We start from the raw sequence: 72,089 nt of genomic DNA, 5'->3' as shown, positions 1-72,089 counted from the left end.
CACCTTATTTTTGCCCAGATGGATTTCAGAAAAATTGTGACCTTTCCACAGAGGAGACACGTACACCCGAGTTGCTAACCTCCCTGCAACCCGGGCTCCTTAGTTTTCCAGCGGATGTTTATGGTGAGGTAAGGAAGGACAAGCGCCTACGTAATGATCCTTCCTCCCACAGTAATAACACACTCCCCTTTACGCCAAACTCCAGTTAGATCCCCTGAATGAGTTGCGCCACTCAACTGCATGGGCTCTTCAGCTGACTCAGACCAGGGTTCCCTTGGCCCTGGACCTCCCGCATATTGGGGTGTCACTTTGTGTCTCTGGAGAAGACGACGATCAACTCGGATTGCTAGAGACATGGCTGCTTCAAGGGAGGCTGGAGCAATACTCCTCTGCCAGCCAGTCTCTCTTCTGAAGCTGACGTAGCATGGACTCAGCCAGGGAGACGCAGTCGAGGTCGTCGTATATATGACCCAGCGCAAGAAAAAATTCCTCCACCGTCCGGAGCAACTGGGACTCCGAAGGGAGAGAAAAAGCCCATGCTTGGGGGTCACCCTGAAGGAGCGAGATTACTATCCCCAGATTCCCCACCTATTGTTCCTCGGTACCTGAGGAGGTAGGACGTAACCGGAAGTATAGCTTACAGGCTTCCCTGAATACTACAAACATGTCATGCCCCCCCGAGAACCTGTCAGGCAGAGCGATCTTGGGCTTAACTAGGGGTTGCCTGGGAATAACGGCTCCCAAACCTGACGTGTTAGGGCTCTGCAAAACTACAGTGCGTAAGTCTGCCACCTCCAGGCTGAGTTGCTGCAGTTGCCCTGTAAGAACTGAAATAGGATCCATAATGGATCAGAAAAAACGGTTTCGGTCAGAGCTAATGTCATGACACAGCTATCGGGTGATTAGGGATCAGGGGCTCCTACCCTGTCCCTAACACTAGGGGGCGCCCTAGCTCGTCCTATTCCCCGGGATACCTCTGAAAGTGAGGATGCCGGGGCCTCAGTCCTTGCCCTAACTCCTGAGCAAGCCCTCTGTCTGTTCACCTCCCCCACCCAGGGAAGAAGGGTGCTACTGTGCACCGTAGTACACCAACTCGACAAACAAGGCAACACAGGGGTTAACAGAAAACTCCAGACACACAAAATATTCACTCACATATAACAGAGGAAAGCACCGGGTGTGAAGGTAGGGGGATAAACCAAAATGGAGAAGGAATAAGAAATTTCCATGCATACAAACCAAACAACTGTCACAAATAATTACTCCAACTCTCCTTCTCATAAGTAGTCCTCTCCCTCCTTTAGCCATGCAGCAAATGCTAGCTCTGACAATGACTCCAAGCCAGTATATATACGAGCAGGGAGTGGCTAACACTAGACAGCTGAGAGGCTAAATGAAAGTAAGCTTCCAGGAGCTCACCACTGAGCAGTTTAACCCCTGCACTGCTGAAAGAAACCTGCAGCATTTAATATGAAGGCGAAAGGCTTCTAATGAGTGCAGGAGTGGGAGGAATCAGACGCTGCGGTCTTCTGGCTCCTCTCTGTCACAGTAAACCCATGACACATATACAGTACATAAAGAAAGGCATCATTTAAACCAGGGGTCTCAAACTCGGCTGGGTATATGGGCCGCACATGGAAAAAATTTGAATTTGGGGGGCCGCATTCTTTGTTCAATGTGACATTTTTAGTGATACCATTTTTTTTGTATACACCTTTTGAACATTTTTGCCGTGTTTATTTTTTTATGGCTTGCGTCGTTATGGATGTGGCGATAATAAACGTGCACTTTTTTGTGTTTACTTTAGTTTACATATAAAACAGCATTTTTAGTGCCCAATATTTTTTCATGCTTTATTTTATTTTTTATTTTTTTTACAATTTTATTTCCCCCAATTGGCCACATACAGTAATATTGTCTTACAATTAGCATCATATAGTAATAATGGAAAACATCTTGTAGTAATGTTCCCCATCCAAGTCCCCATCTTGTACTAATGTGCCCCATCCAGGTCCCCATCCTGTGGCTATGTGCCCCATCCAGGTCCCCATCCTGTGGCAACGTTCCCCATCCTGGCGCCCATCTTGTACTAATGTGCCTCATCCAGGTCCCCATCTTGGGGCTATGTGCCCCATCCAGGTCCCCATCCTGTGGCAATGTGCCCCATCCAGGTCCCCATCTTGTGGCTATGTGCCCCATCCAGGTCCCCATCTTGTGGCTATGTGCCCCATCCAGATCCCCATCTTGTGGCTATGTGCCCCATCCAGGTCCCCATGTTGTGGCTCTGGTCCCCATCTTGTGGCTCTGTGCCCCATCCAGGTCCCCATCTTGTGGCTATGTGCCCCATCCAGGTCCACATCTTGAGGCTCTGTGCCCCATCCAGGTCCCCATCCTGTGGCTATGTGCCCCATCCAGGTCCCCTCTTGTGGCTCTGGTCCCCATCTTGTGGCTCTGTGCCCCATCCAGGTCCCCATCTTGTGGCTATGTGCCCCATCCAGGTCCACATCTTGAGGCTATGTGCCCCATCCAGGTCCACATCTTGAGGCTCTGTGCCCCATCCAGGTCCCCATCCTGTGGCTATGTGCCCCATCCAGGTCCACATCTTGAGGCTATGTGCCCCATCCAGGTCCCCATCCTGTGGCTATGTGCCCCATCCAGGTCCCCTCTTGTGGCTCTGTGCCCCATCCCGGTCCCCATGTTGTGGCTCTGTGCCCCCTGTGCTGTTCTTCACACACATAAAATAGAAAAAAAAAAAGATGATTCTCACCTGTCCTCCGTTCCCTCGGCGGCCTTCCTGCAGATGTGGCCCGCAGGCACCACAGAGTCCGACCCCTTGACGATCCCGACCTGGTCCAGGAGGAGCCGCCGACAGCAGCGCTGCATTGCCGCACAGAGACTGTCTCCCAGCACAGCATTTTCAATGTCAGCCGCCGGCCAATCAGAGGCCAGCAGCTGACATCTGCATATGGCAATGACGTCATACTCGCTGCGCCGACACGCAGATATCAGCTGCTGGCCTCTGATTGGCCGGCGGCTGGCATTGGAAATGCAGTGCTGGGAAACAGTCTCTGTGTGGCAATTCAGCGCTGCTGTCGGCGGCTCCTCCTGGACCAGGTCGGGATCGTCAAGGGGTCTGTGCGTGCGGGCCGCATAAAGCAGCCTCTGGGGCCGCATGCGGCCCGCGGGCCGCGTGTTTGAGACCCCTGATTTAAACTCTTGGTTCTCAATGTAAAATTTGTATCAGGACCTTTCAAAATATGAAAGCCATAGGCTACAAGTCTGCAGTCACTCTATGTTAATCCTCGCAGCGTGCGCACTGTGCACTTTGACGATTCTCTGGTGTCCGCGCTGGGAGCAGGCGGTCATGTGATCAAAAGTATGTAATTTGCATACTTCCAGTGACATTCCGACTACACTTGTTTGGCCTCAATACACTTGCATTGAGCGAGTGTGCGCACATCTAGTCGGCACGTGACCACATATATGCAAATTGCATACTTGTGGTCACACGCCTGCCGATCCTTGCGCCGACACCAGAGAATCCTCACAGTTCACAATGAGTGTGCTATGAGGATTCACAAGTCTACAGTCACCTTAAGTAACTGCAGACTTGTAGCCTAAGGCTGGACAACATCTTTCAATTATTTCCCACTAGTTATGCCCTTATTGTTATGATCTGCAACAAGTACTAAGGAAAGAAAGGGGAAAGCTGTCCCTACAGTAAGACTAAGCTGAATCCCTACGATGTAGCGGGCTGCTTGTTCCTAGCGAACAGACCCGCCTTAGTCCTCGGCTAGTCTGAATGAAGACCTATAGCATAAAGGGAAGAGTCCCTAAAAGAACTAAGGACTGGAACAAAAATGGGACACCTCCTGAACAGAGAAGGTTGTTGCAGAACACAAAAAGATAAACTGACAAAAAGGTACTAGAGGTCCCAGAAGGACCAAGCGAACTGACAGAGAAAGGCACAGAAGCACCTGGCTAGCAAAACAGTCAAACAACACTGAAGTCCAGCACAGCCAAAAGGGCGGAGCTGGAATATAAAGGCAGGTGGTCACGTGACCGCAAAACACAAGATGGAAAAAAAAAACAGGAGGGTTCTAACAGTACCCCCTCTTTTATGAGGATCCTCCGGATCCTCCAGGCCCAGGCCTGTCCGGAAACCTCTTGTGGAAAGCTCTAGCAAGCCTAGGAGCAGAGACATCATCCGCCCTTACCCAGGAGTTATCTTCGGGACTGAAACTCTTCCAGGAGACAAGATACTGTAATCTCCCTCTATGCCATCTAGAATTCAAGATACGAGAAATTTCATATTCGCCGTCTTCCACCACAGGAGGAACTGTGACAGTGGCATCCCTATCTGATATATCAGCCTTTTTCAACAAGGAAACATGAAACACAGGATTAATCTTCCAGGAAGTAGAGACATCCAACCTAACCAGAGACGGGTTAACAACCTGAAGCACTTTAAATGGACCCACAAACTTAGGACCCAGTTTTTTAGAGGGAATCCTCAACTGCAGGTTCTTTGAGGACAACCAAACCATGTCACCCACAGTAAGCAAAACTGTTGGACTTCTTGGACTTCTTGTTAGCCTCTTGAAGGTTGCAACGTACATTAGTCCAAACTCTCTCCAAATCACCGGAAAAATTCTCCTCCTCCGGCACCGCCGACCCCAATTTGGAGAACGAACCAAAAGACGGATGTCTACCAGTATAACAAAAAAAAGGAGAACACCCAGCAGAGAAGGATGTATGATTATTAAGAGCAAATTCTGCGAGAGCCAGAAACTCAGATCACACCTCTTGATTGTCCACCACAAAACAAAGCAAAAACTGTTCTACATCCTGGTTCTTTCTTTCAGTCTGTCCATTAGACTCAGGATGATACCCAGACGAAAATGACAAATGGACTCCCAACCTGTCACAAAAAGCACACCAAAAGCGAGCCACAAACTGAGGTCCTCTATCAGAAACAATATCCGTGGGAACACCATGAAGCTTGACAATCTCCTTAACAAACGCCTTAGCGAGTGTCTTGGCGCAACTTAATGAATGGAACCAAATGACACATCTTACTAAAACGGTCCACGACCACCCAGATGACAGTAAAACCCTCGGACACAAGAAGATCAGTAATAAAATCCATTGTGAGATGCGTCCAAGGAGCACTAGGGACCTTCAGAGGGCAAAGCAACCCCGCAGCAGGAGTATGTGAAGCCTTTGACCTAGCACACACCGTACATTGACGCACCCATCCAGGCCACCAAAAACTGCGACTGATAAGTCTCTTAGTCTCCGAAATTCCTGGATGACCTGCCAACCGAGACTCATGAAACTCCACAAACAAATCTCTTCTAAAGGTTCTAGGCACGAACAACCTCCCATGGGGAGTGTTAGATGGAGCATCACCTTGAGCTTTCAGAATCCCATTCTCCAAAACGGAGTCCAAGGCCGCCACCACAACTCCTTTCTGTAAAATTCTCTCCTCCTCCTCGGCACCGACCGTAGGAGAGAAGCTGCGAAATAAAGCATCGGCTTTAACATTCTTAGTACCAGGGATATAGGTAACAGAAAAATGAAACCAAGAAAAAAAAAGTGCCCACTTAGCTTGATGGGCATTCAAGCGCTTGGCAGCATCCAGATAGATCAAATTCTTATGATCTGTGAAAACCTGAATAGGAAATCTAGCTCCTTCCAAAAAATGACGCCAATGTTCAAACGCGAGTTTAATAGCCAGCAACTCCCGATTTCCAACATCATAATTCAGTTCGATTTCCGAAAATTTTTTCGAAAAGAAGGCACAAGGATGTACTCCATCCCTGTTCTCCTGAGACAAAACTGCTCCGTCCCCCATCGATGAAGCATCAACCTCGACCAAAAAAGGCTTGGTCTCATCAGGCTGCATAAGGATAGGGGCAGAACTGAACCTCTCTTTGAGATACTTAAATGCTTCAATGGCCTCAGTAGTCCACTGGACCGTATTCGCACCTTTCCTGGTGAGATCAGTTAGAGGCTTAACAATTACAGAAAAATTCTTAATGAATTTCCTGTAATAATTGGAAAAAAAAACAAATCTCTGTATAGATTTCAAACCAATAGGCCTAGGCCATTCCTGCACAGCCTGCACCTTCACCGGGTCCATCTCAAAGCCCTCGCTGGAGACAATGTAGCCCAAAAAACTAATTTTCTGCACAGCAAACTCACATTTCTCCAGCTTAGCAAAGAGTGAATTATCACTCAATAACTGCAAAACTTCAAGTACACTCTGTCAATGGGACTCTAGATCTGGTGAATAAATCAAAATGTCATCCAAATACACAACCACATTCTTACCAATCAAAGGTCTCATGATGTCATTAATAAGGTTGTTAAAAAATGCAGGTGCATTGGTAAGACCAAAAGGCATCACCAGATTCTCAAAATGACCTACCGGAGTGTTAAAAGCAGTTTTCCATTCATCACCCTCCTTCATTCGTAACAAATTGTATGCCCCCCGGAGATCAATTTTAGAATTTTAGAGAACCACTTGGCCCCCACTAACTGGTTAAACAAGTCAGGAATTAACAGCAATGGGTAGGAATTGCGTATGGTAATCTTATTAATTTCACGAAAATCCAGACATGGACGTAAATCCCTGTCCTTTGTTTTAACAAAGAAAAATCCAACTGCCACAGGCGACTTAGAAGGTCTAATGTGACCAGCAGCCAGGCTAGTCTTTATGTACTCCTCCAAGGCCTTTCTTTCAGAGATAGTCAGATTAAACAAGCGACTCTTGGGAAGAGTAGCTCCCGGGACAAACTCAATGGCGAAATCATAATCCCTATGAGGAGGTAAAACTTGCGACTCCTCCTCTGAAAAAACTCTCCAAAAATCTTGAATAGGTACCGGTAATTCCCCTTTTTCCACAGCCGCTATGAGACCATTACAACATTTATCATAGCACTTCGGACTCCAAGACTTTATCATATTAGTAGACCAGTGCAGTAAAGGATTGTGCAGTTTTAACCAAGGCAAACCTAGAACGACCGGAGAGGGTAAATTATCTAATACAATCAAGTCCAAAATTTCTTGGTGAACTCCATTGATAGTGACGGGAAATGCAGCAACCTTGTGAGTAATACATTTCAAGGGAGTGTTATCAATTGCAATAACAGAAATAGGTGATGACAAAGGTTTGGATTTCAATTTAAGTTTTTCCAAAAACCCTTTATCAATCACATTAAGTGTTGAACCACAATCCACAAATACCTGAAATTCAATCAAATCTTCCTGCAAAGTAGTACTCCCTGAAAGAAATACTCCTGCAGAGCGTAAACAAGCAATACGGGCGTACCTCACCTCTTTTTTTTTTTCTTTACTTAAATGAAGCTCACAATACTTAATCAAATGGTCAGCTTTACCACAATAAAGACACAATCCCTCGGTGAACCTCAGATCTCTTTCCTGACATCGCCCCAACCTCCATCGGTTCTCCACCGTCTGAGCAGATTTTCTGGGGACTAGGACCTGGCATTACAGGAGTCTTTACCTCATTCAGCCTGGACCTCAGCCTCCTATCCACAGGAACAGCTAATTGCATGGCATCTTGCAGAGTCTCAGGTGCGAGGAATGTAATTAGCAAATCCTTAACCCTTTCACTCAGACCAGCAAGAAATAGACATTTCAGAGCAGGATCATTCCATTTGACTTCTGAAGCCCATCTTCTAAAGAGTGTGCAATAATTTTCAACATCACCTGACCCCTGATTCAAACGCCTGAGTTCTGCATCAGCAGCAGATGAGATTCGATCAGGATCGTCATGTAATAGCCCCATAGCAGAAAAAAAATTATTCTACCGACCTTAAGCATGAATCATTAGGTTGGAGAGAAAAGGCCCACCCCTGTGGTTCATTGCGCAAAAGTGACATAATAAAACCAATGCGCTGTGATTCATTCCCAGAGGACTTTGGTCTCAAACAAAAATATAACAAACAAGCATTTTGAAAGGAAAAAAAATCTTGCTGTTTACCATAAAAAAACATCAGGCAGTCTTACCTTGGGTTCCACAAAATGCGCTCCAGAACAGCTATTCACGTGTTGCTGGAGCTCGGCCACCTCCAGAGACAATCCCTGCAAGCGTTGAGCCAAATCCTGGACGGAAACCATACTGATCCCCGAATTTCTTTCCTTTTAGTTTTTTGGGCTGGACTTACTGTTATGATCTGCAACAAGTACTTAGGAAAGAAAGGGGAAAGCTGTCCCTACAGTAAGACTAAGCTGAATCCCTACGATGTAGCGGGCTGCCTGTTCCTAGCGAACAGACCCGCCTTAGTCCCCGGCTAGTCTGAACGAAGACCTATAGCATAAAGGAAGGAGTCCCTAAAAGAACTAAGGACTGGAATAAAAATGGGACACCTCCTGAACAGAGAAGGTTGTTGCAGAACACAAAAAGATAAACTGACAAAAAGGTACTAGAGGTCCCAGAAGGACCAAGCGAACTGACAGAGAAAGGCACAGAAGCACCTGGCTAGCAAAACAGTCAAACAACACTGAAGTCCAGCACAGCCAAAAGGGCGGAGCTGGAATATAAAGGCAGGTGGTCACGTGACCGCAAAACACAAGATGGAAAAAACAAACAGGAGGGTTCTAACACTTCCTGCATGCATTCCAATCATTCATGACCAAAGATTATTTAGCAATTTTGCTTGATGTTATTTAACAGGTTATAACTTTGTTAAAATGGCATGTATCCCCATGAATTGTATATGAATGCTATTTATTTCAGGAGAAGAGGGACTTTTTTTGGTAATAAATATAGTATTTTATATATTATATATTTCATTTGAAAGTAATTTGTAGAATTCTCTCTCTCTCTATATATATACCTATAATTATATATAATTAGATATTTTTTCTGATTTTGTTTTTGTAAATCTTGAGAAAATGTAAATGATAACTTTCACATACAATAAAGAATGCAAACGATACATAATATCTACATGCAACTTGGTTCTGTTGCATTGTTCTGGCATCTTGTCAATAATGATATTAAAATTTTAGTATCACATTTATTAAATTGTGTTCTCAACTAACTTCAGAGTAGTAATAAAGATTACATTTTATGCATGTTAAGTAGATATATAGATACTGTACTTATTGTTCATTTCGGTTTTGCCTTTATTTCTAAATAGCCTCAAAAGTCCATGTGTAGATAGTCTCGAGTTAAAACATGACTTTTAATAGCATGAGAATAAAATCATGAAAATTCAGAATAGATGCATAGTTTAAACAATGCTATCCATTGATTCACGCGTTTTGGGTTGGAAGACCCTTATTCATAGCTGACGATTAGATGTATGTCTGGTGCTGGAGACCATCTACACATGGACTTTTGAAGCTATTGGACCTGAGAGAAAGCCCAGTGTGCATCCCTCACTTGGGGTGCTCTTAGTTCATTATTAGCCTATTTCAATAGGCAAGTGAATGAGTGTGAGAAGCAGAGTAACTTTTACAGTCATATTCGAGTCACGTGTGCAGAGAATGGGTGACTCGTGACAAATCCTATTCAGGATCCTTTTCAGTAACTTGTCGGCCTACCTGTAAAGGCATCAATTAATATATAATTGATTATCACCTGCCATTAAAGCGTCCCTCCAAAATTACTGTCCTGCCCAATCATATGAAAGTATTCTATTCTACTTAATAGGATCTATGCATGATACTCACTGGTTGCTGTACGATTGCCTCCAGAACTCTACAACCCAGCATGAATTTTAGTGTTTCCAGATCTGAAATTTTAAAAGAGTCCAATGTATATAAACCAGTGCTGTCAAGGAAGAAATTAGATTGTGCGCAGATGCCATTGGTTGGTATGGGCTACTTCTTAAATTTTCATCTGCATAGTAATAACGAGAGAGAGAATTTTCCAGCTGCAAAGTTCGGGTCCCCATTGGTTTCAATGGGGTTCGGGTTCAGATTCAAGTTCGGGTACAGTTCTGGTAGCCAAACTTCCATGGGTCTGCTCACCCCTATTCTTTAATTGACCTCTATTAAAGACATCTACTTGCATGATCTATATGCCAAGTAGTAAGATGTGGGTTGTGTTTCCTTCTCCTCACTTATACATAATGACGTGGTTAATAATAGCCTCTGAAGCAATGAAGAAACCATACGGTCCCGGGTAAAACATCCTAAATGAAGTTTTCACAGCAGAGAATGTTTTGCAAACTGAGGAATAGTCAGTTAACTGGAAGTAAAGAGGTAGAAATGACAGACGAAAACACTGATTAATAAAAAGAATTGCTGCCTGACACATACGGGCTAAGAATGATGAATGTTTATGTTAATGCATGGCTTTTACATATTAGAATGATTAATGCTTATGTTAATTTATGACTTTTACATATTGATTAATTGCATTTGTTTTACTGGCTGAAGCTGTACAAGTGGCAATGAGATCCATATGTTTGCTGGCAAACTCCCCTGAAAAATCATTAGAACCGCTTTTCATTTTCATTCTGACTAGATCAGTGGCTGCTGGGATCACAGCACCCAGACTGGAAGACGGAAAGAATAACAACTTTCCAAAGTGTTTTGCACGGAAAGTTCTATTGTTCTGGGCCATTGTGAAACAAAAGTCTTTTATGTATTGGCGCTTTTTCCTAGTTTCTGCCATTGATGTGTTGTTGCTCTTTCTCATTGACTATGCTAGTATTACTTTGCCAGATAAAGCAAACACATGGCTTATTTCCTCTGAGGTTTCTAGAACAAGTTTCATAGATTCTTCAGTTTCATTTACATGTACTTTCAGACATTTGCAGAAAAATTCTGAGAATATTAGTGTCGATCTCTGATTATGATCCTACAGCTGAAGCAGAGATGACATCCCTGAAAACGTTGGAGACTTCCATTCTTCAAGCAATGCTCGTGTACTTGTCACGCTAAGGGCTCATTTAGATGTCAGTGATTTGTATCGCACGCAAAAAATAGAGTTTCATCAGTGTTTTTTATCAGAGCGCCATCAAAGTTTGCTTAGTGTCCGTTTTTACTATCAGACTTTAGTTAGAGTTTCATCAGTTTTTCTAGGATGAAAAAATTAAAACTGATGGAGGTTTCTGAAGCTTCTCCTATCAAACATGTGAAGTCCAAAAGGTGGATTTGTATAGAGTTCAAAGAGGTCCCGGCACTCACGTACTGATGAATCAGACTTTTCATCCAATAAACCCACAAATCCAATTAGGATGCGTTTCAGCCCATCCCAGGCTTTCATCAAACTTTATAACATTTAGATGTGAAAAGAAACAATTGCATTTTTTCCGCTGAAATACTGTTTTAGCACCAAATTTATAATTTCCACTAAGGGTAATAGGAGACAAATCACCCCATAATTTGTTCTGCAATTTTTACTGAACGTTGTAGTACCCCATATGTGGTTGTACACTACTGTTTGAGCTCACGGCAGGGGTCGGATGGTAAGGAGCGCTACTTAGCATTTAGAACGCAGATTCCGATTGAATAGTTTGTGTGTGCCATAAAGAACGCACAAGTGCATCACAGAATTTAGAACATTGGGACGTGGAAATATAAAATTTTAGCGGTAAAAATTGAATTTTTTTATTTGTTGCTTACAAAAGGGTTAATAAGTGAAACTGGACCCCGCAAGTTATTGCGCAATTTCTCCCAAATACGGTGATGCCCCATATGTTGTCAGAAACTACTGTTTGGCCACACGTCAGGGCTGAGATCGATGGAGAGCTATTTGTCTTTTGGCGCCTTAGAATAGTTTGTGGAGCCCCTAAAGTGCCAGAACAGCAGAAAAACCCCAAAAGTGACCTCATTGTAGAAATTGCACCTCTCAATGAAATCGTCTACGGTTGCAGTGACTATTTTGTTACATCCACGTCATGCTTTTTTTCTAAGACCGATTTTGGGTCAGTACGGTTACAGCGATACCAGATTTATATAGGTTTTTTATGATTTGCTACTTTTACACCATAAGAACAATATTTTACAAAAATTTATTTGTTTTTGCATTGCCATATTCTGAGAGCTGTAACTTTTTTTTTTTTTTTAATGCTTATTGGCAGTCATTAAGGGGTTAAAGAGTTGAAAAGTAACAGTAAAAATCGGTTGGTAAATGGTTGATGAGTGTGAGATCTGATTTTTTTTCATGCATCCATAGGCTTGAATAGGGAAGTCTCATCCGAAATATGTTGTGCATGCTGCAATTTTTTTCACGCATTCAGTCCATGTGATAAAACGAACATCTGAACAGCCCAATTGAATTGTGAACTTAACCTTAAAGGGATAATCCCATCCCTAAGATCTTATTCTAATATGTAGTAGGTGTAATAATAATATTAGCAAATAGTAGTATAGTTCTTCTGATTCACTATGTCTCTGACCTCATGTGCAGGGAATGGCAGTAGCTTAGGTATCCATGGTTACGACCAGTCATAAAGTGACAGTTAGTTAGATGTTGGTGGTCATAACCATGGACCTAAGCTACTGCAATGCCCTACATATATGAGGTAAGCAACATAGCGAATATGAAGAACTATACTACATTTCTAATTGGAGATATTTGCTTATATTATTATACCTAATACGTTTTGGGATAGGATCTTGGAAATGGGAATACTCCTTTAATGTGGTCCCTTTGCCCAAGCTTTAGTGCCTGTCCTGCAGCTGCAATGGTGCTATCTTTGAAATGGACAAGTTCTATTTGGATTCATAGTTAGAGAAGGCTCCATGCAGCAGCGTAACGACCATGGTCGCAGAGGGTGCCGCTGTGACTGGGCCCAGCAAGTCAGGGGCCCTCCAACATCAGCAAAAGCTTCAACGAGATGTGCGTCCTCGGACGCACATACAGTTGAAGTGTATTGTGGCGCACGGATCCGCGTGCATGAATACACGCTGCCGGACAATCATAGGCCAGCAGCTGATGTCGGCGTGCACGTGACTGGGCGCATGGCAGTGACGTCCACACTCCCCTCGCTCGCCGAAATCAGCTGCTGCCTTGACAAGAGGACATGCGTGGCACGACAGTGAAGGAACAGTGAGTATTTATTTTTTTAAAAAAAATCAACGGCCATACTACTATGTCTGACTACGGCATTATAGTACTATGGATGACTGAGATGCATTATACTTTATAGGATGACTATGGGGGTGCATTATACTTTATAGGATGACTGGGGATGCATTATACTTTATAGGATGACTGGGGGTGCATTATACTTCATAGGATGTCTATGGTGGTGCATTATACTTTATAGGATGACTAGGGGAGTGAATTATACTTTATAGAATGACTATAGGATGTGTATTATACTTTATAGAATGACTATGAGGGTGGATGATATTACTATTGATGATTATGGGGTTGCATTATACTTTATATGATGACTATGGGGGTGCATTATACTTTATTGGATGACTATGGGCAGTATTATACTACTATGGATGACTATGTTGGTGTATTATACTTTATAGAATGACTTTTGGCTGTGCATTATACTTTATGGATGACTATGGGGATGCATTATATTTTATAGAATGACTAGGGTGGTGCATTATACTTTATAGGATGACTATGGGGGTGCATTATACTACTATAGATGACTATGGGGGTGCATTATACATTATAGGATGACTATGGGGGTGCATTATACTTTATGGATGACTATGGGGGTGCTTAATACTACTATTGATGACTATGGGGTGCATTAAACTGTACACTGTGTTCCAAATTATTATGCAAATAATATTTTCTCAGATTTTCCCAAATTACCTATATGAATTGCAGTCATTGTAATTTTCCAGTCAAATAACTATTAAGAGTACAATTGAAAGGTTTTTGTACAAACTGCCTATGATAACAGTATATTTTTAAAAAAATAAAAAACTCAAACTGCACTCAAATGCATGTTCCAAATTATTATGCACAGCAGAGTTTTCAACCTTTTCATTTTAATAAAGAACAAAAAAATGGTCATTTTTGAAATTATAAGCATTAGCAGGTTATTACAAACTGAAATCAAACAGTTTTCAACTCAAAACTTTATTCTAGGTGATGTTACATTTGCACATAGGACCGCTTGTTCGAAAGGAGCTTCTGAACTCTCTCGTCCATTGAATTTGTCAGGTTTTGGATGGTTTCTGCTTTAATTGTTTTGCATGAGGACAGAATACCCTCCCAGAGCTGTTGCTTAGATGTGAACTGCCTCCCGCCATCATAGACACTCCTTTTGATGATGCTCCAGAGGTTCTCAATGGGGTTGAGGTCAGGGGAGCATGGGTGCCACACCATAAGTTTGTCCCCTTTTATGGCCATATCAGCCAGAGATGCAGATGTGTTATGTGCAGCATGAGACGGGGCATTATCATGCATGAAATGATCTCGATGGTCCAGATGGATGGAGTGGAGGTTGGCTGGTTGATGGACACCCCATGCAAACACGGCTACGGCGCTAACAAGGAGGAGGTGGAGTAATGTTTTGGGCTGGAATCATGGGGAGAGAGATTGTCGGCCCTTTTAGGACCCCTGAAGGGGTAAAGATGAACTCCATAATGTATGTTGAGTTTCTAAAACAGCACTTCCTTCCATGGTTCAAGAAGAAGAACCGTGCATTCCACAGCAAGATCATTTTCATGCATGATAATGCCCCGTCTCATGCTGCACATAACACATCTGCATCTCTGGCTGATATGGGCATAAAAGGGGACAAACTTATGGTGTGGCACCCATGCTCCCCTGACCTCAACCCCATTGAGAACCTCTGGAGCATCATCAAAAGGAGTGTCTATGATGGCGGGAGGCAGTTCACATCTAAGCAACAGCTCTGGGAGGGTATTCTGTCCCCATGCAAAACAATTAAAGCAGAAACCATCCAAAACCTCACAAATTCAATGGACGAGAGAGTTCAGAAGCTCCTTTCGAACAAGGGGTCCTATGTGCAAATGTAACATCACCTAGAATAAAGTTTTGAGTTGAAAACTATTTGATTTCAGTTTGCAATAACCTGCTAATGCTTATAATTTCAAAAATGACCATTTTTTTGTTCTTTATTAAAATGAAAAGGTTGAAAACTCTGCTGTGCATAATAATTTGGAACATGCATTTTGAGTGCAGTTTGAGTTTTTTATTTTTTTTAAATATACGGTTATCATAGGCAGTTTGTACAAAAACCTTTCAATTGTACGCTAATAGTTATTTGACTGGAAAATTACAATGACTGCAATTCATATAGGTAATTTGGGAAAATCTGAGAAAATATTATTTGCATAATAATTTGGAACACAGTGTATAGGATTACTATGGGGGTGTATTATACTTTATAGGATGACTATGGGGTGCATTATTCTACTATGGATGACTTGGGATGCATTATACTTTATGGATGACTATGGACTGTGCATTATACTTTATGGAGGACTATGGGATGTGCATTGTACTTTATGGTTCACTATGGGGGTGCATTATAATACATGCATGACTATGGGCTGTGCATTATAATTTATGTAGGATTATGGGCCGTGCATTATACTAAATGGATGACTATGAGCTGTGCAGTATATTATATGGAAGACTATGGGATGCATTATACTATATTTAGGACTATGGGGGTGTATTATACTTCATCTATGGAAACCCATGACTTCTATGTACAACCTTGGTGAGGATGGTTTATTTTCTTCTATGCATTAAAGAACAGTGGCAGAATTGGGGACATATACCAGGATGGAAGATATATATACCACGATGGGGCCCAGGATAAGGGACATATAGCAGAATGGGCGATATATATACCAGGACTGGGCCAGGATGAGGGACATATATACCAGGAAGGAGGGCATATACAGTGGGTACGGAAAGTATTCAGGCCCCTTTACATTTTTCACTCTTTGTTTCATTGCAGCCATTTGGTAAATTCTAAAAAGTAAATTTTTTTTCTCATTAAAGTACACTATGCACCCCATCTTGACTGAAAAAAACGGAAATGTAGAAATTTTTGCAAATTTATTTAAAAATAAAAACTGAAATATCACATGGTCATAAGTATTCAGACCCTTTGCTCAGACACTCATATTTAAGTCACATGCTGTCCATTTTCTTGTGATCCTCCTTGAGATGATTCTACTCCTTCATTGGAGTCCAGCTGTGCACGCAGGGAGGGCTCCGTGTTAAGGACATTACAATGTTTTGTAAGGATTTCCCATATAGTACTCCATTCATGGTTGAAAGTGGAGATATAATGTACTTTGTCACACTTGTCCCTAGATTTATGTGGTTGTCCGTATAGTAGAGAGCTAAAAGACATATGACGTGCCCTCTCATAGCCACGCCTAATAGTACGCCCACTGAATCCGCGTTGTTTAAATCTATTCATGAGGTGAATGGCCTGTTTTTCAAATCGATCAGAGGTGGAGCAGATCCGCCTCACCCTCAGAAACTGTCCGACCAGGACGGCCCCAATCGTAGACCAGTTGTGAGCCGAACTCGCTTGGATCAGGGAATTCACTGGGAATCGACCTCCAGGGCGATGTCCAGAAAATTGATGTTGGATGCATGATATGTGCACGTTAACCTGATTCCACACGAGTTGGAATTCAAGTGAGACATGAATTTGTCAAGCTCCTCCACCATGCCACGCCAAAAAAATAAAATATCGTCAATATACCGGAGCCATGATACGACCAGGTCCGCAGCCCCCGTCTCCTCGCGCCAAAGATCTCCCTCTTCCAAGCCCCGAGGAAGAGGTTGGTGTACGAGGGGGCGCAGGCCGCCCCCATGGCCGTGCTACGTTCCTGCAGGTATACCACATCCTTAAACAAAAAATAATTGATTGGTAAGGGCAAAGTGGAGGAGCTCAAGAAGAAAGTCACAGAAGAGGCAGCCCAAGTCGGAGGCACCAAGGAAGAGCCAGACCGCCGCCAAACCTGACTCGTGGCTAATGCAGGTATACAGGAACTCGACGTCAGCAGTGACCATAAGAGTTCCTGGTTCAACAAAGACGCTGTCAACCCGTTTAAGGACGTCCGTCGTGTCTTTAACGTAAGATGGCAAAGTTTCCACAAAGAGTTTCAAGTAATGGTCAATGTATTTGCAAATTTGTTCTCACAATCCGTCAAGACCAGACACGATCGGACGTCCTGCTGGGTTGATGGCGTCTTTGTGAATTTTTGGCAAAAGGTAAAAAGTGCTGTAAAATAATCAAAGGAGTTAGTGGGTGAAAAGGATAAAGCCGTGCTGAGGACCTCCACCTGTGCCGCCGTAAGAACGTGTGAAGAAAGATTGACAATCAGGAGCCCTCCCTGGGTGCCGCTAACCTGGTTAGTAAGGGGATTTCTTCTATTGGAAGGTCTGGTCTGGACTCTGGATATGGACTGCGCTGAAAGACCTCCATTATCAGTTGTTTTCTGTGAAGATACAGTTGGTTCATCCGCTGAAGAGGAGGAAATAGCTGAGGTTGATCTAGAGCGTGAATAGGGACTGCTCCTGAAACGGGATCTATCTGTCGCATTCTTCCATCTATATGCAGTGTTCGTCTGTTTCTCCCGTAAATCTCTTTGGAACTTCCTAATTTTATTGGTTTGGATGTCTTTGGCCCGTTTTTGGAACTCTATGTCGATGTCCTCGTTAAGTTTTTTCAGGGCATCACTATTCAGCTCTTTTATAAGAGAGACTTGTATGGTTTCGATTTCCACCTCCAGTTCGTCAAGTGTCTTTTGGTTTGTGTCTTTAAGTAGAGACATGAAACCCATAGAGCAAATGTCAGCGTATGATTCCCATTTAGATTTAAATGATTCTTCAAGGGTGGGAAAGGAGGGGAAGATTTGGACATTCAGACCTCTAGGAATACGATTTTTTTCTATATACTTAGAGAGGAATGCGTGATTCCACCAAATATGGGTACGTTTTTTTAAAAGACTTTTACATTTTGTGACATTGTCTTGTGTAGTTGGGTCATCCATTGGTCCACTCATTTCGGTGTCATTGAAAGTAGTATTCAATTGGGAGAACCAGGTGTTGTCCCGGGCTCTAGAATCCATAGCTGGTCTGAGAAACATTGTGAAAAACACAGACAAAATTAATGACAAACAAAAGGCCCACAGCATACTCAAATTAGCAACTCTGCCCTGGAGGGGAAATAAAGGTGCAGGTTGCTAATGAACAACAACTCCTGAAAAGGCATCAAAAAACAAAGAGGAATACTGAGTCTTTTTAAAGGTATAAAACAGGTCGATTTTTATTAATTCACAAGATACAAAAAGGGGGAAGGGGTATATATCATAAATCGAACATTACATGTTCGGCCCTGTCTGAAGTTTTCTAGAGAGCATTTGGATGATCCAGAAGAGTATTGGGAGAATGTCATATGGTCAGATGAAACCAAAGTAGAACTGTTTGGTAGAAACACAACTCGGCGTGTTTGGAGGAGAAAGAATGCTGAGTTGCATGCAAAGAACACCATACCTACTGTGAAGCATGGGGGTGGCAACATCATGCTTTGGCACTGTTTCTCTGCCAAGGGACCAGGATGACTGAACCGTGTACATGAAAGAATGAATGGGGTCATGTATCGTGAGATTTTGATTGCAAACCTCCTTTCATCAGCAAGGGCATTGAAGATGAAACGTGGCTGGGTCTTTCAGCATGACAATGATCCCAAGCACACCGCCAGGGCAACAAAGGAGTGGCTTTGTAAGAAGCATTTCAAGGTCCTGGAGTGGCCTAGCCAGTCTCCAGATCTAAACCCTATAGAAAACCTTTGGAGGGAGTTGAAAGTCCGTGTTGCCCAGCAACAGCCCCAAAACATCACTGCTCTAGAGGAGATCTGCATCAAGGAATGGGCCAACATACCAGCAACAGTGTGTGCCAACCTTGTGAAGACTTACAGAAAAACGTTTGACCTCTGTCATTGCCAACAAAGATATATAACAAAGTATTGAGATGAACTTTTGTAATTGACAAAATACTTATTTTCCACCAAAATTTGAAAAAAAATTCTTTCCAAATCCGACAATATGATTTTCAGGATTTGTTTTCTCATTTTGTCTCTCATAGTTGAGGTCTACCTATGATGTCAATTACAGGCCTCTCTCATCTTTTTAAGTGGGAGAACTTGCACAATTGGTGGCTGACTAAATACTTTTTTTCCCCACTGTATATAATTAACACAGGATGGGGGGGGGGGGTGGAGGTCCAAATCTTGCATCAGGCCCTAAGTACTGTAAAAATTCTGTGGAAGCAGGATTGAAAGGCAATGTCTGACTTTCATTTGTTCATTTTCATAGATTTTTAATTTATTATTACTTTTGTCAGATTCAAGTTATTTCTGTGACCATTGTGGGTTTTTCTTTCATTAAACGAGGGGTACCAACAATTTTGACCACGTGTGAGATGTATATACAGTACAGACCAAAAGTTTGGACACACCATCTCATTTAAAGATTTTTCTGTATTTTCATGACTATGAAAATTGTACATTTACATTGAAGGCATCAAAACTATGAATTAACACATGTGGAATTATATACTTAACAAAAAAAGTGTGAAACAACTGAAAATATGTCTTTTATTCTAGGTTCTTCAAAGTAGCCACCTTTTGTTTTGATGACTGCTTTACACACTCTTGGCATTCTCTTGATGAGCTTCAAGAGGTAGTCACCGGAAATGGTTTTCACTTCCCAGGTGTGCCCTGTGGTGGATACACAGCTGATAGTCCTACTGAATAGACTGTTAGAATTTGTATTATGGCAAGAAAAAAGCAGCTAAGTAAAGAAAAATGAGTGGCCATCATTACTTTAAGAAATGAAGGTCAGTCAGTCCGAAATATTGGGAAAACTTTGAAAGTGTCCCCAAGTGCAGTTGCAAAAACCATCAAGCGCTACAAAGAAATTGGCTCACATGAGGACCGCCCCAGGAAAGGAAGACCAAGAGTCACCTCTGCTTCTGAGGATAAGTTTATCCGAGTCACCAGCCGCAGAAATCGCAGGTTAACAGCAGCTCAGATTAGAGACCAGGTCAATGCCACACAGAGTTCTAGCAGCAGACACATCTCTTCAACAACTGTTAAGAGGAGACTTTGTGTAGCAGGCCTTCATGGTAAAATGGCTGCTAGGAAACCACTGCTAAGGACAGGCAACAAGCAGAAGAGACTTGTTTGGGCTAAAGAACACAAGGAATGGACATTAGACCAGTGGAAATCTGTGCTTTGGTCTGATGAGTCCAAATTTGAGATCTTTGGTTCCAACCACCGTGTCTTTGTGCGACGCAGAAAAGGTGAACGGATGGACTCTACATGCCTGGTTCCCACCATGAAGCATGGAGGAGGAGGTGTGATGGTGTGGGGGTGCTTAGATGGTGACACTGTTGGGGATTTATTCAAAATTGAAGGCATACTGAACCAGCATGGCTACCACAGCATCTTGCAGCGGCATGCTATTCCATCCGGTTTGCGTTTAGTTGGACCATCATTTATTTTTCGACAGGACAATGACCCCAAACACACCTCCAGGCTGTGTAAGGGCTATTTGACCAAGAAGGAGAGTGATGGGGTGCAACGCCAGATGACCTGGCCTCCACAGTCACCAGACCTGAACCCAATCGTGATGGTTTGGGGTGAGCTGGACCGCAGAGTGAAGGCAAAAGGGCCAACAAGTGCTAAGCATCTCTGGGAACTCCTTCAAGATTGTTGGAAGACCATTTCCGGTGACTACCTCTTGAAGCTCTTCAAGATAATGCCAAGAGTGTGCAAAGCAGTCATCAAAGCAAAAGGTGGCTACTTTGAAGAACCTAGAATATAAGACATATTTTCAGCTGTTTCACACTTTTTTGTTAAGTATATAATTCCACATGTGTTAATTCATAGTTTTGATGCCTTCAGTGTGAATGTACAATTTTCATAGTCATGAAAATACAGAAAAATCTTTAAATGAGGTGTGTCCAAACTTTTGGTCTGTACTGTATACACACACACACACACACAGTAGGTTACAATTAATTTTGGACCAGTCAAGGCAAATTTGTATGCGAGGCAGTTTTGCACAGTTTTTTACAAGAGTTGTGTGTAATTTCTTTCCCATGTGGGGTCATTTTAAGGGTCTTTTTATAACTTGACACCACAGGACCCCAGCAAAGGTGTTTGAAATCCACTGTGAACATTAAGTCTAAATGGGCATCTTTTTGTAGGCCATGCCAAATGACCAGTAAGAAAAAACAAACACAAGTTTCGTATCCTCATGCAGGGGAGGAACATATTTTATAATTTAGTGATTGCATGGAATCACAAATTTGAATTCAAGGAGAGAAAACTAAAAGGCCAAGAGACAATCTGTGCCCATATGCGTGTACATTAACCTGTGTAGTAATGCAAATCATGTGCTTTAGAAAGGTTAATATTTCTGCATTTATGCTTTGGTCGACAAAGTCATGTAAGGCAATATCCAATTTTCAAAACTATATTTTCCTTTTTTATTTAAGATAAATCGATGCAGTTTACATCATATACAAGTCTAAAAACATACACAAGCATATCTGGTATGCATGCAATCAGAACAAATACAGGAATAAATGAGGCGCACAAAAGTAAAAACTTTATTTGAAAAAAAAAAAACCTTTTTAATCTATTTTGGCCTTTTTCTCAAGATTCCAACAAAAAGCAAACAGAGAATACCTATAATATATTTCACCAATAGAAAGCCCTTGCTGTTCCCCCTTTTCCACCCACCAAAAAAAATAAATAAAACAAAACAAATTGTCACGATTCCTCCTATCAGGGTGTCTGTTCGCAGTCAATGACAGTTCTGCTGTCCAATCTAGAACAGGGGAGTGCTGAGCTGTCAGTGTCTTGAGTGACAGTTTAGCCATCCAATCAGGACCAGGGTGTGTTGGGGCTTCATCCATGTGTCTCCTGTTCAGAGTAATTACTTGACTACTTAAGGCGCTCTTTCACACGTCAGTATTTCTGGTTCGTGTGGTGACAGTTTCCACACATACTGGAGATACTGACACACATAGACCCATTCAAATGTATGGGTCTTCGCACATGTCAGTGTGTTTCCACAGACCGTGTGTCTATGTGCTCCACATGCTGATGTGTCCATTTTTGGACGACAGCACAGATCACACATACCAATTCAAGTCAATGAGTCCGTGTAAACACGTACCACACACGGATACCATCCGTGTGACAAGTATCGGCGCTTGGGAATCAGCGGTACAGCTTGCGCTGCTCCCAAGCGCCAGGTGCTGAACGCTACCCTCAACATTGTCCCCAGCTGGCGCTGCAATCAGCACCAGCAGGGACAATGATGAGAGTAGTAGTGTCTGCTCCTGCAGTGTCTGACTGTAAAAATAAGAATAAAATAAAAAATCCATATACTCACCTGTCCTAGGTGTCATCCGCTGTAATCCATGCGACCGCTCAGCAGAGGAGCCCGGGAGAATGACTCCTGCAGCGAGTGGCCCCGGAGTTGCGCTCATTGAGTGACAGGACACCGCTCCTGAGCTCAGCGGAGTTCTGGGGCCCGCTTGCTGCAGCGCGCCATTCTCCCTGGCTCCTCTGCTGAGCGGTCACATGGATTACATTCTCTCCGGAACAGTTTATGCTGAATGAAAAAGCACAGCGTCATTAGATTTGTATAAATCCCATCCACATTGCTGGAACTATAAGACGCTGCGCTTTTGAAGCAGCAAAAATATGCAGAGTCAAAAGTTCAACAAAAAAAATCATTGTGGAAATGGAGCTTTATGGTTCAAATGAATGCATGTAAATAGCAGGGAGCTCCTGCACTCATCCATCATGTGATAGGTGACTGGCACAAGTGTTAGACAGATTTCTGTGACAGCCTATTGATCGAAATGGAGCTTGCAGAAAAACATGTGCTTCTCCTTCAAGTCTTCAGGCTGTACATACACACAGGAGCTGGGAGCACACTCAGCTCTGCTGCATCTCACACAGGTGCTGGGAGCACACTCAGCTCTGCTGCATCTCGCACAGGAGCTGGGAGCACACTCAGCTCTGCTGCATCTCACACAGGAGCTGGGAGCACACTCAGCTCTGCTGCATCTCACACAGGAGCTGGGAGCACACTCAGCTCTGCTGCATCTCACACAGGAGCTGGGAGCACACTCAGCTCTGCTGCATCTCACACAGGTGCTGGGAGCACACTCAGCTCTGCTGCATCTCACACAGGTGCTGGGAGCACACTCAGCTCTGCTGCATCTCACACAGGTGCTGGGAGCACACTCAGCTCTGCTGCATCTCACACAGGTGCTGGGAGCACACTCAGCTCTGCTGCATCTCACACAGGTGCTGGGAGCACACTCAGCTCTGCTGCATCTCACACAGGTGCTGGGAGCACACTCAGCTCTGCTGCATCTCACACAGGTGCTGGGAGCACACTCAGCTCTGCTGCATCTCACACAGGTGCTGGGAGCACACTCAGCTCTGCTGCATCTCACACAGGTGCTGGGAGCACACTCAGCTCTGCTGCATCTCACACAGGTGCTGGGAGCACACTCAGCTCTGCTACATACACACAGATGATGGGAGCACACTCAGCTCTGCTACATACACACAGGTGATGGGAGCACACTCAGCTCTGCTACATACACACAGATGATGGGAGCACACTCAGCTCTGCTACATACACACAGGTGATGGGAGCACACTCAGCTCTGCTACATACACACAGGTGATGGGAGCACACTCAGCTCTGCTACATACACACAGGTGATGGGAGCACACTCAGCTCTGCTGCATCTCACACGTGCACAGCCGCACAGTGCAGAGCTCTGCAACCTAACACTATACTATCACCGCAGTGCAGAACATCATGAAGGACCCACCTGATGCCCCCAGCTTGGCTCCTCCCAGTCATGTGACTGATCACATGCTGCTGACATCACGGAAGGTCCTGTTCCCCTGTAGCATGCTGTTCTTCTGCCGGACTGATGGCTGCAGTGATCTGGGGGTCAGTACATGATGTACCGGGGGTCCCCTCTCCTCACACCAGCAACGAGGGACCGTGAGGAGACGGTGACCTGCAGGAGCCGCCACAGAGGGGCAGTGGTGCCCCCCATACCTCCACGTGTACCACTCACAGCTGCTCTCTAATAACTGTCCTGACATAAAGTCACTACATAGAATTACATCCTGCACCACGGAGGAGCTGTCTGTGGTCACTAGTGCCTGCACATCATAGGATCAAGTGTTCAGTCTGATCGAAGGATCCAGTTCTGGTGATCCCCTCCTAGTTATTGAGCCACACACACACACTGCACACAGGTGCCTGAGATCCAGCACACATTGGGTGATCTCCATAGAGAAACATTGGTGGTAGATGGGTATGGGATGGGCTGTACTGGGAGCTCATTGTTATTCTCATCATGTGCAGAAAATTAAGCCCACGGCTCCACTATCAGTATTTGGTCAGTATTCGGTCAGTATTTTTTCTCAGGAGTGGGAGCCAAAACCAGGTGAGGAACAATCAGAGAAAAGGTATAATAGAAACAAGTCACCAATTCTGCATTTATCACCCACTCCTGAGAAAAAATACTGACCGAATACTGATAGTGGGGCCGTGGCCTAATAGTAAAAACAAAGACTGTTCGAATTTACTTATTGTTATTAAAATCCTCAATTCTCAAGAACTTTATGGTTTACTGCTCGTTGCGTAGGTTACCAGACACTGCCGTGGCCTATCAGCAATGGCCGGTCTCCTAGGTAACAAGCACAGCACTTACAATTCTTTCAATAGTAGATGAATAATGAATCATGTTGCATTATATGGTGGTCTGATTCTGATGGAGGAACCTAGGATTGGTGGATGGCAGGACACCACTACATGTAGAAATACACTGGCCCTGATTAGGTCCCTATTCATCATAGCGCTTAGGTCAGAATTCTGGTGTAAGTTGCTTTGAAAAGTCTCACATTTTTTTGCACCTCTTGGTGTTTTCATGCCATAATAGGCGGAGCTGCAGTGTGATGCCAGTGTGCCACGGCTCATCTAGTTGATGGTAAGCGTGATTTACCTTACACCAGAAATCTTACTCCTGTCCCCAGTGAGTAAGATTTGTGGTGAGATGCTCACCACTCATCAGACACGCCAAATTCATTAAGTGGCGTGTATCTCTTAGTGTATCAGGAGCGTCTGACACCAACATGCCCCTCATCAAGACCAGCGTGGTCATCCCTGATTTTGTTGAATCGGGCCATAGTGCCTACAGTAGGCGGAGGGATAATTGTTTAGGGCTGTTATTTTCAATGGGGGGAAATGTTCCTGGTACAGTTTACGATAGCCACTTCCCGCTTTGGGGGAACACTTGAGGGACTTGTGGAAGACCTTCTCCTGCTTTCCCAGTGGAGTGAAGGCTATTATAGCTGCAGAAGGGGCCTCTAGCTCTACATCAATCCCATGTAACGGGATGTCCAACAGGCTTCCATAGCATGATGGTCAGATGTTCTCATACATTTGGCCATATTGTGTGCGCATTAGCGGGGACACTTATGAATGAAGGAATGAAGAGGCCATGTGTTTACTGTCTGCTCCGTACTGATCCCATTTATTGCTCATCTGTTTACACGCTCCATGGCATCTCTTAGGGTACGTGCACACAGTCAGGAAACCTTGCGGATTGGATGCAAACCCCTGCGTTCTACATTACAAGCAAAGTGGATGGCCCACTTTGCGGTCATCTGTGCCTGCGAATCACCCACGTACACAGACATGTGGTGCGTCTTTCCAGACCGCAGCATGTCAAATTCTCTTGTGGACTCGCTAGTCTCCACAAGAGAAATTAGATCAGTGTAATGTATAGGATGCTTTGAATCCGCATGGTTCAATGAACACACCTGTAGATTTACCTGCGTGCAGTGCTTTGGACGCAGCATAAAGTATACTGCGTTCAAAGCGCTGCCAATACCGACCGTCTGCACATACCCTTACAAATCATAAAAACCAGGAAAAAGTTACAACAGATCTGATCTAATTAAAGGGAATCTGTCACCACTTTGGAGATATCAGACCTCTACTATGGCCATACCGGGTATAGAAAAGTAAATCTATACATACCTGTATGGCCCATAGTAGAGGTTTGATTGCAGAGAAATTTGTTTTTATAAACTCCGTTTCTCACAAGCTTGGCGTCCGGGGGACGCCAAGAAATCCCTGCCTCTCTGTTTATTATTCCCTGTAATCCCCGCCTATCTGCTTAATTATCATATCCCCCCATAGAGCGCGCTTTGCTTCATTCCGGCCCTGTCTGCCTGTGCACTGCGCTGCAGGGTTCTATTGCGCAAACGTCAGGAAGTGACAGTGACTCCCCAGCACCTGTGCAATAGAAACCTGCAGCACAGTGCATGGAGAGACAGGGCCGGGATGAAGCAAAGCGCGCTCTAAGTGTGCGGCGCTCTGCGCATGCTCGGGTAGTCAGGGAGCACAGTGCACGTCACAGGGTTAGGGGGGGAATATGATAATTAAGCAGATAGGTGGGGATTTAGAGGAATAATAAGCACATAGGCGGGGATTTCTTGGTGTCCCCCAGACACCAAGCCTGTGGAAAACAGACTTTATAAAACCAGATTTCTCTGCAATCAGACCTCTGCTATGGGCCATACAGGTATGTATAGATTTACTTTTCTATCACCTGTATGGCCTTAGTAGAGGTCTGATAACTCTAAAGTGGTGACAGATTCCCTTTAAAATGTTTTAATTTCATGCCTGTAACTGAGCTGTAAAGAAAACTAATAATCACTACAAATTAACAGACTGGGGGAAATTTGTTACATATTTTGGGAGGATAGGGGGTATTTTAGTGTTCTATTATTGTACTAAAAACTATAGGCAGAAACTAGTCTGATATCAGTCTGTATAACGGGGGTAGTTTTACCTGGCCACACATTTCTCCTGGAGTGTCCACTGCAGACATAATATAGTATTACATGGCAGCCATATACCACATTCAGAATAATACTTAAAGGACAACTCTGTTCATACTGAGGCCTGGAATGCCAGTTTTCCAGCACCCATGACTGTCCATTATTATTTGTTTTCTGTATAACACAATGTTGAATAATTGTTGTTATAAGGCCACGTTCACACGTTCAGTATTTGGTCAGTATTTTACCACAGTATTTGTAAGCCAAAACCAGGAGTGAGTGATAAGTAGAGGAAAAGTATAATAGAAACACATCACCACTTCTGTATTTATCACCCACTCCTGGTTTTGGCTTACAGATACTGATGTAAAATACTGAATGTATGAACGTGGCCTTATTGTCTAGAATAGTGACACTTTTATTTACCACAAAGAGCAATGAAACTGGCTGGAATTGCCCTGAAGGACACTGTCATTCATGTACCGATTGTATTGTACTCTTCATTCTTAGCTTCTAAAGATGGCTCTCCCACCTCCAGATCCCAAATTTGACCTTAGAGGTGTTGGTGCACAAGTCAACTGTTTGCACTTCAATTGTAATGTACGCAAGCCGTGTCCACCGCTTCTTATTTCTGGGTGAGTACTAATAAGAAGGTCTTCCATCTTTCCAACTATCTTCAGAAAATCCCACTCGCACCCAAGTTATAATAATGGAGTTGCCAAGATTCACTATCTTCTGCTGTTGGTACAGTACTACTAATTCATATGAGAGGATTACACTGCCTAATGCCCACAGTCATTTTAATGAGGCTTTGATGCATAAATTTGGGTTCCAGGAGTAGCAGAATGTAATTTAGTGAGCCACTCCTGTATGACCACCCATGATCAGCGGTTATTAATATGGTATGGTAATCGATGTCTTGGGTCTATGGTAATCGACGTCTTGGGTGAACCCGCTGAGCTTTCCAAGAGGAAGACGCTTCAGTGCACGTCAGTATTTTCTGTCCTGGAGTGTCTCACCCTTAGGTTACGGTCCCTTTTAGCCTTTGCTAATTGGTTTAGTTTTTACCAGAAAAGATCAGGAAACCATGTGAACATGTAAGTCAGCGTGTTATTCCAATTAACTATAGGTTAACTATTGTTTTCTTTGTCCCTATACATGTAGGTCGTCTAGTGGAGAGATCCATGTGTGGAATCTAAGTACGAGGAGAGCAGAGACTGTGTTAAATGGACATTGTGGCAAATCTGTATTCTGGCTTCATACTCTTCCTGATAGAGAGAGACTAATGAGGTAAATAGGCTCGAAGAAAAAATAATGCTTTCCCACAACATTTTTGGAGATGTAGGAAGAAAGGAGTTGTTTTTCATTTACTATTTCTGCTGATATTCAGTGGCTTATGTCATAACCATTAATACACCGCATCTCTGCCATAAATACAGCACCCACTGTACTGTGGGCATATACCGGATCACTGTTGTGCATTACGCTGGAGCCTGTCTTCTAGTGAGAAAAATAAGTACTTTCAAGAAAGCATTTATTAAAAATATAAGACGCACTTTTTAGCAAGGAAATGCTTTGCTAAAAAGAGTGTGTCTTATAGCTTCCTCTTTGATCAAGTGAAGTGCTCATACAGCGTCCTTCCTGGTCACTGAGGGCTGGAGAGGTCGCTGTACAAGACCTGCTCAATCCTCACCATGTTGTAGATCATGAAACACAGACTGTGTTCGTCTGAAAATAATTTGTGTGAAAGTGTCCGTGTCAAAAAAATCAAATCTGAGCATGCACTAGTCTCTTCCCTATTTCGGATGAGACTCGCCTATTCAAATCCATGGGTGCACAAAAAACGGATCCCTTACGAATCATCCATATTGCATGCAGTATTTATGGATATATTGAAATTATTTATATAAGAAACTGTATTTCGTCGTGTACATGTTGATGTAGAAATATAGATGCTATACAGATGTCATACAGACGTAAAAAAAACAGACATACAGATTAAAAAGGCATCACATTTTTCTGGATGAAAAGCAGATGATTTTTCATACACTCGTCTGAACCCGGTTTTATAGTAATTTGTGTCCTTTAGTATGAAAAATACAGTATATTCATACTTTTAATTAGTTGATTATATTAGGGATATTAAATTTACAGTGTGGGTCATCACTGAACTGTACTTAGTTCATATACAGTCATGAGAAACTAAGTACACCCTGTTTGAACACCGTGGTTGAACTTATCATTACATAATAAAAATACATCTGGTCCTTAGAAGGTCTTAAAAATTTGACTACAACCTCAGATGAAAAAGGACACATGCCAGATTACACTGTCATTATTTATATTACTAAAAGTAGGTAAAAATAAGTACATCCTTACTGCTTCCATAATAATTAAGAGGGTATGTAGCAGCTACATGCTGCTCATCAAATGGCCTTTATTAATTGTTCGTTAGCAAATGGCATTACCTTAAGCAAAAGTTTTGGTAGTTTGCTGTTCTGGAGCATTCAGAGGTGTGTTAATACAATACCAAAAAAATGACATGGCCATCAAGTCTGTTTCTAAATAATTTGGACTGAATCTAAAGTGAAAACGATTATTCACAAGTGCAGAATATTTAAGACAATTGACAGTCTTCCCAGGAATGGACTTCCCAACAAATTCATCCCAAGGTCAGGCTGTGTATTGCTAAGAAAAATTGTAAAATAAAAATCAAGAGCTAGAGCTCACACTCTAAAGGTCTCAATTGGCATGTTATATATTCAGGCTCATGACAGTACAATTAAAAAATGACTGAACAAGTATGGCTTGTTTGGAAAGGTTTCCAGGAGAAAGATTATTTTTTTCTAGAAGGAACATGGCAGTGCTGAAAAAGTTTGCAAAGTTTCATCTGACCAAACCACAAGGCTTCTGGAGCAAAAGTGCTTTGAACCGACAAGACCAAACACACACCTCATACCAGCAGTGAATCCCAGTGGTGAAGGATGATGATTTGGGCTTTTTTTGCAACCATTGGACTTGGGCATCTTGCAGTCACGGAGTTGACCATGAACTCCTCAGTAAACGAAAGTATTCTAGAGTCAAATATGAGTCCATCTATCCAAAATCTAAAGCTTGGCCGAAACTAGGTCATTGAGCAGAGATATCTATCTTTCAGTAACTAGACACACTCTTTGGTTAGGAGAAGTATTGTTACAAGGCATGTGGTACATAATCATTGACACTGATGTCATCATACAATGGATATGAAAAAAAAAAAAAGAATTAAATAAAGTTCTTATTATTTTTTGCAAAAAGAAATAGAAGGGGTCTAACCTAACCCAATACTGTTTTATTCAAGCCCAATATTTTAATACTAAATATATAAAATAAATCGTATATTTAGATTCAAATTATTTTTTAGAAGGTTAAATACTGAATAAGTGTTATTTATTTGTCTTGTGAGAAGGTCATTGGTAAAATACTGGAGGGGAGATCTGTGTCACTGAGGATGTTAGCCTCAGTGATATGAACCCAGAGAGGGCTTAACCGGCCATAATAGGGCTGTTTTTTTTGGTGAAGAGCCGAAGAGTGGGTGGAAGGCTGTTCTCCACCCCAGGGTGGGGTCCATATGAGGTAAATATGGAGCCTTTGGACTCATTCAGTGTTCGGTGTTTCTGGAGATGAGATCTTCAAAGCTGTGCTAGTTTTAAAGAGAACTGAATCTTGTTTTTGTTTTTTTTCCCCTTAGTGGGCAAATCCAACTTTGCTGTATGCTATTTTGCTTTTCCCGCTATGCCAGAAGGGCCGTCTTTGTTTACCTAATTTTGGACTGGTTTATGCAGTACATTTTTTAATAAACCAGTTGAAAACTTGAATGGAAAGTGTTTCTGTGACTACCTCTTTGAGCAGCTGAGTGATCCGATATACCACAGTCTATATAATTAGTCTGGCTTGTAGGACATATTCATCTATAGAATTACAGTTATTAGTAACTAAGAAAATGTATTATGTAAGAATAAATATGGACCTCTATTCTCTTCTTTACAGTCAGGGTAGAGATCTACAGATATGTACATGGAATTTAGCGGAAGGAAGGAATGAAGTGATGGAGTCTATACCCGTCACTAGTGTTGGCTTCTGTAAATGTTCGCTATTGAATACTGAACGCTGTCTGCTAGCAATGCCAGGAGCAGAAAGCTCACAGGTAAGAAATATACATTTCAGTCATCTACTTATATTAAACAGGTGGTTCCCTGTAGATATGCTCCATTGAGGCACCTGGATGTCACAGAGAGGGATGTGTACCTCGTCCATTAGCTGGAGCAGAGAGGGTATTACTTCGTTAGTGAATACCCCTTTTCTGCTGTGGCTACTTTGGAGCTATGAAGTTATCTGCGGGTGCCGCTGATCGGCGGTGGGGTTGTAGCTCCCTGACCTGCAACAATCAGGTCCTCACTTAGAAAATAAGATACCCTTTTTAGTGTCCTCATTCATCCAGTGCCTTCAGCCATGTGAACTGCGATACTGGAGCTTGTAATATCTATATTGGAAGATGTCCCTACTTCTTGGCTTGACCATGCCTCCTTGTTGGCACAGAAATTGTCTATAATACTCAATAAATATGGTAAAAATTATGAACGGCAGTTCTTTAGGCTTAAATTACCCCAAATTTCTGACGCATTTAGTTTGATAAATCTCCCTCATTGTATAAATATGCCCCTTTAAAATGCTTTTATTTTTGTTAATTTTTTCATACATCTACAGGAGGAATTAGGGCCCATTCACATTGTGTTATTCCCCTTCCTTCAGGTTTCCTGCCTAAATCTCTTAAAAACGAGAATCTTGTGCCTTTCTGAAAGGACGAAAAATGCTGGAAAAAAGCAGAGTCCATTTGAACTAGTTGTCTTTGTCGGAGCCTAAAGTGTATCGCAAGCCTAAAGTATCCATCCATAACTGACAAATAAATTTACTCTCTGTAATGCTATAGCATGTAAACATGAAATATATGAAATTTGAATTGCATTACTGAATTGTATCTAGAGCAGCAATGCAATTAAAATTTCATATTGTTCATGTTTACATGCTATAGCACTACAGAGTGCAACTTTATTTATTAGTTATGTATGGAAATGGATACTCTTAGTTTGCATCTGTACACACCAGTTTTCGGTTTGGACGTGAGGGTCAGCCTGTTGATATAAAGTATCCATCCAGGCTTATTCTTCTGCCCAGTCTGACATTAGGCATGGAAAGATGCAACCGTACACTGGGCAGGACAGTTGTTGAGGCAGATCTATGCCTGACCAGTATTGTGCATGGGTCATAGTAGGATCTGACGAAAGAATATGCCTGGAGGGACACCTTTAAAGAAGCACTCCCATCAAAATGTTTATCCTTTTATTATATTGCAGTCATCATATTGCCATATTTGCCATATTTTTCGGACTGTAAGATGCACATTACCATAAGACGCACCCCAGGTTTAGGCAGCAGAAAAAAGGAAAATATTTTTTTTCTATTAATCAAAACTTCCCTGGTGATGTAAAATGGAGGGGTCATTATCACTAATTTTAATGTACTAGGGTAGAATAGGGAGGTAATACATCTATTGTTAGTGCCTCTCTGCAGTGTTATACACACAACACATCTCTGCTACATGCACATACAGACACACACACAGCTCTGCTACATAAACATATACACACACATACAGCTCTGCTACATGTGCATATATAGACACACAACTCTGCTACATATGAACATATACATACACACAGCTCTGCTGCATGCACATATACATACACACAGCTCTTCTACATGCCCATATAGACATACACATCTCTGCTATATGCCCATAGACATACACAGCTCTGTTGCATGTCCATATAGACATACACAGCTCTGCTACATACACATAGACATATTGGGCTCTGCTACATGCACACTACATGCACATGGACATACACAGCTCACCTACATGCACATATAGATATACATAGCTCTGCTACATGCACATAGACATACACAGCTCTGCTACATGCACATGTAGACATACACAGCTCTGCTACATGCACATGTAGACATACACAGCTCTGCTACATGCACATAGAGATCTGGTGCATGCACACTACATTCACATATAGACATACACAGCTCTGCTACATGCACATACACGTACAGAGCTCTGCTATATGCACACTACATGCACACATAGACATACACAGCTCTGCTACATGCACATATAGACATACACAGCTCTGCTACATATACATACACGTACAGAGCTCTGCTACATGCACACTACATGCACATATAGACATACACAGCTCTGCTACATACACACTACATGCACATATAGACATACACAGCTCTGCTACATTCACATATAGACATAAAGAGCTCTGCTACATGCACACTACATGCACATATAGACATACACAGCTCTGCTACATGCACATATAGACATACACAGCTCTGCTACATGCACATACATGTACAGAGGTCTGCTAAATGCACACTATATGCACATATAGACATACACAGCTCTGCTACATGCATATATAGACATACACAGCTCTGCTACATATACATACACGTACAGAGCTCTGCTACATGCACACTACATGCACATATAGACATACACAGCTCTGCTACATTCACATATAGACATAAAGAGCTCTGCTACATGCACACTACATGCACATATAGACATACACAGCTCTGCTACATGCACATATAGACATACACAGCTCTGCTACATGCACATACACGTACAGAGCTCTGCTACATACACACTACATGCACATATAGACATACACAGCTCTGCTACATTCACATATAGACATAAAGAGCTCTGCTACATGCACACTACATGCACATATAGACAAACACAGCTCTGCTACATGCACATATAGACATACACAGCTCTGCTACATACACATATATACATACTCACACACACTATACATTACCATATCCTGCAGTTCCTGATCAGGACCTGTGCGGAGGCTGTAGCAGCAGAGCATTTTCAGGACCTTCCGCTTGATTAACTCAAGCACCTTTCAAGTCATGCGATCACTCACATGACCAGAAAGGTCCTGGAATTATCGGTGCAGAAGGTCGTGCTGCTTCTTAGTTCCTGCAGCCTCTTTTCATTCCCGGCAGCTTCCTCTCCTGCGCTGCACTGATCACATAGATCAGTGTCAGACGGGAGGAGAGACAGTAGCTCTCTCTGTAATCAAGAAGGACGCGTTGTCAGCGTTCTCCTCCATCTCAGGAAGCTGCCTCCGAATTATAAAACACACACCCTTTTTAACAAGTTTTTTTTGTTAAAAAATGTGTCTTATAGTACGAAAAATATGGTATACAGCACTGTGTACAATTGCTCATTTTGCTCTTCTGTCCACTTAATTCTTCTCTTCTCCCTTAGGTCTATGACATCACTTGATTAAAAACCGACTAGCTGAATCCTTCTAAGCTCTATGTAGAAACAGGAGGTCCATTTTCACTGCATGACTCATGAGTCACTGCCAAAGTCTATGGCAAGGGGGAGAATGGAGCAGCTGGGTCAGAAGTTGAAGAGATGAATGATAAATGCAGGGACAAGAGACTTCCTGTTTCTACATTGTGGGAAAACAAAATAATTTACTGGGCAGAAAGGCAAAATGAACAATTGTAAGTACACAGTGCTATATAATATGATAACTGCAATATAATAAGAGGATAAAAACTTTGATGGGAGCAGTGCTTCAGTAAGGAAAGAGGCTCCACAATTTTCGTTTTAACCAATTTTTTTCTTTAACCAAGGCATCAACAGCACATGAACATATATCACGAAACTTGTAGACAGGTAAAGACCTATTGTTTTTTTAATAAGAGGGATTTAAAGAAATTATACCTCGGTGTGCCAAAACATTTTTATAGTTGTCATTGGTTCTTATTTTTTTCAGTAAAACCGAAAAGTAATAACTAAGTGCACATAAGATCTTACAAATGTTGACGCCCTTTGCTACATGGGTTTCTTTCTGACTTGGAGCTTGAATTGAGTGGTAACACGTACTTTCTGGCACCATCACTGTCTAACATATCCTCACTCTAACACATTAAGGATGAGATATGCATCTGATCTCAGGAAGTCTTTATTCTTGGCTTTTGCCCAATAAATGATTAATTTTATCTGTTAGCCTTTGCCTTGAGTTATGTGATATGGGCAGGGGCTTATCTGTTTACGGCAGCAGTTATGAGTGACACATCATTCTATCTTGACATCACTGAATGCATTTCTAAAGATTATTAATTTGTGAACGGGCGTGCCTTTCATTCTTCACTTCCACAACCACACAGGAACATTACAAGCCTCTGGCAAAGCCAGCGATCATTTCTCTTAATTAGTAATGATACAAATTCAAGTTTAAAATTACTTTTCAATAGTTAGAAGCTCGGCTCCTACCCGATCTGACACAAGGGAAGCTATTTTTTCAATACAGATCATACGGTGGCATAAAGTTTATTTTTTTACCTATTTTAAATTGTTATAAGCTCTCGAATGAAAAGTTTTCACCTATGTCTACCTCATGCACCAAGTAACCTTGTTTTTTCTTTAAAAAGTTCCCTTTTATTGCATTTACTTCTAATAAAACCCCAATAAAGAACATGGCAATATCCCATAAGTAGAGAAGTATTGCCTTTTACTTCTTTCTGCATTGACAAGTTCTCGTAATCTCTAGAAGTGGAGGTGTGACCACATGTTTATGCTAGTGCTCCTAAAACAAGATGACAACCTGGTGTCTTCTGAATAAAGCCCTGTTCATTTTAGTATTTGGCAGCAGTCTCAACAGTCAGGACGCACACTCCTCATACATATGTAGCATAACAAGTCAATATGTCCTAAATGTGGGAAAACTTTACTTTCTTCACAATCTACAGAAAAACAAGGGGCTTTTTACTCCTGGAAATAAGGTGTGAGCTTGTTGATTTGAGTGATATACCCAAGCTGAGTTGGACAATTCGATTTTTCGGCGTCTAATATAAGACTGCTGGGAGATTACAGCTCTGAAGCACTTTCATAGACTCTGGGAAGAATTTGCACTCTTCTTTGTTTTAATTAAAAATATTGTCTGAAATGTAACTCTAATTCTTCACCATTTTACAGGTTCAAGTTATGGACATGACATCCAAAGTTATTATAAGCTCAATGACTCCTACAGCAGATAACACATGGGGAATGGCTATGTGCATGAAACTTTGGCAGGTTAGTTTTCTCGTCATGTTCCAGTCACATTCTGTTGATAGTTGCTCTAATATGCCAAGTAATTTCACAGCCACAGGTACCTAGTTAAAGTGTTGAGTTATATTGTGGATACTTTGCGGTGTGTCCAACGTAGAGCATACATTGTAAAATTTTCACCCAGATTTGAATTTAGGAAATCTCATCCACGTTGGTGAAACAAATCTGGGCAGAAATTGATGGATTTCAAGAGGGCTTTCTTGGTGCCAGACAAATTTCTGCAGCCTTTCTATGTTGCTGCAAATTAACAAATCGTTACAGTGAGAAATGGATGAGAATCTCAGCACGTGACTGTCCATCTCTCTGAGAATCATGACAGTGTGCTCATTTGCGACATACAGTACAGACCAAAAGTTTGGACACACCTCATTTAAAGATTTTTCTGTATTTTCATGACTTTGAAAATTGTACATTCACACTGAAGGCATCAAAACTATGAATTAACACATGTGGAATTATATACTTAACAAAAAAGTGTGAAACAACTGAAAATATGTCTTATATTCTAGGTTCTTCAAAGTAGCCACCTTTTGCTTTGATGACTGCTTTGCACACTCTTGGCATTCTCTTGATGTGCTTCAAGAGGTAGTCATCGGAAATGGTTTTTGACTTCACAGGTGTGCCCTGTCAGGTTTAATAAGTGGGATTTCTTGCCTTATAAATGGGGTTGGGACCATCAGTTGTGTTGTGCAGAAGTCAGGTGGATACACAGCTGATAGTCCTACTGAATAGACTGTTAGAATTTGTATTATGGCAAGAAAAAAGCAGCTAAGTAAAGAAAAACGAGTGGCCATCACTACTTTAAGAAATGAAGGTCAGTCAGTCCCAAAAATTTGGCAACCTTTGAATGTGTCCCCAAGTGCAGTTGCAAAAACCATCAAGTGCTACAAAGAAACTGGCTCACATGAGGACCGCCCCAGGAAAGGAAGACCAAGAGTCACCTCTGCTTCTGAGGATAAGTTTATCCGAGTCACCAGCCTCAGAAATCGCAGGTTAACAGTAGCTCCGATTAGAGACCAGGTCAATGCTACACAGAGTTCTAGCAGCAGACACATCTCTACAACAACTGTTAAGAGGAGACTTTGTGCAGCAGGCCTTCATGGTAAAATAGCTGCTAGCAAACCACTGCTAAGGACAGGCAACAAGCAGAAGAGACTTGTTTGGGCTAAAGAACACAAGGAATGGACATTAGACCAGTGGAAATCTGTGCTTTTGTCTGATGAGTCCAAATTTGAGATCTTTGGTTCCAACCACCGTGTCTTTGTGCGACGCAGAAAAGGTGAACGGATGGACTCTACATGCCTGGTTCCCAGCGTGAAGCATGGAGAAGGAGGTGTGATGGTGTGCGGGTGCTTTGCTGGTGACACTGTTGGGGATTTATTCAAAATTGAAGGCATACTGAACCAGCATGGCTACCACAGCATCTTGCAGCGGCATGCTATTCCATCCCGTTTGCGTTTAGTTGGACCATCATTTTTTTTTCAACAGGACAATGACGCCAAACACACCTCCAGGCTGTGTAAGGGCTATTTGACCAAGAGGGAGAGTGATGGGGTGCTACGCCAGATAACCTGGCCTCCCACAGTCACCAGACCTGAACCCAATCGAGATGGTTTGGGGTGAGCTGGACCGCAGAGTGAAGGCAAAAGGGCCAACAAGTGCTAAGCATCTCTGGGAACTCCTTCAAGATTGTTGGAAGACCATTTCTGGTGACTACCTCTTGAAGCTCATCAAGAGAATGCCAAGAGTGTGCAAAGCAGTCATCAAAGCAAAAGGTGGCTACTTTGAAGAACCTAGAATATAAGACATATTTTCAGTTGTTTCACACTTTTTTGTTAAGTATATAATTCCACATGTGTTAATTCATAGTTTTGATGCCTTCAGTGTGAATGTACAGTTTTCAAAGTCATGAAAATACAGAAAAATCTTTAAATGAGAAGGTGTGTCCAAACTTTTGGTCTGTACTGTATTTCGGGACTTTTCTAATAGTCGCAAATGATAAAAATTTTAACTCCGCCCACAGTGGCGAACTAAAAAAATAAAGCAGGCAAACACATATAAAATAGACTTCAAAAAGACAGAAATGAAAAGATGAATTTTGCGCAAACCAAAAAAAGGCGACCGCCATAAAGTCAATAAAAAATAGGCACAAATGTAATAATGAGTAAGGCCCAAGGTGAAAAAAAAATCCTCTGACCCCGAAATTGGTAAAAAAAAAAAGCTCCAAAACACTGTGTATGGAGATTTTTCTGTACTTTGATGTAGGCTGTTGACCTGTTAAATGCAGGCAGGAGAAATTCATACACTTATTTCAGGTGATGCAAAGAAACTTTATTTTCAGTGAAAACAGACGTGCAAAATAGCATAAGGTGCTGGGAGATTTGCGACAATGATACATTAGATGTTTTGACCCCTCCAGGCTCTTTATCGCAATGTCGCTAAGTAATTGAGGTCCTCCAGGCGCTCCGTCGTCTAAGTTAGCTGCGTCTAACGCGTCTGCGGTGAATTTCCCCTGCCTCGATCTAGGGGTCAAGTACCTCGTTCCATTAGCACCTCTAACCGTGACCGAGTGCATGCCAATCTTCTGATATCTAAACCTGTTAAATGCAGCTGTCAATCTCTGACAGAGGCATTTAACTCGCGTCGGCAGGTAGGCGCATCATTGATGTGATCGCTGGGCACTGATGAATTGCCATGACAGCCGGCGGTCTTTTGAAGACCTTCATGCTTGTCATAGCTATTCTTCTGTGAAACCCAGCCTAAATATGTGTTTGTAAAAGTCCAGTCTATCAAAATATAAAATAAATTAATCTCATCGGTAAACGGCGTAATGAGAAAAAAATCAGAGAATGAATTACTTTTGGCCGCAACATTGCAATAAAATGCAGTAAGAGGCAATCAAAACATTGTATCTACCCCAAAATGGTATCAGTAAAAACTTAATCTCAGGACACCAAAAATAAGTCCTCATGCAGACCAATATCCAAAAATTGAAAATGTTACAGTTCTCGGAAAATGGCAACAAGAGCAAACTTTTTTTTTTTTTTTTTACAAATTTACGAATTTTTTTTCACCACTTAAATAAAAAAATATATATACATGTTTGGTATCTGCGTACTCGTATGGAGAATCTTATTGCCGGATCAGTTTTACCTTATTGTCAACATGGTAAATAAAAAAAAAAAAACAGTTGTGGAATTGCATATCTTTGCAATTTCATCGCACTTGGAATTTTTTTCCCGCTCTCAAGTACATCACATGATAAAATGAATGGTGTCATTCAAAAGTACATCTCGTCCCGCGAAAAAAAGCCTTCATGCTGTTATGTGGATTGAGAAATAAAAAAGTTATGGCTCTTGGAAGAAGTGGAGTAAAACAAACAAACAAAAAATAACGGAAAATGCCCGGTCATGAAGGGGTTAAAGTATAATCTGGTAACAGTGTTTTAGGACAAAAGAAAAATGACAATGAAAATGGCATGGGTAAAAATGTGTGCCAGCGTCAGGCATACTTTTGTAGTATTAATACAGTACACTTTGCTTTCATAAATGGTTGTTCACAAAAAAAGAAGATTTTAATGATTATTTCCAGAATTTGAGGAATATACCATAATAATCACAATGGGCTCGCCCGGACAGAAATACAGTCCACACACTTCTGTCTCTGGCTGTTGTTCACCAACAGTAAAGGTCCTTCCCTCCTCCCACACATGAGCTGCAAAGCCTCGATTATAGATATGGGAGCAGCCAGTCTCACCCAACTCTTTTAGATGCTCCTAAAACCCAGACCCAAAATCTGTGCCCATTAAAAAAACCCTCTCAGCACTTGGTGCTGGAACCTGCTTTTCCGGGCTTCACATAATCGAGGCTAACCACTTAGGTGACACATCTCCCATCCAGGACCTACACTTTGAGAACCCTTGGTTTTTAGCCAAATATTCACCATCATTTATCTAGCTTCTGTTTAGTTGTGTCAGACTTGTTCCCTCTTGCTTTGCTGGATGTGGATAAATGATGTCCACAGTTGGGATAATTGACAGCTAAATAGAGAGGAAGAAAAATATCTGTTGTTGCAGCAGCCAACTTCAAAAGTGTCTCCCTAATATAAAAGAATAAAAAGGTTGCATTTATTAGGCAAGTATAATAAACTATGCCTGCACACATTAAAAAAAGTCTGAATCTGACGGTATTGACAAGATCGGATGACAATTTAACATGTATGGAGAGGCCTCCCAACTCTATCTGACCACAGGTATCTGGGAGACAAAAAAAATGGGTATGTTGGATTTCAACATTGCTGTTCCCGTGGAGTAACACAAATGTTCTTACCTTTTATAAACTCTATTAGAAATAGGATCCATAGGGTAGGTGATAACTTGCTGATCGGGGTGGGGGGGGGGGGTCCAACTGCTGGGACCCACACTGATTGGCAGAGTTGGGCACTTTTTCCCTATTAGAATGGAGTGGCAGTGCGCATGCTCGACCAATGCTTTATTAATTCCCTGTGTGGCTGCCAAATGAAGCACTCAGCTATTTCCGGCACTATATAGGATGAATGGAGTGGCGATCACGCCATTTTGAAACAGGGATAAAACTTCACCCTTGAGGATAAAAATTCCCCAACCTGTGAAGGTCCCAGTGGTGGGATACCCACCGATTAGCAGGTCATGACCTAGCTTGGCCGACAACTTGTTTCCACTGGACAACTTCCACCGACTCTGGAATGACTGCCATTTACTGTACAGTTTCAGGACAGCAGTATGACTACACACATGTGACTTTTTACCAGATATTATACTGTAAAGCATCTAAGCAGAAGATGTCATACAGCAGTACACAATCATCAAGCTTCTTTTTTTTTGTTGTGCATTTGATTTGTTGTTTAATGGGCTACGTAATTGTTCCAATAAGGAAAGCCTGTGACTAATCCGAGATTTAGAATTACAGACTAGAAAGTACATGATGTTTTGTAAATGTGCTGTTGAAAGCTTATAACCTCCAGCTATTTTGCATAAGTGTCAGCTGCAAAAATGAACGCACTGATTAATATATTTTGTGGAAATATTTTCATAGACAATCTCTAATTTCATGAAAACTAGTCATATGAAAAGTTTGAGGGAACCTACCATGGAGGTCACACAGGAAAAAAAATAGTGTCCAGCACCTCTTTGCATTAAAATTGTCCTTTATTTTTGTTCACTTACCAGAAGTTACATGGTAGCACACCTCGCTTACGTGCTTGGAGCACACAACTTTTAATCATAGTATGTGGTTTGACACTGCTGAAACAATTATAAACACATCCAAGCCAGTCACGTGTTGTAACGTCATTACCAGTATGCATCACTCAGAATCGTCTTCTGACATACCTTATTTTTCGGACTATAAGACGCACCGGACCATAAGATGCACCTAGGTTTTAGAGGAGGAAAATAAAAAAATAAAAATGTAAGCAAAAAATGTGGTCATGATGTACTTTTAAGGGGGAGGGGGTCTTCTGCTGACACTGGTATAAGGGTAATGTCCCCCAATTCTGACAATATCCCCCATCCTGGTATATATGCCGCCCCCCTTTCTTTTATATGTGGTCCCCATCCCCATCCTGGTATGCCTGGCATCCCTCCATCCTGGTATGCATGGCACCCCTCATCCCTGTCCTGGTATGCATGGCACACCTCATCCCTGTCCTGGTATGCATGGCACCCCTCATCCCTGTCCTGGTATGCATGGCACCCCTCATCCCTGTCCTGGTATGCATGGCACCCCTCATCCCTGTCCTGGTATGCATGGCACCCCTAATCCCTGTCCTGGTATGCATGGCACCCCTCATCCCTGTCCTGGTATGCAGGCACCCCTAATCCCTATCCTGGTATGTATGGCACCCATCATCCCTATCCTGGTATGCATGGCACCCCTCATCCCTGTCCTGGTATGCATGGCACCCCTCATCACTGTCCTGGTATGCATGGCACCCCTCATCCCTTTTCTGGTATGCATGGCACCCCTAATCCCTTTCCTTATATGCATGGCACCCATCATCCCTATCCTGGTATGCATGGCACCCCTCATCCCTGTCCTGGTATGCTTGGCACCCCTCATCCCTGTCCTGGTATGCATGGCACCCCTAATCCCTGTCCTAGTATGCATGGTCCCCCTAATCCCTATCCTGGTGTGCATGGCACCCCTAATCCCTGTCCTAGTATGCATAGTCCCCCTAATCACCATCAGGCTGCACATTAAAAAAAAATAAACACTCATACTCACCTCTCTTCTCTCCTCCAGCGCTGCGTCCGGTCTGCCTGCACTGATCTCTCCATGTGAGCCGCGCATGACGTCACTGCCATGCGCGGCTCACAAGGAGAGATCAGTTGCCGGAAGTCACTGCTCCCCACGCCGGGACTGTGTGCGCGGGGCGCAGTGACTTCACTCTCCTTCATAGCCGGCACACAGCGGAGCCACGCTGCGGCTGCTGCCGGCTATCTCCTGTGCCCGCTCATTAAAGGTCATGAATACTCACCCCCTACCCACGCCCATGGGCGTGGAGAGAGGTTGAATATTCATGTCCTTTAACAGAGAAAATTAACTTTCTTTATCGCTTCATTGGGGGACACAGGGCCATCGGTGTATCCTGCTGTCGCTAGGAGGTTGACACTAGGCATAAAAAGAAAATAGCTCCTCTGCAGTATACACCCGCCTACAGGCATTAAGCTCATCAGTTTTAGCTTAGTGTCTGTAGGAGGTAGACCTGGATCCTATCAGATCCAATCTTGTTGTGTTTTATTAATCTTTCTACTTTCTTTTTCAGATACAGCTCTTCAGGGTTAACAGGGAACACTGCTTCCCCTGTTACCCCCTTTACACAAGCGACCGAGAGAGCAGTGTGCATTCTCCACATTGCCCACTCTCTGACCCGCTGGGCAGGACTTATCCCCTGTGACCTCCCGGTGTCTCAGGGTGATTCCCGGTGGCCAGTCCTTGCCTGTTCCCCACCCCAGCACCCTCCTCGGAGCCGCCTGGGAGGGAGACGGTGGTCTCTGCGAGTAACCTTCCCCCAGATTCTAGGGTCGACGCCGTCTCCTGCACTGTCCAGGACCGGACAGTGCGGGAAGGAGGAAGAGCCAGGATCCCCCCTTATCCACGGAGGACCTCCTGGGACCATCCTCAAAAGGAAGCAGAAGAAGAGGTGTCTGGGCCTTAGAAAAGGTACAATCCCTCCCCCTCCTGCTGCATCAGCAGGCCCCTCAGAGCCCTGACATGGCTTCGCTTACAAGCGTATATGCCCAAGGGGGCTGTAGATTCCTTAGCGCTCACTGCCACACGCCTGCTGCAGCCTCCACTTCCATCACCTTCACATCAGCGGCGAGCGCTTATAATACACAGCGCTTACTTACAGCGCTATCCAAGCCACGCCCCTCTCCTCTTTCTTCGCGTCCCCCGCAGCATGGCGTCCCCGGCAGACCCCCTCCTTCTTCTTGCCCACTATGCGCGGCAAAACTGCCCACGTTTTTTCTTTTCCCCCTCGTGAGGGCGTCTCGGGGGGTGGGGGGGGGCGCTCCTCTTACCCCCCCATCCAACAATCGGCCTATTATTGGTGAGGATCATAATGTTGCGTTCGCCACGCCCACCAGCCCTTCCGTGGACCTATCAGCGGCGGGGCCTTTAGCCCGCCCCCTCCTTCCTTCCGCATATCAGAACCTCGGCGCCCCTTGTCACTCAGGGCAGTGCGCTCTGCCTTGGCTCCGCCCTCCTACGCTGTCATACCCCTGCTCCGGCGGCATCACTCTCCCTAGCATCGCTGTTTTCTGATAACAGCTCGCCACGGTCTCAGCTCCAGATCTTGGACGGGGGACACAGGACAGGGGTCTCAGGACTGCGGCTACATCCAGGACCGGGTAGGCTCTGCCCCGCACCCACATACACCTTTCCTACCCTCAGTCTCCCACCTCTACAGTATCCCTGTCAGGCACATATGCCCAGACCCAGGGAGCTCTCTGCCCTTCCCTGTCACACAGTCACATACTACGCCTGTGCACTTTGCAGAACTAAGTGGTCCGCAGGTCGGACAACGGCTTTCTGCTCGTCCTGCAAACCTCCCACCATGCTGGCACCCCAAGAACCCCCCGCCGCCCAGGAAGAAGGAACTCCCTCTCCTCCGGAGTGGGCTGTTGCTATGTCCCAATCTGTCTCTGACCTCACCAAAGTATCCCAATCTCTGGTTCAGGTCCTAGAACGCTTGCCTAAGTTATCCACGGCCACCAGTGCTCTGAACGTTCCCATGGATGATTCGCAGGCACCCCTCACAAGGGCAGACTGAGAGTACGTTCTCAAAAACGAACTCACGCAAGCTCCTCGTCCAGCTCTCCTGTACCATCGACATCCTCCAAGATGCCCCCTGCATCCCACACCTCCTCCCCAGAGGTCGCCCTGGGATCTGACTCTGCGTCAGATTCTGATTCTGGATCCGACACGGACCAATATTCCAAAATCCAGGACATGGTTGACTGCCTTATTTAGGCAGTCAACCAGACTTTGCACATTAAGGAGTACGAGGCCCCGTCTCAGGACCACTCCATCTTTTTCAAGAAAATTAAACGCCTAGCACGCCCCTTTTCTAACCATGCAGAATTTGACAGTGTCTTTCAAAAACAGTGGGAGCATCCAGAAAAGCGTTTCTCAGGAAAGAAACAGCTAGACATGCTATATCCGTTTAACCATGACCTTGTCGCCAAATGATCGGAGTCCCCAACTGTGGATCCTCCTGTCTGTCGTCTCTCAGCCAAGACGGTTCTGTCTCTCCCAGACGGCTCCTCCCTCAAGGACACTACGGATAGACAGGTGGAGGCTTTGGCTAAGTCAGCCTTCGAGGCTGCTGGTGCCTCCCTTTGTCCTTTCTTTGCATCAACTTGGGTATCAAAATCAGTGTCCGCATGGGCCAAGCAGCTTAGACATGCATCTTAACGGCGGCTTCCCTAGACGATCTGGCTGATCTAGCGGATCAGATCGCCCATGCAGGGAAATATCTGCTCACGGCATCCCTCGACGCCGCTGCCTGCTCAGCCCGCGTCTCTAGCAATATTATTGCGATACGTAGAATTCTTTGGCTGAAGGCTTGGAACGCCGACCCAGCCTCCAAAAAATCTCTAACTAATCTCCCGTTTCAAGGCTCCAGACTGTTTGGATCTAAATTAGACCAAATCATTTCGGACGCCACAGGGGGCAAGAGCAGCTCCCTTCCCCAGCCCAGGCCCAAACGTCCCTTTCCTAGGAGACTTTCCCTTCAGTTCCGGTCCTTTCGTCAGTTCACCCAACCGGGCTACTCCTCTCAACAGGACCGTACCACAACGCAGAGGGCCAGACGTAAGCCATCCTTTAGGCCCACCCCCAACTGGCCCGCAAAGGGTCTCTCCACCAAGCCCTCGGGATCCAGATCACGATCCAATAGATTTTCTACAGCATGACGGGTCACCCCCACCTGGGACCTCTCCCAGGGTGGGCGGCCGTCTACTTCTGTTCCAAGACGCTTGGGTCTCGGCGATAGAAGACTCTTGGGTCGAGGAGATTGTGACCTCCGGCTACAAAATCGAATTCAACACCATGCCAGGAACACGATTTCTCAGATCCCGACCCCCGCAACCACCATCTCTGCTTCCAGGCTTCCTTCAGGCCATTGCCTCCCTTTGGCACTTGGGAGTCATAGTACCCGTCCCCTTTCAAGAAAGGTTTTCTGTTTTTTACTCCAATATTTTCGTTATTCCAAAAAAAGACGGCTCACTGCGTCCGATCCTGGACCTCAAACAGCTAAACCGACAAGTACGTATCCGTCACTTTAGAATGGAGTCCTTCAGGTCTGTAATCGCCTCTATGGAAACCGAGGAATATCTATGTTCAGTGGACATTCAGGATGCGTATCTCCACATCCCGATCTGTTCATCACATCAGAAGTTCCTTCGTTTTGCCTTCCAGAGCGCACATTACCAGTTCACTTCCCTCCCCTTCGGGCTTGCCTCCTCCCCAAGGGTTTTCACGAAGGTAATGGCGACGGTTATGGCCATTCTAAGAGCCAGAAGGATTGTAGTTATCCCCGACCTCGACGACCTGTTGATCAAAGGCCCCACGTTCAAGGAATGTCTCTCCAGCCTCCAGATCACCTTAAACACGCTCTCTCGGTTAGGCTGGCTGATCAACACAGACAAATCCTCCTTGGTCCCATCTCAACGGGTGACTTTTCTGGGAATGCAGTTCGACACAACCCTTGCCCGGGTCCTTCTTCCAAGAGAAAAGGTAAACTCTCTCCGCCTGGGGATCCACCTTCTCTCCAACCCAAGTCCACACTCTCTTCGGCTATGCATGAGTGTCCTGGGGAAGATGGTGGCTGCTATGAAAGCAGTACTGTTTGCCCAATTCCATACCCGGCCTCTTCAACTAGCCCTTCTGTCAGCATGGGACAAGAACCCATCGTCTCTGGATCGACGTATCACGTTACCTCTTCAGGTGAGAAGGTCATTGACATGGTGGACTCTCCTCTCTTCTTTCAGACCCGGGAGATCGTTCCTACCGCTTCGCTGGCAGGTGGTCACGACCGATGCCAGTCTCATCGGTTGGGGGGCAGTCTTTCTCCACCACACGGTACAGAGCCGGTGGACTCCCCACGAGGTCTCCCTACCGATCAACATCTTGGAGATCAGGGCAATTTACCTGGTGTTAAGTCACTGGCAGGATCTTCTAGCAGGGTTCCCAGTCCACGTACAATTGGACAACGCCACGGCTGTGGCGTACTTAAACCATCAAGGAGGAACGCGCAGCAAGTCCGTCTTCAAAGAAGTGGCAAGAGTTCTTGTTTGGGCCAAAAAGACGGTTCCGGCAATTTCAGCAGTCCACATTCCGGGGATAGACAAATGGGCTGCCGACTTCCTCAGTCGGCAGGGCCTTGCCTCAGGAGAATGGTCTCTTCATCCCGAGGTGTTTCAGCAGATTTGCTTACGGTGGGGCACGCCGGACGTCGACCTCATGGCGTCTCGGTTAAACCACAAAGTACCATGGTTTAATTCCATGGTCTCAGTTCCAGCTGCCCTATCTCTTTCCCCCTCTACCATTGATCCCTCGAGTCGTCAAGAAGATCAAGACAGAGGGAGTACTGGTAATCCTAATAGCACCAGACTGGCCCAGACGGGTCTGCAACGCGGAGCTAGTAAACCTGCTCGTCGACTCACCCTGGTGACTACCAGACCGTCCAGATCTCCTCTCTCAGGGTCCTATCCTTCATCAGAGTTCGAGTTCTCTGAATTTAATGGCATGGCCGTTGAGGCCGCAGTGTTAAGGAAGGCGGGTTTTGCTGACAATATCATTCAGACCTTAATTAGCGCCAGAAAACCCGCAACCTCACCCATATATCACAGAACCTGGAGAGCCTTCTTTCGTCACTGTGAGGGAGATCAGCTAGCTCCCATGTCTTTTTCGTTACCGGTCATCCTGGCCTTTCTTCAGTCTGGCCTAGAGGCGGGTCTCTCCTTAAGCACCCTCAAAGGTCAAGTGTCGGCCTTGTCCATCCTCTTCCAACGTAACTTGGCTGCCCAGCCTCAGGTCAAGACTTTTCTACAGGGGGTGGGGCACCTGGCGCCGCCTCATCACCCCCTAGTGGATCTATGGGACCTTAATATGGTCCTAACCGTCCTCCAACAGCCTCCGTTCGAACCCATTCAGGACATCTCAGCCTCTCTTCTCTCCTGGAAGGTGGCTTTTCTGGTGGCTGTTACCTCGATTAGGAGGGTTGCGGAGCTCGCAGCCCTCTCATGTCGGTCGCCCTTTCTGGTCTTTCACCAAGACAAAGTAGTGCTCAGGCCGAGCCCTTCCTTTTTGACCAAGGTAGTTTCCTCCTTCCACATCAATGAGGACATTGTTTTGCCTTCTTTCTGCCCGGCTCCGCGGCATCCATTGGAAAAATCTCTGCATAAACTGGATCTGGTCAGAGCTCTACGCTTGTACCTTTCTAGAACAGCTTCCTTTCGGCGTTCGAACGCCCTCTTTGTCATTCCTGAGGGGCATCGCAAGGGTCTTCTTGCTTCCAAGTCAACCATCGCCCGATGGATATGTTCAACCATTTTGGAGGCATATCGCGTCTCAGGCAAACCTCCCCCTCCGGGGGTAAGGGCTCACTCCACTCGGGCGGTGGGGCCTCTTGGGCGATTCGCCATCAGGCTTCGGCTTCACAATTCTGTAAGGCCGCAACCTGGTCTTCTCTGCATACCTTTTCAAGGTTTTACAAGGTCCACACTTACTCCTCGGCTGACGCCAATCTTGGACGGAAGGTTCTGCAAGCTGCAGTTGCCCGCAGTCTGACTTAGTTTGTGGCCATCTTGGTTCTCCCACCCTAGGGACTGCTTTAGGACGTCCCATGGTCCTATGCCCCCCAATGAAGGGATAAAGAAAGAGGGATTTTTGGTACTCACCATAAAATCTCTTTCTTGGAGCCTTCATTTGGGGACACAGCACCCTCCCTGAGCTTGTTCATATGTTCCTCCAGTTGGCCCCGTTGGGCATCCAGTTTGTTTTTCTCTGAGGTGCCCCATTGGGCATTGTATATTTGTTTACGTTATGGTTTCTCCTACTTCTTTACTCACTAACTGATGAGCTTAATGCCTGTAGGCAGGTGTATACTGCAGAGGAGGAGCTATTTTCTTTTTTTGCCTAGTGTCAACCTCCTAGTGACAACAGCATGCACCCATGGTCCTGTGTCCCCCAATGAAGGCTCCAAGAAAGAGATTTTACGGTGAGTACCAAAAATCCCTCTTTATTCCTCCTGCGAGCTGCCAGCTTCCAGTCATACAGTGTGGTTACAGACATTGTTCACAGCACTGAGTGCAGCCGCTGTTGGCTCACCCTGGGAGTGACTGACAGCCAGCTGTGCCAACAGCATCAGTGCTGACCTCGCTGTCAGTCAGTACCAAGGAGTACTTACATCCGCTACTCTCAGTTCTGTAAGGGATGATTGTAGCCACGCCAGCACGCCTGTATGACTGGAAGCTGGCAGCTCCCAGGAAAAATAAAGTTCATTTTCTCCTGAGTGCCACACTTTCAGTACTGTGGCTGGGCATTTTCACAACACTATTAACAAAGCTCCATTGATGTAAAAATGAAAATTTATGGGTCTCGGAAAATGGCTTCAGAAAACACATTTTCTTACCACATTCAGATTTTTTTTTAAAGCCACTTAAATAGTAAAAAAAAATCTGTGCATTTTGTACCACCTTAATCGTACTGAATTGTAGAATTATGTTTCCAGGCCACTTTTACCGCACAATTAACGCAGTAAAAATAATACCCTAAAACCAATGGGGAAATTGTATTGTTTTCACCATTATACCACACTTGCCACTAGGGGTTGCTACTAGGTACTAACCATGCAGGGTGTCAGAACTTTTGTATTGGCCCATTTTCCTTTTTGTAATTTTTAAAATGTAAAAAAATGAGATTTTTTTTTTTGCCTAAAATAGAAAATAAACATATCATCTTTAACTTTAGGCCTTTTATAGATCATTTAATCTTCAACTTGCTTAACTGTTCCCAATAACAGTAATTTTGACCAGGGGTGCCCAAACTTTGACATGCCACGGCACATCCCAGAACTGTGTTTGCTTTTTTTTGCTGCTGCATCACACTGTTGACTAATGTGCAGTCTGTGATCTATTAGTATACCCAAGTCTTTTTCACTCATGCTGTTGCTTAGTTCTATTCTTCGCATTCTGTAGATGTAATTTTTTTTTTCTTGCCCAGATGTAGAATCGTACATTTCTCCCTGTTAAATACTATTGTTCAAGCTTGTCTAGATCCTTCTGAATCCTTTCTCTGTCTTCTCTAGTGTTAGCTATCCCTCCTCGCCTTGCATCGTCTGCAAATTTCATTAATTTACCTTCAATTCCCTTATCTAGACCATTATTTAAAAATGTTGAACAACACAGGGCCCAGGGCAGAGCCTTGTGGTACCCCATTTGAAACACTCTTCCAGTTGGATGTGCAACCATTTATTACCACTCTTTGGGTACGATCATTGAGTCAGTTATGAATCCACCTAACCGTAGCCTTATGGGGAGGAGTGGCCAGAGGCAGAATGGACGACAGAAATGGTGATGTTATCACTTTAACCCCTTTCTGACGTATGACCTAATATTACGTCATGGTGACCTGGGCCAATTGGACCAATGACATATTATTAGGTCATATGGCGATCGCGCCCGCACACAAGCGGTGCGGGGCGATCGCAGCCGGGTGTCATCTGATAGTTAATGGGCAGCACGGTGGCACAGTGGTTAGCACTAACTCTAAGGAGAGAGCCATCACATGTATGATGAATCTTAAAGTGTCGTGGCAGGGTTTTGAGTGTTGATGTGTCCATGTGGTCCGATGCTGCATTGATGCCCAAAATATGCTCCCGGATACGCAACTTAAATTGTTGAGTGGTAAGGCCCACATAGATAAGCCCACATGGGCACGTAGCAAAGTAAATCACATTTTTAGTAATGCATGTGATAAACCTTGTCATATTATAGGTCTTAGTACCACTCGAAAAATGTACTACAAATGTACCACTAAAAATGTGATTTACTTTGCTACATGCCCATGTGGGCTTATCTCTGTGGGCCTCACCACTCGACAATTCAAGCTGCGTATCCGGGAGCATATTTTGGGCATCAATGCAGTATCGGACCACATGGACACATCAACACTCAAAACCCTGCCACGACACTTTAAGATTCATCATAAATGTGATGGCTCTCTCCTTAGAGTTAGAGGGATTGACTCTTTAATGACTAATATACAGAGAGGTAAAATAAGTAAAAAATTAGCACAACTAGAATCCCGTTGAATATGGACACTTAATACACTCCATCCCAACGGTTTAAATGAAAATATAAGTTTTGCGCCCTTTCTGTGTTCACCCATCACTGTGTCTATGATACATGTCCATCTGGCTGTGCATAGATTGTTTTTAATGTTGTTGTTTTTATTACTATTTTAATTATTATACTCATCATATCTATTGTAGGATATCATGTGTACGTCTAGGCCTTTGGACTTTGAGTGTTTCCGCCACATTAAGTTTGGACCTTTGAGTCGTGATTGACATCCATGCATATTATGCCGTTTATATCCATATATTTTTTGAATGTCTTGTTTGATTTGAATTGAATATTGTATTACCGGTTTCTTACTTCTATTGATTATCTCTAACTGTATTGATGAGTGCTTGGTATACATTGTATTGGTCTCATACACACAATTGATTTTTGAATATTGCTTGTTATATATATATTGGGATGCTAACGATATAGACAGATGTGAGATATTGATATCATAACCTATATACTATTTGTATTTTTTCTTTACATGTTATGTACAATCCCTGTACTTCCTGTTGTGGGGGATATATATGTTTATATGGTACTATTTTGATATATCTGATTTAGTGCCTTTGATGTAAGTGGTTATGTGGATAAGAATTCACAGCTACTTCTCTTTTTCATACTAGCAATTGTAGCGGGTCTGGGAGGCGGAACCTCTGAGCAACTTATACAAGGGGGCGGTCCTTGTAAGGAAGCGGGTGGCGACCAGGGAAGACAGGCAGGTAGTCACAGCAGGTGACCGGGACAGTCTCTGGGTAAACGGGCAGGAGGTCACAGCAAGTGACCGGGGCAGTCTCTGGGTAAACGGGCAGGAGGTCACTGCAAGTGACCGGGACAGTCTCTGGGTGAACGGGCAGGAGGTCACGGCAAGTGACCGGGACAGTCTCTGGGTAAAGAGTAGGTACGACCTGTGACGGCTGAGCCTCCAGGTAGGCTAGCAGGCAGATGGCAGATGTGTGCTCCCAGGTGAGCAGGCGAGAGTCTCTGGATAAGCAGGTGGTCACAGCATGTGACGGCGGAGCCTCCAGGTAGGCTAACAGGCAGGTAGCAGATGAGTACTCCCAGGTGAGCGGGCAAGAGTCTCTGGACTGGCAGGTGCTTACAGCACGTGATGGCGGAGCCTCCAGGTAGGCTAGCAGACAGGTAGCAGATGAGCGCTCCCAGGTGAGCGGGCAAGAGTCTCTGGACTGGCAGGTGGTCACAGCACGTGACGGCGGAGCCTCCAGGTAGGCTAGCAGACAGGTAGCAGATGAGCGCTCCCCGGTGAGCGGGCAAGAGTCTCTGGACTGGCAGGTGGTCACAGCACGTGACGGCGGAACCTCCAGGTAGGCTAGCAGGTGGGCGCTCCCAGGTGAGCGGGCAAGCTGGTCCATAGACAGACTGACAGGTGTCGGAAGGCAGACCGTCGGACCTCAGGCTAGCAAGCAGGTAAGCGCATAACAGGCAGGAATCAGACAGCAATCTGGCAGGAAGCTGGCAGGTAACTGGAAACGGGACCTGAGGGCTGAAGCAGAGTAGTGAACAGTGCAACAACATTGCTCGGGCACCTCCATTTTGGAGGAGGTGCCTTATATATGGTGAAGTCCTCCGGCCATTGGCCGAGGACTCCTTAGGACGGCGCGCGCGGCCCCTTTAAGAGGGGGGGAGCGCACGCGCCCTAAGCACCGTGGCCGGAAGGAGCGCGCGCTGCCAGCAGAGCGGGAGGAGGACGCCGGGCTCGGAGCGGAGAGGTGAGGGGAACAGCGTCCCTGCCTAGCAGAGGGCAGGGACGCCGACGCTACAGCAATCACACCTCACCTGCCTCATCAGGTCCCTGCCGTCTTTCCGTTTCTCTCTGTGCCTCCTGACGTCAGGTCACATGACACGGACGCCGGCTGGCATCGCGGTTACCGCGGTGATTAATGCGTCACTTCTGGACCGCGACGTCACACGCTACCCTTATTTAAACAGCTGCTACCTATAGTCAATATGCCCCCTGACTAAGGCTTCCGAAACGCGCGTTGGGGCGGCCGCGCGGCAGTTTGGAGCATATACCGACCCCCTCCATTATCATCATTTCAGGCTTCTGCTTGACATTGGTAAGCCTTGACTTGTATGGGTATACATATGGACCAGTGCTAATAGCAATAACTCGCTTTATAAGCAATTTACTTTATAATGATTGATCAGTATGTGGTTATATGTAGCCTTGCACATACTGTAGTGGTTCAATATTACCCTTAGAAGTGATATACAATATTAAGATCAATTTATATTTGCTCACTCCTATACCTATTATATCTACCGATTACCGTATGTGCAGGGGGAATATATAGTCATATGAATCATATTTTTGTATTTACTGTATCTACAGTTTTTATTATGTATCCTTAGTGCTGCTTTCCTCTATGCACAGCCTTTGTATTGTGCTCTGTTCACTTCCATGCCCTGTGATTGATTGTTTTGATACTAATTAAGATTTATGTAATTTTATTGTATGGCCTTTAGATCGTTCCTTTTTGGTTTTGTTGGTAATGTTTTGTGCTATTGGCCATTATATTTAGTCCTACTATATAGTAGAATCCTAATATGGTAATATTGTGATTGATATATGAGATACAGTACAGACCAAAAGTTTGGACACACCTTCTCATTTAAAGATTTTTCTGTATTTTCATGACTTTGAAAATTGTACATTCACACTGAAGGCATCAAAACTATGAATTAGCACATGTGGAATTATATACTTAGCAAAAAAGTGTGAAACAACTGAAAATATGTCATATTCTAGGTTCTTCAAAGTAGCCACCTTTTGCTTTGATGACTGCTTTGCACACTCTTGGCATTCTCTTGATGAGCTTCAAGAGGTAGTCACCGGAAATAGTCTTCCAACAATCTTGAAGGAGTTCCCAGAGATGCTTAGCACTTGTTGGCCCTTTTGCCTTCACTCTGCGGTCCAGCTCACCCCAAACCATCTCGATTGGATTCAGATCTGGTGACTGTGGAGGCCAGGTCATCTGGCGTAGCACCCCATCACTCTCCTTCTTGGTCAAATAGCCCTTACACAGCCTGGAGGTGTGTTTAGGGTCATTGTCCTGTTGAAAAATAAATGATGGTGCAACTAAATGCAGACCGGATGGAATAGCATGCCGCTGCAAGATGCTGTGGTAGCCATGCTGGTTCAGTATGCCTTCAATTTTGAATAAATCCCCAACAGTGTCACCAGCAAAGCACCCCCACACCATCACACCTCCTCCTCCATGCTTCACGGTGGGAACCAGGCATGTAGAGTCCATCCGTTCACCTTTTCAGCATCGCACAAAGACACGGTGGTTGGAACCAAAGATCTCAAATTTGGACTCCTCAGACCAAAGCACAGATTTCCACTGGTCTAATGTCCATTCCTTGTGTTGTTTAGCCCAAACAAGTCTCTTCTGCTTGTTTCCTGTCCTTAGCAGTGGTTTGCTAGCAGCTATTTTACCATGAAGGCCTGCTGCACAAAGTCTCCTCTTAACAGTTGTTGTAGAGATGTGTCTGCTGCTAGAACTCTGTGTGGCATTGACCTGGTCTCTAATCTGAGCTGCTGTTAACCTGCGACTTCTGAGGCTGGTGACTCGGACAAACTTATCCTCAGAAGCAGAGGTGACTCTTGGTCTTCCTTTCCTGGGGCGGTCCTCATGTGAGCCAGTTTCTTTGTAGCGCTTGATGGTTTTTGCAACTGCACTTGGGGAGACTTTCAAAGTTTGCCCAATTTTTCGGACTGACTGACCTTCATTTCTTAAAGTAATGATGGCCACTCGTTTTTCTTTACTTAGCTGCTTTTTTCTTGCCATAATATAAATTCTAACAGTCTATTCAGTAGGACTATCGGCTGTGTATCCACCTGACTTCTGCACTACACAACTGATGGTCCCAACCCCATTTATAAGGCAAGAAATCCCACTTATTAAACCTGACAGGGCACACCTGTGAAGTGAAAACCATTTCCGGTGACTTCCTCTTGAAGCTCATCAAGAGAATGCCAAGAGTGTGCAAAGCAGTCATCAAAGCAAAAGGTGGCTACTTTGAAGAACCTAGAATATAAGACATATTTTCAGTGGTTTCACACTTTTTTGTTAAGTATATAATTCCACATGTGTTAATTCATTGTTTTGAAGCCTTCAGTGTGAATGTACAATTTTCAAATTCATGAAAATACAGAAAAATCTTTAAATGAGAAGGTGTGTCCAAACTTTTGGTCTGTACTGTACATATTGCTCTTTTTACTACTGTTCCTATGAATTTCATCCTTCGCTTTTGAATGACAGGTCACTGATCCGTCAGTGACCTGCCTCCTATTTTAACCCCTTTATGACGAGGTCAGTAATAGTGCATAGCTGCACCCTGGGCCTTATGGACCAGCTATGGATTACGCATCACAGGATCGCGCCCGCACACAGGGTGCGGGGCGATCGCCGCCGGGTGTCAGCTGATTGTCACAGCTGACACCCAGTGCTATGTGCTGGGAGTGGTCCCTCACCGCTCCCAGCACATTAACCCCCGAAGTCGATCGCAGCATTCCGGTGGCAAGGGGAGGTAAGCGCTGCTTACTCACCTCTTCTTCGGCGTCCCACGCTGTCTGTGCCTGGTCCCGGTGGTCATGATGACATCCAGGTCACCAGACCGCAGGAAGTTAGGGTTAGGGTTGTGCTAGTGTTGGGGTTGTATTAGGGTTGGGGTTAGGGTTGTGTTGGGATTTTTTCAAAAGTAAAAAAAAAAAATGACGACCATATGGCGACTAGTGTTGAGCGCAAGTGCTCGCTACTTGAGTTTGCATTAGGTGCTCGGGTATGCACCGAGTATAGCGGGTGCTCGAGTGATATGCTCGGGTCTCTGCCCCATATGTTTTGCATCTGTTATACAGCCCAAAAAAACTTGTGGGGATTGCCTGCCATGCATGAGCGATACCCTCATGTTTTTTTTTGGGTGTCTAACAACCGTGAAAAATACGGGGCTGGGATTCGAGCATGTCACTTGAGCACCCACGAAACTTGGTGCATACCCAAGTACCCGATGCAAACTCAAGTAGCGAGCACTTGCGCTCAAGACTAATGACAACTTATTCAATATGATGACCTAATGTTATCAATTTCTGTGTCGTACCTCTTGGTTCAAAATGTTCACTATACCCCTTAATAAAATCCTTGAGGGGTGTAGTTTCCAAAATGGGGTCACTTGTGGGGGGTTTCCACTGCTTAGGCACATCAGGGGCTCCCCAAACGCAACATGGTGTCCGCTAATTATTCAAGCAAATTTTACATTCAAAAAGTCAAATGGTATTCCTTCCCTTCCGAACCCTGCCCTCAGGAGAAATTGAACAACAAATTGCATGGTGCAATTTCTCCTGTTACCCTTATGAAAATGCAAAATTGAAGGCTGAAAAACATTTTTGTGCGAAAAATGTGAACATTTTATTTTTATGTCTCAATTTTGTGTGTACTCACCACATGCCTAGATAAGTTCCCTGAGGGGTCTAGTTTCCAAAATGGTGTCAATTGTGGGGGGTTTCCACTGTGTAGGCACATCAGGGGCGTCTCAAACGCAACATGGCGTCATCTAATTATTCAAGCAAATTTTACATTCAAAAAGTCAAATGGCGCTCCTTCCCTTCCGAAACCTGCCGTGCGCCCAATCAGTGCTTTCCCCCACATATGGGATATCTGCGTGCTCAGGAGGAATTGCACAACAAATTTTGAACAAAAAAATGTGAAACAACTGAAAATATGTCTTATATTCTAGGTTCTTCAAAGTAGCCACCTTTTGTTTTGATGACGGCTTTGCACACTCTTGGCATTCTCTTGATGAGTATATGTTAAGTATATAATTCCACATGTGTTAATTGATAGTTTTGATGCCTTCAGTGTGAATGTACAATTTTCATAGTCATGAAAATACAGAAAAATCTTTAAATGAGAAGGTGTGTCCAAACTTTTGGTCTGTACTGTATCTCTCTGATTTAAGGCATGAAAATTCAAATTTTGAAAATTGTGACATTTTCAAAATTTTTGCCAAATTTCCAATTTTTTCACAAATAAACACAAGTCATATCGAAGAAATTTTACCACTTTCATGAAGTACAATATGTCACAAAAAAACAATCTCAGAATCAGGGGGATCGATCCGTTAAAGCGTTCCAGAGTTATTACCCCTGGGGGGTAAAGGGGTTAAATACTTTATTTTGTGTCCAAAAAAACATTAGGTCTCCCACAAAATGGTGCCGGCGGCGCATGCACGGTCGCATTTGCAAGTCTATGCTAATTCTCAATCTGGGCATGCACCGCCCACCGTGCCCAGATTATGTGCGCGATGTTTGCAGTCTCCTGTTCTGTGCGGCCTCCTGTTCTGCGCGCTTCCGCAATATTTAAATTAGAAGGCAGATAACTGACGGATCAATGACCTATCATTCAAAAAGGAGGCAGACGGAGGGGCCAGAGCAACAAGAAAAGAGACTGCCCATAATGCAGCCCCATAGTCCTGCCCCGATGCACGAATACATGATTACTGCAAAATTTTAAACACTCATTACACAATAACCACAAAACGGATTTCTTCACCGCAGGCATAATTTTAATCAGTATTACAGCACTAATACGGCGCTGTCTGTAGCTTACATAGCAAAATCCTGCTGACAGGTTCTTTTTACTGATTAGTAATGTCTGTATTTGGTATTGTGAAATTCCCTTTACCTTCTTTACCTGCTTTCCCTCAACTGATACTTATCTCTTTATGTACTAATGGAGGAAAGTTAATGACAGGTGTCATCACATCCCCAGCACCTGAACTGCAGGCTTATTGTTATACTCTATAGTGATCCATTTCTAGAGATGTCATTCTCTGAAATGTCTATTGTAGCAGAAGGGAAAAACTAAAAGTATAATTAGTGCACACTACCTGTGAAGAGTCTTATGGGCGGCCGTAGTGTCCTCAGGAGTCATGCAATCCTGGCTTGATTGTTATCATGTGGCCAGTTTTGCCTATTATTATTTTTTTATGCCTAAATAACCTCGTAGGACCTTTTTTTTCACATGACAACTTGTAGATTTTTTTTGGGAAACTATTTGAAGGTACAGTTAATACTTAACTTATATTATTTTTATCTTAAATTGCTAAGTCCATACCTTGTGCAATTCTGTCATTGGTTACTTTTCTTTTACATTTACCATAATTACCTAAAAACTTTATAGTATGCGTTATTACAAGTTCAAAGATACTTAATATGTGTATCATTTTATTCTTTTTCCATTGATTTACTTAATTGTAACCTTCTTTTATTGTTTTTAACATTTTTTTCCTCTATATGATGTGATATATAAATTGCATCTGTTAGGGAATACCTAAGGTATGTACTAGAAGGAGTTATTACTGGAGAGCTTTGGTATGTTTAAAACTTCAGCAACTCTGATGGCAATGCAACGGCTGGTAGTGAGGTGACATAGGGTGCTCCCTCCATGTGACAGCACCGGTATTTGCATTAATGGTAGTGCAGAAAAGATTAAACGTTTTGGGATGAACTTTTCTCAGGATTGTAGATTCTGTGATCTCGTGAGTTTTGCTAATTAGATGCCACAATCAATAATGACTGTGGAACCTAAGGAGTTTGACAGACGGATGAGGTTATCATGTCAGTAGGCAACCTAATAAACAAGGATATGTTTTTTAGGCTGCGCGAGTTTTACAAATGCATTGGAATACCAGGCATTACTAAGCATTAGGCTAGGTGCAGACGACCAAAAAAAAATGTCTCCATCTTCTACATTGTGTCAGTGCGTGGAAATCGGACTTCACTTTGATGTCATCCGAGTGCAGTCTGATGTTTTCAATTCACTTATTAACTTGCATGGCCGAGTGCGATCCGAATATCGAATCAAACTTGGGCATGCAGCGATCAGACTCATGCATGGCCCCATAGAATAACATTATTCTCAGTACGATCTGATGATTTGTTGGCTCGCACTCGGACCAAAACTATGGCCATGTGCACGAGCCCGTAGTCATCTGCTAAAGAGATTGTAGGTTCAAGACACCTATTTGGATATAAAATATAAAAAAGTATTTTGGTTTCTAATAATGTTGAAAATATTTCCTGTGTTTTTTTTCCATCTCCCAAATGCTCAAAAATGTATAAATGTACAATATTTCTTAACCTCCAAAAATAATCCAATGTGCTGCTAAAGTTGCTGGAAAAATAATTTGTTAAAAAAATTTGCCTCTCAAAATGTGTCTATGCAATTTGGTCATTCAGTGGTCTACCTGGGTTTCCCTCAGTCAACCTCAATATAACTAACTCTGTTCTGCTAAACTATAGACAGGAAGTCAATGAAAAATTCAATTTTAGTGGATCTCCTCTGTGGCTGATGAATATAATCCCTACCTTCACATTACATTACATGTCCTAATGTGATTCCTTTATTATACAGTGGGGAAAATAAGTATTTGATGCACTGCCGATTTTGCAAGTTTTTCCACCTACAAAGAACGGAGATGTCTGTCATTTTTATCGTAGGTACACTAGACCTGTGAGAGACAGAATCTAAAAATAAAAACCAGAAAATCACATTGTATGATTTTTAAATAATTAAATTGAATTTTATTGCATGAAATAAGTATTTGATCACCTACCAACCAGCAAGAATTCTGGCTCTCACAGACCTGTTAGTTTTTCTTTAAGAAGCCCTACTACTCTGTACTCATTACCTGTATTAACTGCACCTGTTTGAACTCATTACTTGTATAAAAGACACCTGTCCACACACTCGATCACACTTCAACCTCTCCACCATGGCCCAGACCGAAGAGCTGTCTAAGGACACCAGGGACAAAATTGTTGACTTGCACAAGGCTAGAATGGGCTATAGGACAATAGGCAAACAGCTTGATGAGAAGGCAACAACTGTTGGCACAATTATTAGAAAATGGAAGAAACACAAGTTGACTGTCAATCTTTCTTGGTCTGGGGCTCCATGCCAGATCTCACCTCTTGGGGTAAGGATGATTCTGAGAAAGGTCAGGAATCAGCCCAGAACTACCCGGGAAGACCTGGTCAATGACCTGAAGAGAGCTGGGACCACAGTCTCAAACATTACCGTTGAAAACACACTACGCTGTCCTGGATTAAAATCCTGCAGGGCATGCTAGGTCCCCCTGCTCATACCAGCACATGTCCAGGCCCGTTTGAAGTTTGCCAATGACCATCTGGACGATCCAGAGACGGCATGGGAGAAGGTCAAGGTCAGATGAGATCAAAATAGAACTTTTTGGTATCAACTCCACTTGTCTTGTTTGAAGGAAGAAGAAGGATGAGCATGTCCCCAAGAACACTGTTCCAACCGTGAAGAATGGTGGGGGAACATCATAATTTTGGGGTGCTTTTCTGCAAAGGGGACAGGACAACTGCACCGTATTGAAGGTAGGATGGATGGGGTCATATTTCGCGGGATTTTGGCCAACAACCTCCTGCCCTCATTAAGAGCATTGAAGATGGGTCGTGGCTGGGTCTTCCAGCATGACAATGACTCGAAACACACAGCCAGGTCAACGAAGGAGAGGCTTCGTAAGAAGCATTTCAAGGTCCTGGAGTTGGCTAGCCAGTCTCCAGACCTGAACTCAATAGAAAATCTTTGGAGGGAGCTGAAACTCAATGTTTCCCAGCGACAGCCCCGAAACCTGAAAGATCTGGAGAAGATCTGTATGGAGGAGTGGGCCAAAATCCCTGCTACAGTGTGTGTAAACTTGATCAAGAACTGCAGGAAACGTCTGACCTCTGTAATTGCAAACAAAGTATCAAATACTTATTTCATGCAATAAAATACAAATTATGTAAAAAATAAGAAAAAATAAGAAAAATGTGATTTTCTGTATCTTGTTTTAAGATTCTGTTTTTCACCGTTGCAGTGTACCTACGATAAAAATTACAGACCTCTCCATTCTTTGTAGGTGGGAAAACTTGCAAAATCGGCAGTGTATCAAATACTTATTTTCCCTACTGTATATTATAAAGTACCTTTGTAATGTAAGTACAGTCCAGCAGTCCAGTAGTATCTTTACCCAGAAGCTAGTGTGGAGCCTACTAGAACATTTATATTGTTCCTTTTTTCTCTATTGATGTTGATGGGGGAAATCATTTGCTGTCTCTGTCATGGCCCAAGTGAGATGTTGGCATTCGGACTCTTGCAACATATGGTCCTTGATATATAGAGGTGCTCCCTTTGATAAAACATAATAAACAAGCTAAAATAGTAAGTCATATTTGTTAGCGCAGAACAAGAAGAAATGAATCCAGATATTGTACAGAGAGTCTTACTACATCACAATCTAAGACTTTAAACCTGACATTCCCCTGGGATATTTATCCTGGCTTGACCAGTTCCTGTCTGACTGGTTATTATGGTTCACTCTAGTGAGATGATGAATCCCTTTCTCTGAAAAGTGACACTTTATCCACTGAAGTTCCATCTCCTTGGAGTTATTTCAGAGGCTAAAATAAATGAGGTGTCTGGTCAGTGTGTCATGCCCTGTGACCTCTACCATCATTAATCAAATTAGATCTGATTGGTTACAGTAATGGTCGAACTCCATGCTTATCCTTCAAGAAAAATTTTTGTTTTTAGAATAAAACAAATCTATTTTCTTAAACATTAGTTGTTTTTTTATGCAAAAATATAATTTTTGTTAAGCTGATGAAGAGTGTACATAGTATGTATTAAGAAAAGTTCAAAATATGCTTCGACTCCCACACTACTTTTGAGTAGGATTATAAATTGTGCATTTTCGTGACAGTATTTTATTAGTTTAAATATATTTTATAAGGTTTATAGCCACCTAAATCTGTGTAGTCATACATGCAAGAGTTGACATATACTGTGTGTATATATATATATATATATATATATATGTGTATGCATGTATATATGTAGGGCAATTCATACGGACAAGTAACATTTTTCAAATTAGCTCTGTGCTAGAAGAAATAAGACTATCTCACACAGTAACTTTTCTTCTACAAGAGATCTAATTTGCATACTTTTTCCCATGGAGCATTGCCTGTAAGATTCCATGTTCAGCTGCTCTTTTTAAGGGGAGACGGTACTTATCCGATATAATAAAATCAGCAGAGTACGATGCAGTCAAAATGTAGGTTTTCAGTTTCATCAGTATCTGAACACTGTCATTTTACCCCGAGAGACTGCAAGCGGCTCTCACTGGGGTTCTGGCTCCCTTTGTTCACAGAAGCGAGCCGCCTCTTTTTGCTGGATCGGAACTACTGCGTAGGAGCATAGCATAAAAGGGGTTGTCCATTACTCGTGACATGATATTGTGTCATGTGCCGGCTGCAGCCAATGAGTAATCGCTCGTTAGCTAGAGCTTTTACTGTTTCATCAGATCGGACAGAATAATGATGAGCTGCAGCTGACGAGCGACTTCTCATTGGCTACAACCAGCACATGACACAATATCACGACACCACCGGGAACAGCGCCGCCGACATTGCTAGAACGGCACTACTGTAATAGATGAGTATACACCGTTATTATTTTAATACAGGTTCTGAATTGACTGGGCTGAATTTGTGCAGTAGTGGACATTACTTTTAAGGGTTTTCTAGATAGTGATGTCTGTTGTCATATGGTTGCCCAGTACCAACCAACAGTTTGATCCATAGAGATGTACAACTGTGAAAGGTATTAGCAAAATCAGTTAATAATTGATCTTAACATGTATTTGTCTTTTTTTTGTTAAAAGCCTAAATCTGGAAGTAGCCCCTTGCTCGTTGTTGGCTATGAGGATGGCTCAATAGCCCTATGGAATGTCTTAGAGCACAGATTGCTGAGTAGACATATATTCCACAAGGAGCCTGTTATGAGCCTTGACTTTGATTGTGACAGTGCTAGAGGGGTCTCAGGATCGTCTGAGAATATATTGAATGTCTTGGGCCTTGATGAACAGCAGGACCTCAAGGTAAGAAGTTCTGTGTTGATGCTTCCTTCCATAATTAAAATAGCAAATGCTTAAACAATTAGTATTCATTAGTCAACTATTCACTGACTGGCTTTTGGTTCAAAGGTCCAGGAACAGTTGTTTTTATGTATGTTTTTCTTTACATGTCTACTCATTTTACATATTGTATAGGCCCCCATACTAATTAGAAAAAGGTTGGCGGAACCCACCTATATTGGTGGGTTTGGTTGACCATCTATTGTGCATGGGGACCTTCTGCCTAATCTATCAGAGGACAAAAGGATTGAATTTTTACAATTTACGTTGCCTGATCCTTTTGTTCTGCAGGCACATAAGAATCTGCCAGCTGATTTTTAGGCTATGTTCACACATCATGGTTTTTTTGGGGTCAATTTTCTGCAGCAAAACCTGATCTTCAAGGCCATTTTGTTTAGGCTTTTTCTTGCAGTTTTGGTGATTTTTCAATGTGTTTTTGGTGCATTTCTTCAGCTTTTTTTTCACTGTCCTCCTGTCTCTTTTTATGCATGTATATAAAGTTCTGTGAAAAAAAGAACCCCATTCTATTTTGGCATAAAAAACGCTGATACAAATTTTGATGCGTTTTTGATGCATTTTTTCAGTGTTTTTTTCACCACCCATTACTTCCTATGGGTGAAAAACCGCTGAAAGAAGTGACATGCTCTATTTTCCAAAAAACCATGCAAGGCACAAAATCCTGAACAAAAAAAAAACCATGATGTGTGAACAGAGAATTCTGGTTTCTCATAGACTTTGCTGGTACTGCAAAAGGCAGCTGAAAATTTGCATAAAAACTGCATAAAAAAAACGCTGAAAAAACCATGATGTGTGAATATAGCCTTACGCTGCTCTCTCCATAAAGACAACAGAACTGAGCAGAGCGTTCCTGTGTATAAGGTAGAGTTGCAAAAGATAGTTGTCTGCTGAACAATCATTTGGTCGACACTTATTTTGAGTCTGGCCAGCTTAAAGGGATTTTGTCATCAGGATTTTGCCTCCTTATCTAAAAAGAGCATAATGTATAGACATAGAACCTAATTCCTGTGATGGTCTGCTTGATGTAGTTTTGATGGAATCAGTATTTTTTCAGCAGGAGATTATAACTAAAGGACTAGTAAACCTGCTGCCATGTAGTTTTCCATATTCATTACTACAGTGTACACTGAAAGCTGTCAAACAGTGGTGTGGGTGAAGTTATACAGGGCTCAGCATTCAGAGAACCGCTAAATGTGCAGCAGATAAAACAGTGATTTTATCAAAATGACAGCATGCAGCTCAGTAAGTGACAAATCACTAGAATAAGGGTCTCTGCCCCTATATCATGCGGCTCTCAGATGGGGTAGCAAAAACCTGGTGACAGTCTCTTTACACATAGGCACATACACATTAACCTGATTTTGCCTGCATGATAATCTAATCTAAGGTCCCTGACCCTGCTCTTACTCACCTGCCGCCATCTTCACCATTTATCACCGTCGCTCTTGTCCATCTCCAGCAGTTTGTGACATGCCAGATTGCTCCAGTGTTTGCCAAAGGTCACAACTCAATACAAGCATATGGGAGCCTTGTTCTGGCCTTCATAGACTTGCACTGAGAGCTTGTGATGTAACTTCTGGCTTCTGACCAGATGGAGCTGCGGGACCAGAGCGGCTCAGAAAATAGGTGAAGATGCTGAAGGGTGAGTATAAGACTGGGGGCAGAGACCTTAGATTAGAAGCACCACTCCAGCACTGAAAAACCCCGCTGGAGTGGTGCTTTAATAATGCCGTTTCTGTCCGTCATGTTTCTCATCTTCATCAATTACATTATGTAGGCCTCTGCACAGCTGTAAGGAAATTTGTGACATTTGATCGGTTCCATGAGGTTTATCTCATAGTTTTTACTTAAATGGTCTTAAGTGAGCATTAATAAAATAAATAGATGTTCCTCCCACATAAATGATAGGGATTGTGAGCAATTTCGGTTTTCTTTTCCCACTCATCCATTAATAATGCAAAACAGATGTGGGAATGCTGCATTCCTGGTACCTGAGCTAATGACATCATGTAGGAATCAGCACAGTTCCTCACAATTCACGTATTCCAATAAGCAACCCTTTAATAGTCTCTATGAGTGTTGAACGCCGGGCTTCAGTCCAGTTGCCGTTCTGTTAGGAAAAACCAGCAAGTATAAAGCGATCTGAATTGTATTAATGAGAAGAGCCTGCATCAGGATAGTCTCTATTAGCACTGCCTACAGCGGGCCAGTGATGTAATGCTCGGCACTGAGGAAATCCTAAAGCTGAGTCTACTGAGACATCATCTGCAGAAAAAAGAGACATTGTTTGAGAATCTGTTTTTTTGTTTTGTTTTTTATTTCTTAAGTCTCTCAAAGCACAAGAACTTGTCAATCCAGGAATTGCTGATGTCAGAATACGTCAAGACAGGAAGATTTTGGCAACAGCTGGCTGGGACTATCGTGTTCGGATTTTTGGGTGGAAGAAAATGAAACCATTAGCAGTTCTCCAATACCATTCTGCAACAGTGAACTGTGTGTCCTTCTCCGATCACATCATTCCTGAAGAAAGACTGCTGGCTGCCGGCTCAAAAGATCAGAGAATTAGCTTATGGTCAATATATTCTCAAACCTAGAAAACAACATTTTAATTCTGTGGATGTACATTTTGTTAAAAGTTGTGGCTAACCAAACAGAAGCGAAATCTCTGATTTTCTGTGGTGTGACTGGAGGCAATCAGACATTTTTTACGCAGGCCTAAAAGTCTTCACTAGTTAGTGGTACGTCTTCTCATGTAAATATATGGAAAAAAATAGATCTGCAATATGGACTGTATGGGGACTACTGATTAATTATCCCCATACAGCGTTCACTTGTAGATCATTGTAAAAGGATGTGTCACAAGCATCAATCCACGTGTTATATCAATATCAGATTATCTGCCTGTGTAAAAGGACTTGACACTGCTTTATTCTATAATGGTGTCCTGTAAATAATTATTTTTAGACTTCTTTTAACAAAACAGTTAAGTTTCTATTATCGTTATTAATGTCCCGGCAGAATTTCCTTACCATATATGTGCCAATATTAAGAAATGAAAAGTTTCCATTTTTATTTGTTCAGTTGCATGGAACGAGGATTAAAGGACTAATCTGAGAAAGCAAGAATACTTACAAGAACCCTATATCCTCCATCTTCCGACCTTAAACCAAAGGCTACCTTCTTTAGAGCCTTAGATGTGCTTGAAATGTATAGCCTTCCTGACCTTGGAGAAGCTTGTAGTGATATCAGCATCTCTGGTTAGAAAAGCATTGATATTGTTGATCATTTTTAGATGTTACATTTAGCTGGATCTGTATAGGACCCTGCAGTTATACATTGGTAGGTGATAGTAAGAGAACGTACACTGTACCAATTTTTTTACCCAAAGTTGTCACAGACCTAATATCTGTTTGGGGTCGCTGTTTTTATGTAAAATTCTTACTTCAGAAATATAGAACTGAAAATAATTTCCATCCAATTTTTCAACCTAATGTGTCAGAAAATGAGAAGAAAAATTACTAAAAAGCACAATTTCTTCACTTTATGTAGTAGAAGCCCTGAAGATAATAGAAGACTGCCAGCCGCAATGCAGCTTTTCTTATTGGCCTAGCCAGATTGGAAGCAATTATATTCCTGATTTGTTAAAGTGCTCAATGAAAGCCTTGGTTATGTAAAATCATATCTCAATATACCATTATGGTAAGATAAGGAAAATTTAAATTATAAAAAGTGTTTACTCACCCTACTGCCAAAACTTCCAATCATAACATAGCCATGCCAACTTTCATACTTCTGTTGGATTTCATTGGATAATAATGCGTTTTTAAGAATAGTGCTTAAAAGTGAACTATTACTGGCATTAGAAATAATGTAACTCTGGCAGAAAAGAGAAAAACACTGATGTGAGCAGAGCCCCTACCTGTAAAAGGGGAAGAAGGTGGACCCAGGGAACTATAGGCCGGTGAGTCTGACTTCTATACCAGGAAAGATCTTTGAACAAATTATTAAACAACATGTATGTAAGTACATGGATAAGAATGAAGTGATTAACCAGAGTCAGCATGGGTTTGTAACTAACAAGTCATGTCAGACTAACTTAATTTCCTTCTATGACAGAATCACTGACTGGGTGGATCAGGGAAACGCTGTAGATATAGTATATCTTGACTTCAGCAAAGCATTTGACAAAGTATCTCACACCATCCTTATTGAAAAAATGACCAAGTATGCAATGGACCAGGCAACTGTTAGGTGGATTCATAACTGGCTTAGTGATCGGACTCAAAGGGTGGTTGTAAATGGCTTCACATCCAGCTGGATGAATGTCTCAAGTGGGGTACCACAGGGCTCCGTCCTGGGACCTGTATTGTTCAACATCTTTATCAATGATTTAGATGAAGGAATTGAGGGTAAACTGATTAAATTTGCTGATGACACAAAGCTAGGAGGGATAGCTAATACTAGAGAAGAGAGAGAGAGGATTCAAAAAGACCTAAATAAACTGGAGCAGTGGGCAGCAACCAACAGAATGGTTTTTAACAGGGAAAAATGAAAAGTACTACATCTGGGCAATAAAAATGAAAAAAGCATATACAGAATGGGAGGAATAGAGCTAAGCAACAGTACATGTGAAAAAGACTTAGGTATACTAATAGATCATAGACTGAACATGAGTCAACAGTGTGATGCAGCAGCAAAAAAGGCAAATACAATTCTGGGATGTATTAACAGAAGCATACAGTCTAGATCACGTGAAGTCATTATCGGTCTTTACTCCTCTTTGGTCAGACCTCATCTGGAATACTGTGTACAGTTTTGGGCACCACATTTTAAAAAAGACATAGACAAACTGGAGCAAGTTCAGAGAAGAGCGACCAGAATGGTGACTGGTCTGCAAACCATGTCCTATGAGAAACGGTTGCAGGATTTGGGAATGTTTAGCTTGCAAAAAAGAAGACTGAGAGGAGACTTAATAGCTGTCTACAAATATGTCAAGGGCTGTCACATTGTAGAAGGATCATCTTTATTCTCATTTGCACAAGGAAAGACTAGAAGCAATGGGATGAAACTAAATGGGAGGAGACACAGATTAGATATTAGAAAAAACTTTTTGACAGTTAGGGTGATTAATGAGTGGAACAGGCTGCCACGAGAGGTGGTGAGTTCCCCTTCAATGGACGTCTTCAAACAGAAGCTGGACAGACATCTGTCTGAGATGATCTAGTGAATCCTGCTTTGAGCAGGGGGTTGGACCAGATGACCCAGGAGGTCCCTTCCAACTCTACCATTCTATGATTCTATGATTAATTGGATTCTCTTGGACTTCATGACAGCACTACAATTCTTTATCCAGCTGCAAACAAAAAAAATAAAAAAACTATGTCTCTCAGGACATGATACAAATTAAAAAAAATATTTTCATTAAAAAGTGATTTTCTTGTGCAAAAGTAGTAAAATGTAAAAAAAATGATAGACGTTTGATAACACTATAATCGTATTTACCTGTGCTATCAAATTAAATAACTATTCAACCCACAAAGTTCACGCGGGGCCATTGATTTTAATTGTGCAGACAGAGTCACCGTGTGCTCTGTCGTGCTTCATTTTCGGGCGTATACGCCTACTAGGAGGCGGACATCCAGATGAAGTAGACTGCACATCCCAAATTTAGTTTTTTAACTTTTGTTGCTGTCAGAATAAAGTAGACATATGGAAATATAAGTTTTATCACACATTAGTACAGTATTTAACCCCTTAAGCCCCGCGGGTGGTTTGCACGTTAATGACCGGGCCAATTTTTACAATTCTGACCACTGTCACTTTATGAGGTAATTACTCTGGAACGCTTCAACGGATCCCCCTGATTCTGAGATTGTTTTTTCGTGACATATTGTACTTCATGATTGTGGAAAAATTTCTTCGATATCACTTGCGTTTATTTGTGAAAAAAATGGAAATTTGGCAAAAATTTTGAAAATTTTGCAATTTTCAAAATTTGAATTTTTAAGCCCTGAAATCAGAGCGATATGTCACACAAAAGAGTTAATAAATAACATTTCCCACATGTCTACTTTACATCAGCACAATTTTGGAACCAAAATTTTTTTTTTTTAGGGAGCTATAAGGGTTAAAAGTTGACCAGCGATTTCTCATTTTTCCAACAAAATTTACAAAACCATTTTTTTAGGGACCACATCACATTTGAGTCACTTTGAGAGGTCTTTATGACAGAAAATACCCAAAAGTGACACCATTCTAAAAACTGCACCCCTCAAGGTGCTCAAAACCACATTCAAGAACTTTATTAACCCTTCAGGTGCTTCATAGGAATTTTTTGAATGTGGAAGAAAAAAATGAACATTTAACTTTTTTCACAAAAATGTTACTTTAGACCCAATTTTTTTTATTTTCACAGGGGTAACAAGAAAAAATGGACCACAAAATTTGTTGTGCAATTTCCCCTGGGCACGCAGATACCCAATATTTGGGGAAAAAACACTGTTTGGGCGCATTGTAGGGCTCGGAAGGGAAGGAGCGCCATTTGACTTTTTGATTGTAAAATTTGCTTGAATAATTAGCGGACACCATGTTGCGTTTAGAGAGCCCCTGTGTGCCCAAACATTGGAGCTCCCCCACAAGTGACCCCATTTTGGAAACTAGACCCCACAAGGCACCTATCTAGATGCATAGTGAGCAGTTGCAACCCCCAGGTGCTTCACAAATTGATTCGTAAAAATGAAAAAGTGAAAAAAAAAACACTTTTTCATTGTTACGAATCAATTTGTGAAGCACCTGGGGGTTCCAAGTGCTCACTATGCATCTAGATAGGTGCCTTGGGGGGTTTAGTTTCCAAAATGGGGTCACTTGTGGGGGAGCTCCAATGTTTGGGCACACAGGGACTCTCTAAATGCAACATGGTATCCGCTAACAAATTGAATGGAAAATCGGCTCAAATTGTTAGCGGACACCACATTGCGTTTGGAGAGCCCCTCTGTGCCCAAACTTTGGAGCTCCCCCACAAGTGACCCCATTTTGGAAACTAGACCCCCCAAGGCACCTTTCTAGATGCATAGTGAGCACTTGGAACCCCCAGGTGCTTCACAAATTGATTCGTAATAATGAAAAAGTGAAAAAAAAAAAACACTTTTTCATTTTTACGAATCAATTTGTGAAGCACCTAGGGGTTCCAAGTGCTCACTATGCATCTAGATAGGTGCCTTGGGGGGTCTAGTTTCCAAAATGGGGTCACTTGTGGGGGAGCTCCAATGTTTGGGCACACAGGGACTCTCTAAATGCAACATGGTATCCGCTAACAAATTTAATGGAAAATCGGCTCAAATTGTTAGCGGACACCACATTGCGTTTGGAGAGCCCCTCTGTGCCCAAACTTTGGAGCTCCCCCACAAGTGACCCCATTTTGGAAACTAGACCCCCCAAGGCACCTATCTAGATGCATAGTGAGCACTTGGAACCCCCAGGTGCTTCACAAATTGATTCGTAATAATGAAAAAGTGAAAAAAAAAACACTTTTTCATTTTTACGAATCAATTTGTGAAGCACCTAGGGGTTCCAAGTGCTCACTATGCATCTAGATAGGTGCCTTGGGGGGTCTAGTTTCCAAAATGGGGTCACTTGTGGGGGAGCTCCAATGTTTGGGCACACAGGGACTCTCTAAATGCAACATGGTATCCGCTAACAAATTGAATGGAAAATCGGCTCAAATTGTTAGCGGACACCACATTGCGTTTGGAGAGCCCCTCTGTGCCCAAACTTTTTAGCTCCCCCACAAGTGACCCCATTTTGGAAACTAGACCCCCCAAGGCACCTTTCTAGATGCATAGTGTGCACTTGAAACCCCCAGGTGCTTCACAAATTGATTCGTAATAATGAAAAAGTGAAAAAAAACACTTTTTCATTTTTACGAATCAATTTGTGAAGCACCTAGGGGTTCCAAGTGCTCACTATGCATCTAGATAGGTGCCTTGGGGGGTCTAGTTTCCAAAATGGGGTCACTTGTGGGGGAGCTCCAATGTTTGGGCACACAGGGACTCTCTAAATGCAACATGGTGTCCGCTAACAAATTGAATGGAAAATCGGCTCAAATTGTTAGCGGACACCACATTGCGTTTGGAGAGCCCCTCTGTGCCCAAACTTTGGAGCTCCCCCACAAGTGACCCCATTTTGGAAACTAGACCCCCCAAGGCACCTTTCTAGATGCATAGTGAGCACTTGGAACCCCCAGGTGCTTCACAAATTGATTCGTAATAATGAAAAAGTGAAAAAAAAAACACTTTTTCATTTTTATGAATCAATTTGTGAAGCACCTGGGGTTCCAAGTGCTCACTATTCATCTAGATAGGTGCCTTGGGGGGTCTAGTTTCCAAAATGGGGTCACTTGTGGGGGAGCTCCAATGTTTGGGCACACAGGGACTCTCCAAATGCAACATGATATCCGCTAACAATTTGAGCCGATTTTCCATTCAATTTGTTAGCGGACACCATGTCGCGTTTGGAGAGCCCGTGATGTGCCTAAACAGTGGAGCTCCCCCACAAGTGTCCCCATTTTGGAAACTATACCCCTCAAGGATTTTATTAAGGTGTATAGTGAACATTTTGAACCCAGAGGTACGGCACAGAATTTGTTTACATTAGGTCATCATATTGAATAAGTTGTCATTAGTCTTGAGCGCAAGTGCTCGCTACTTGAGTTTGCATCGGGTACTCAGGTATGCACCATGTACAGCGTGTGCTCGAGTGACATGCTCGAGTCCCTGCTCCGCATGTTTCACGGTTATTAGACACCCAAAAAAAAACATGCGGGGATCGCTCGTGCATGGCAGGCAATCCCCGTAAAGTTTTTTGGCCGCGAAGCATATGGGGCAGAGACTCGAGCATGTCACTCAAATACCCACGATACTCAATGCATACCAGAGCACCCGATGCAAACTCAAGTAGCGAGCACTTGCTCTCAACACTAGTCGCCATATCGTCATCTTTTTTTCTTACTTTTGAAAAAAATCCCAAC

General features: G+C 43.2%; 2 protein-coding genes across 3 annotated transcripts; one reads left to right on the top strand and one right to left on the bottom strand.

The window, feature by feature from the left end:
• Nucleotides 1-15,984: 15,984 nt before the first annotated feature.
• LOC141259435 (uncharacterized) lies at nt 15,985-23,891 on the bottom strand. Of its 2 annotated transcripts, none has more exons than XM_073675416.1 (2): nt 23,840-23,891; nt 15,985-18,038 (listed from the first exon to the last, which is right to left on the bottom strand). In XM_073675416.1, exon 2 carries the CDS (start codon nt 18,034-18,036, stop codon nt 17,068-17,070), a length of 969 nt encoding a protein of 322 aa, XP_073531517.1. In that variant the 5' UTR covers nt 18,037-18,038; nt 23,840-23,891; the 3' UTR covers nt 15,985-17,067. The 2 variants fall into 2 exon arrangements, with proteins under 2 accessions (XP_073531517.1, XP_073531508.1); XM_073675407.1 differs by having other exon boundaries at nt 15,985-18,043; nt 23,840-23,885.
• Nucleotides 23,869-66,531, top strand: GNB1L (G protein subunit beta 1 like). Its single transcript, XM_073675395.1, has 7 exons — nt 23,869-23,964; nt 27,384-27,508; nt 28,038-28,163; nt 30,903-31,059; nt 36,007-36,105; nt 62,795-63,010; nt 65,392-66,531. Exons 1-7 carry the CDS (start codon nt 23,884-23,886, stop codon nt 65,656-65,658), a joined length of 1,071 nt encoding a protein of 356 aa, XP_073531496.1. The 5' UTR covers nt 23,869-23,883; the 3' UTR covers nt 65,659-66,531.
• The last annotated feature ends 5,558 nt before the right edge of the window (nt 66,532-72,089 follow it).

Source organism: Phyllobates terribilis, unplaced genomic scaffold (assembly GCF_046119375.1).
Source record: "Phyllobates terribilis strain yellow unplaced genomic scaffold, ASM4611937v1 Scaffold_1__5_contigs__length_1240528914, whole genome shotgun sequence".
Taxonomy (NCBI): domain Eukaryota; kingdom Metazoa; phylum Chordata; class Amphibia; order Anura; family Dendrobatidae; genus Phyllobates; species Phyllobates terribilis.
This window is presented reverse-complemented; position numbering and strand designations above follow the sequence as displayed.

Excerpts from the sequence above, each read along its gene's own strand:
- LOC141259435 (XM_073675407.1), bottom strand. The coding sequence starts at position 23,871 with ATGACTGGGAGGAGCCAAGCTGGGGGCATCAG. Across the intron at positions 18,044-23,839 it reads AGCCAAGCTGGGGGCATCAG|ACCAGCTATGGATTCTAGAG; the intron begins GTGGGTCCTTCA and ends AATGTTTCTCAG.
- GNB1L (XM_073675395.1), top strand. The coding sequence starts at position 23,884 with ATGCTGCTGACATCACGGAAGGTCCTGTTCCCCTGTAGCATGCTGTTC. Across the intron at positions 23,965-27,383 it reads ATGGCTGCAGTGATCTGGGG|CTTCTAAAGATGGCTCTCCC; the intron begins GTCAGTACATGA and ends CTTCATTCTTAG. Across the intron at positions 27,509-28,037 it reads CCACCGCTTCTTATTTCTGG|GTCGTCTAGTGGAGAGATCC; the intron begins GTGAGTACTAAT and ends CTATACATGTAG.